At 48.9% G+C, this 60,948-nt stretch overlaps 1 pseudogene; it reads left to right on the top strand.

Annotated features, from left to right (window-relative positions):
• The first annotated feature begins 34,766 nt into the window (after nucleotides 1–34,766).
• Nucleotides 34,767–37,890, top strand: LOC123138673 (disease resistance protein RGA2-like; annotated as a pseudogene).
• The last annotated feature ends 23,058 nt before the right edge of the window (nucleotides 37,891–60,948 follow it).

Genomic DNA, 60,948 nt, shown 5'->3' on the forward strand with positions numbered 1-60,948 from the left:
AAAACACCATTCATTTCACATAGATCTGAATGTATAAGTTCTAGTGGTGCAAGATTTCTCGTCTCCGCAGTCACGTGAGACTTACGAGGTTGCTTAGCTTGCACACACACTTGACACTTAGATCCCTAACAGTGGTGAAACTAGGGATTAAGTTCAACTTTGCTAGTCGCAACATGCAACCAAAGTTAACATGACAAAGACGTGAATGCCACACCTTTGATTCACTATTGTTGCAAATATGGTTAACAACTTTATTGCAAACATCTGATAAGGATAAACGAAACATGCCTCCTGACTCATAGCCTTTACCAACAAAGGTTCCATACTTGGATATTACAAATTTATTCGACTCAAAGACAAGCTTATAGCCATCTCTACACAGAAGAGATCCGCTAACAAGATTTTTATTGACAGAGGGGACATAATGCACGTTCTTCAGCCGCACGATCTTCCCCGAAGTAAACTTCAGATCGACCGTGCCAACACCATGAACAGAAGCACTTGAACCATTGCCCATCAGCACGGTTGAAGTCCCTGCGGTCTGATAAGACGAAAACATGGAAATATCACCGCATACATGCACATTAGCACCCGTGTCAATCAACCAATCAGGAGAATGACATACTGAAAGAATAGTGGGAAATATACCATACCCAACATCCTTCATGTCAGTGTCTCCGATGACAACATTAGCGGTCTTGCCTCCTTTCCCAGGATGACGCTTGTCATAGCGATTAGGACAACTAGGAGCCCAATGATCAGGATCTCCACACATATGACAAGCACCTTTCTTCTTGTCACTCTTCTTCTTGAAGTTCGTGTGTTGTACAGCCTTGTTCTTCCCATCAAACTTTGCTTTACCATCAAGCTTGCCCTTGTTCTTGAACTTGTGGGACTGGAACTTTTTCTTCTGTACCAGATTGGCACTAGATCCTCCCTCAATACCTCGAGCACGTGTGTCCTTTGCTCTCGCCTTTTCTTCCACATCAAGAGTACCAATGAGATCCGGGGCGGAAAACTCCTGTCTCTTATGCTTCAGTAAGGTAGCAAAGTTCCTCCATGAAGGAGGAAGCTTAGTGATGATACCCCCGGCAACAAACTTGTCTGGTAGGATACAATTGAAGTGCTCAAGTTCTCTAGCAAATGACTGTATCTCATGAGCTTGCTCAACCACGGAGCGCTCTTTAGTCATCCTGTAGTCATAGAATTGTTTCATGATGTACAGCTCAGTGCGAGCATCCGAGACCCCAAACTTGGCCTCGAGTGCATCCCACATAGCTTTTCCATTATCAATTGACGCATAAGAATCAACTATGTTCTCACCAAGAACACTCAAGAGAGCATCCTTAAACAAAGTATCCATTTTCTGAAAAGCTTCTGCCTGTTGAGCATCAAGTTCTCCTTCAGGTCTACCAAGAGTGGCGTCGTAGCAACTCATGGTTTGAAACCATAAGACTGCTCTCACGCGCCACCTCTTATAGTGGATACCCTCAAACATAGGAGGTCTCATGGAAGCAGCAAAACCATCCGAGGTAAATTGCCTATCATAAGGTTTTTGGATTGTTCGAAATATGAGCAATTTATCGAATGATTTTATTAACAGAAATACTAGATAAAGCATGACTAAAATAGCAAATATAAAGCAAGTCATGCAATCTGACAGAGAGAATGTAAACATCGTCTGCATATATGAACTTGAGGTAAACACATCTAGAACAGACACTAGATGAAGTTGCTTATACGACATAGAACCTAACATACGTAGGGCAGAAACTAGAGCCAAGAACTGTAGCAGGACTTCTAACAGAAAGGATAAGAACACGTACGTCACAGCAGCAGCAGAAGCGCTGGACTTGGGGTCGGTGTCCTCGCCTGCCATGTCGTCGAGGAGGTCGTGGACGTTGGGGAAGAAGTCATCGTCGGGGAAGTAGTCGTCGGCGACCGGATCGTCCATGATGAAGCAGCCAGTAGTCGCGCTGAGCGCTCCCCAAAAACCTTATCACCCTTCTCTCGTACAGGACTCAAAAGGTGCGATCTCGGAGGCCTACTGAGAGGAGCGACCTCCCTTTTATAGGCGCAAGAGAAGGAGGCGAGAGGGCAGCGCCGGGAGCTGAAGGGAATGAGGGAGATGAAACGAACAGACAGCGGCCGAAGGGCGCAACATTCGTATTCAATGTCCACTACAGCAAAACTATTCAGCTCCCGAGTGACCTTTCGTATACCCGTAGTGCGTGGCAAAAATTTAGACATCGGCTCGGCTCATTCCCGCAACCCGCGGCGCGGCGTGGCGAGGCATGGCGCGGTGAGGCGGGCGGCGGAGGAGGAGCGCGCGTGGATGTCCCTCTTGTTCTCATGCTCATACAAGTGGGGAAGGAGCCTCCCTTATAAATAGGTCCAACCCCCTCTAAACTAGCAATGTGGGACTAAACTTTTAGTAGTATCCCTTGCCTTGCATAAATGTGCTAAGTGGGCCTCTAGGATTTATTAGGAATTTCTGAAATAGTTATTGGGCTGCCCAAATAGACTAAATTCCAGCACTTGAGCTAGTCGGTCGGATTTTAAGATTTGAATGTGTGGTCGTAGCAAGTAGCAATGGTGTGACCTTCAAAGGGTTGGCCAACTGACACTACTAGGAAAATGCTTATAGGTAGACATTTAGCAGTAGCGTTGGTTAGATACCCCTCGCTACTGCTATTTAGCAGTAGCGCCAGCCAACACCAGCGCTACAAGCGCACGTTAGCAGTAGCGCTTGATTTCACGGCCCGCGCTACTGCTAATGGGCCATGCTCTCGGCCCCCCGTTGTAGCTTTAGCTATAGCGCTGGGCCCCCTCCCCCGCGCTGCCGCTAAGCCCACCTCTTCCTCCCGCGCCGGCCCGCGCACCACCCCTCTCCCCTCACTCACACTTACACACTCACACCACCAGATCGAATCCCTCAGTCGTCCCCCGATCCGGCCGCCGCCCCCGTGTCCTACTCCGGCCGCCCTCCCCCGCGCCGGCCCTCCTCCCCTGCCAGCCACCCCCCCACACCGGACCTCCTCCCCTGCAAGCCGCCCCCCGCACCGGCCCTCCTCCCCTGTCGGCCGGCCCCCCGCATCGGCCCTCCTCCCCTACCGGTCGCCCCCCCCCCCGTGCCGGTCCTCCTCCACCGAGAGAGGTACTCCTTCCTCCTTCCTCCTCCTCCCTCCCTCCCTAATTATTTTGAATCCTAGTTTAAAAAATATAGGTTCTTAGAATAATGTAGGTGTTTTAGTTAAATTTGTAGGTGTTTTAGTTAAAAATGTAGGTTCTTAGAATAATGTAGGTGTTTTAGTTGAATTTTTAGGTGTTTTAGTTAAATTTTTAGGTGTTTTAGTTAAAAATGTAGGTTCTTAGAATAATGTAGGTGTTCTTAGAATAATGTTGAATTTGTTTTAAGTGTATTTAAAAGAGTTTTAGGTGTTTTAGTTGTTTTAAGTGTATTTAAAAGAGTTTTAGGTGTTTTAGTTGTTTTAGGTGTAGTTAACAGAATTTTAGGTGTTTTAGTTGTTTTAGGTGTAGTTAACAAAATTCTAGGTATTTTTTTAGTTAAAGCAATTGTTGTTATTTTTTTAGTTAAAGCAATTTTTCCTGTTATATGCAAACTTGCAATGGACATGTCATGTTTTGAACATGTCACATTTTGGACATGTCATATTTTTCCGAGTGGCCTATGTTTTGCTAGAAATGTCAATTCGTTTACGTTCTGACAAGTTTCAGGCGCTCGATATGTCCTGTTTTTAGCAAAGGTCATGCCAAATTTTTCTAAGTGTTTATTAATTTTGTTTTCATAATTAAGCATTTTGTTCTCGACGTAGACGATGCCTATCCCGTATCCTCGTCGTCGACTCGGCGGACGACTCCTGGTTGAGCCGAGGGGCCATGTCCGGGATTGGGCTCCGCCGGGCTGGTACTGGGTTGTGCTACCTTGTGGTGAGCGCAGCTTAGTGAGGAGCCAGCCCGTCGTCGACCCAGAGCTTCTTTGGTGGCGGTCACATGGGCCTGCATCGGTGGAGAGGCTTGAGTCCCCCGCGCAGGTGGTGCAACACCGTGTCATGGAGGAGAACGCGCACGTCCAGCGCTACTTGGTTGAGTTGGCGAACGGCCGGTTCTCCAATACCTGGCAGTTTCTTTGGGGATCTCACCGAAGCTATGATCCGGTGATGGTTCCTTCTCTTTGGGTGTCCACCGCGGCACAATGAACCTAGAGGAGCTATTATTCGAGATGTATTAGTGATATTATATGATGATCTTTGCTACAAACTACTATATATGTATTCGATGATGGCTTATTAATTACCTATTAGTTATTTTCTTATTGAATGCAAAAGATGAGCGCGGTTTGTGCTACAAACTACTATATATGTATTCATGATGGGTTATATGATGATCTTTGCTACAAACTACTACAAACTACAAATTTTAGGTGTTTTAGTTGTTATATGATGATCTTTGCTACAAACTACTATATATGTATTCGATGATGGATTATTAATTACCTATTAGGAAACGTCTGACGACAAAAGGGAATTCGCTATGTGTGTTTACTGCGAAGATAAGTGCGGTATGTGCGACAGGCCTCACCTGATAGAAGGTCGGTGCTTCAGCATCAAGCTCCAAGAGACCTTCAATGTTGATACGGTACGCAACGATGACAAGTGTTTTTTGTAATTTTTGCACGACTTCTCTGCTTCTTCAACGTGTAATTTTCGTCTTTTATAATTAGACTAGCTTATCCCATGCCATGCAAGACGCTATGTCTTGGAGAAGATGCGGTTTGAAGATCATGAAAGCATGGAGAAAAAGATAATTCAACTAAGGACCCATCATGGTTATGATTTTGCTGTAAAACTATACAATTCTGTGAACTCATCCATTTTTAGTTGCCCGAATTGGGAAGCCCTTTCCAAGGCGTATGATTTTCATGAGGGTATGCTTCTCACCTTCGATCTTGGTGATCCTGACATCGACCAAAATGATATGACCATGTGGGTCCTTGTTGACACGCTTCCAGTTCTACCGCTGTGTGCGTTTCTTAAACATATTTACTAAGTAATTTATATTGTTTATTTCAAATTATTTGACACCTTATTTCCATTGACAACTTATTTTCATTTTTCAAAAAATGTACGGAAGATGATAGACAGAACCTACTACTACAATGATGAAGCACAATTAACTTATAAGGAGAAAGATGGTCTGATCACATTTTTTACTGATCTTGAGTATTACAATAGCTATTATCAAATTCCTCAAAATTATGGTCCATATGTGCCACTAGTACGACATCCGTGCATCTTTTGCATAAATTTTTCTAAAACTAAACTACATTGCTAACTACAAAGTTATTACTATGTTTTTAAACAGAAAATCCCGACGGATTGTGTGCCTCATCTGATGTTGCCAAGAGGTCGCGTTGATGTTATAAGCTTACGGCCACCACGCCCAGGTCAGCCACAGTATCCACATCACTCCTGTCCATACACTACTAGGGAAAACCCTAGCAGTAGCGCTGATTTTCTGCTCACTAGTAGCGCGGGTAGGCGCGCTACTAATGAGGCGCTACAGCTATTGCTTAGCAGTAACGCGTGCCTGCACGCGCTACTGCTAGGACCAATAGTTGCAGCGTTTGTTCACACCCATGCTACTGCTAATGTAACTACTCGCAGCGTCTTTTCTCTCCATCGCTACTAGTATTCTTTTTTATTTTTTTATTTTTAGTGTATTTATGCGCCATCGTACAAATATTGGTACAATACCAGTTATGAGGTTTACATCATTATGTCCATAACAGTGTGTCAAATGAAGGTGAATTAGGTTCAAGTGGAGGCAATATGTGGTGCATGTCAAAAGTATACTACTAATCCAAACTTGATCCAGTTTAGACTAGTAGTACTTTCGATGTGCACCACATGTTGCCTCCACTTGAATCTAATCCGCCAGCACAAGCTATTTAATCATCATCATAGTCATTACCACCAACAATATTTATTTAATCATCACTAACACTAGCTAATAATAATCATCATAGTCACTACCACCAACACTAGCTATTTTATCATCATAGTAATAGTGTAGCACATCATCATCCTCAAACTCATTTCTAGCTAGCTAATCACTCCTGCTGCTCTCTCTTAGGTAAAATAACATAAAACATGTATAGCTCTCCTCCTTGATCAAGTTGGAGCACGCAGATGAACCTGTCTCCTAATCGTGGGTAGCGCATCTGTTTGCAGTCCCCTATTACTTCTCTGCGCTCCCCCATCACATATTTGGTCCAGTCTTGCACTATTAAGCATCCGTCGCTAATCTTGAATGCACTAAAGTAATCTGTAGGATATCTTGGCCGTAAGCTGATAATACTCATGGTACCTTTAGTCTCGATCCCATAAGTCACAACATTCATCGGGAGTCCCTGTTGAAGAACATCGTATGGTAACATACTTAGCAATGAAGTTTAGCTTTAATAAATAATGTATGGAAAAGATGCACTGCGGACAAATAGTAAAAATCTTACCATCCTTCCTAAATAGATGTGACCGTACTTCATTACGAATACTATTTCAGTACTAACATTTCTAAATGCAGAAAGAAAATTTGTCTTGACAGTATCAAGATCCGCAAGCCATGAAACATAATGACCGAGCTCCTCGCACTTGAGTTCAGCCCCGGAACAGTATACGGTCCTGTCTATCAAGCGCTGGACATGTTTGCTTGCACCGAAATAAGCTGACAATACAAATTAGTTGTCAACTATTTTTGAATAAACAATATCAAAGACATAAATATGGTTGAGAAACTTACACAATGGTATAACTGGAGCCGTCTGCACATCGACCCAGATATCGATATTACCTTCAATATCATCTTCCGGACGAATATCAAAGGTGATAACCATATCAGGATCAAATGCATAAGTCTTGCATAGTGCTCGCCATGTTTTGCATCCAAAATAGATGTAGTCGTCTGAATTGTATAATTTTACGTTGAAAATATAACCATGCTCGGTCTTCAAGTAAAATTTCTTTTCCTCCACAGTATGACTGAAACCTATCTTATCCAATACAAAAACTCTTGCATGGCAGGGGATATGCTAGTAGAATAGTAAAAAAAAGACTTGTCATGCTTAATGTCATGCTTAAATTATAAGTTGAAGCAAATGAAGCAAATGCCATGCTTAATTACGAAAAAAATACTTGTCGTTGTGACTTACTGTATCCACTTCGAAGTTCTCGTCCAGCTTGATGCTGAAGCGCCTATCATCATCTAGGAAGATTCCGTCGCACAGGCCGCGCTCGTCTTTGCAATATTTGCAAATACCGAAATCCTTTTCATCGTCAGACATTTCCTATGTTCATAGTTAAAACATTAAACACAAATCCGGGGCACTCGATATTTCCTACATATTTTGGCACAAGTCATGCCAAAATTCACAGAAAAATCCGGCATGACCTTTGCTAAAATATGACATATCGAGCGCCTGAAATTTTCCGGAACGGAAATGAATCAACACTCCGGCAAAACATAGGCCACTCGGAGGTTTAACCTGCAAATATGACCGGCCACTTGGATATTGAGCAACACAAGATATACATTTCAAAATATCTTATAGGACTCAAATTAGCATGCATTCAATAAGCAAAAGTAAATCATCTCCTGCGTCCGTACATCATCGAATATTATCACTAATACATCATGAATAGTGTCATACATATAACATCACTAATACAACTAAAACCCTAGCACACGACGGGTATCGGCGCGGGCGGTGGATACCCACAGAGAAGGAACCATCACGGGATCATAGCTTCAGTGAGATCACTGGAGAACCTGCCAAGTATTGGAGAACCTGTGCTCCAACGCAAACAAGTAGTGACGGACGTGCGCGTCCTCCTCACTGACACGGTGACACACCACCTCCGCGGAGTCCTCGAGCCTCTGGACCGTCACTGGCCCACGCGACCGCCACCAAAGAAGGTTCGGGTCAATGACAGGCTGGCTCCTCACCAATCTGTGCCCCCCGGTAGGTAGCGCCTCCCAGTACCACCCCGGTGGAGCCCAGTCCCGGACGTGGCCCATCTGGTCAAGCAGGTGTCGTCCTCCGCCGACTCGACGACGAGGCTGCGGGATAGGCATCGTCCACGTCGAGGGGGGAAATTGCTTTATCTAAAAAATAGCAACAAGTTCTTACTAACAAGTTCTATTAATTCAACTAGTTCTTACTAAAAATAAACTTACTATAAATAAAAATATTCTAGTACCTAATTAGTACCTAGTTCTTACTAACTAATTAGTACCTAGGAACTACTGCCCTAATTACCATCTAATTTGATGAACCAATAGGGGTGGAAAGTGGCAGCGGATATTCCAATTATCCAACTATAAAGTGAAATAAGTTGTCAAATTCGTTTTATGATTCATCTTAGAAATTTGATTCGTTTCCACCCTTACATGAACCCTAACTCATTTGAGCCGCATCCGCATTCGATTTGTTTCCACTCTTACATGAACCCTAACTAATTTGATGCAACTAAAATATAAAGAAACCCTAGGCAGAGGTAGGGGAGAGGGAGGAGCATGCGTGCCCACCTCGGGTGCCTGCGACGAGGGAGGGGCAGGGCGGCGTCGAGGTCAGGGTCGGGGCTCGGGCGCGCGGCGGATGGCGGCGTCGTGGTCGGGGTCGGGGGCGGCGTCCGGGGCGGCGTTGAGGTCGAGGGCGGGGGCGGCGTTGAAACTGGGGTCAGGGCGGCGTAGAGGGTGTGCGGAAAGCGCGCGGCGGCCGACGGGCGACGGCGGCGGCGAGAGTAGAGAGTTGGATTTGGGGGAAGTGACTGTGGGGAAGGACGAACCCCGTGGTTAAGTCAGAAGTAGCGGTAGCGCATTCCAGGAAGAGCGCTGCTGCTACGTTAGCTACAACGCGTTCTGGGATACACGCTACTGCTACTCCTTTCTCTTTTTCCCCTTTTTCATTTAGTTTTCTTCACATTTTATTTTTTTCCTTTCACCTTATTCTATTTCTTTAATTTTCAATTACCTTTCTATTTTCTTTCCATTTAATTTTATATCCTTTAGTAGTAGCGAGTTTAGATTAAAACGCGCTGCTACAAATAAAGTAGCGGTAGCGCGGTTCGTTATAGGTCGCTACTATTATGTGTAGCCTATCGGCTAAGCCGTGGGAATTTTAGTAGTAACATGTTTAGAGCAAGACGCGCTACTGCTAGAACCTTATCTGCAGCGCGGTTTGCTCAGGCGCGCTACTGCTACTTAGCACCAGCGTGCTTTTTTGACCCTCGCTACTGCTAAAGTTCTGTGTATAAGGTTTTCCCTAGTAGTGATACCGGATTTCTAAAAGCGACGAAGCCATGATAATAAAAGATTGGAAAAAATGTTTCAACCATCGTAGATAGCTACTTGGAAGCAACATTGTGTGTAGGCCAAGACTTGGAGACATGATGATCTCCATTATTCATTATGGAGAGTTCAGTTTCCTTAATGAAGAGTCAATGCATATCTTATTTTATGATATTTTACCTAAGAGAGGGTAGAATAGGTCCTATGAGAGGAGTAGGTCCTAGGTAGAATGTGTTATTATGTGCTATAATGTGTTAGAGTTGATGAGGAGGATGAGGAGTTGTGATTATGACTAGTGACCAACTTGTTATATATATGATGTCTCATTGACGAACATTGTTTGGTGGTGATGACTAGTGGTAATGAATATGCTATTTGAACAGACTAGTTCATGATGAATTGTTATTGTATAAAAGATATATCTGTTTAAACATGTACAGCGCCAAAATATTTAAAACAAAAAAGACATAAATGTTAGCAGTAGCGCTGGCCTAAAAAGGCGCGCTACTAGTACTTGAACTTACTAGTAGCGTTGCTCTAGAAACGCGCTACTGCTACAAAATAGCTGTAGCGCCGTAGCAGTAGCGCTGGTGCCCGCGCTACTAGTAGCAAAAAAACCAGCGCTACTGGTAAGCTTTTCTCTAGTAGTGTGAGAGTAGGCGTTGAGGCCGTTCTACAAATTTTAGATTCAAGTGAGGTGTAATGTAGGTAAGGAGCTATGCTAGTTTAGCTTGATGTCCCTTTTTTTTCAGAACACACGCTGGGAGGTGTATCAGCTTGAGATTCTTGTGTGAAAGAAAAATGCTTGAGATTGCTCTCCGTGACGTCGCTATCGTTCTTTGTCTTATTGTCTAGGGTATGGCTAGCTTTCATCTCAGATGGGAATTGGCGAAGTCTTATCTTGGTAACAATAACATATCATGTTTTTGCTATTTTTCTCTTCTTCTTACACTTATATATTCCGCCTTTTTATTTTTGTTTCTCAACATTTTATTGTATTTATAAAAATTCAATGGTCCCACTGCACCTCATCATATCGGCCACACATAATTGCAAAGCACACTACATTGGTCTCCTGAGACCTAGTCTCCATTGGAAGAGCCAAAACTCTCCTCACTTGCAATATACGGGCGTCTGATGTGTGAAACATACTGAGAAGAGGATCGGGAGATGGTAGAGACAAGAGGAACTTAAGGATTCAGCTTCAATATGTAAGAGGCAGTCCTAAATTTCTCGTGATCTACATGAGAGTCAGAAAACAAAAACACGCACTAAATCATAACACATGTACTCGTGTATCTGTTGGTTAGCAATCTGGTCTGAATTATATGCTGTACTCCGAGGGCATGTGAAGGTTTTTCTCCGATGGATCTCGCAGTATTTTGTGCGACTCCGACAACCCCGCCGCCTCCTCCGCCGCAGTCGCCCACCCTGCCGGGGCCTTCTTTGGCATTACCACCGTTCCTAATCCCGCCTTCGCCTCTATGTCGCGGCCACCATGCCGCCGCCCCGGTTTTGCCCGACCCTGGCTGGTCGTCGTCGCGTCTGCCGCCCCGCTACCAGATCCGGCCACTCCATCGCCCCCGCCTCTGGTTTCGCCGCCGCACGCCTCCAAATTGGCCGATTTGGCCACTTCTCCTCCACGCCGTCATATGGTTTGAGCACCCCCCCGGCTCGACGCCACAGGATTCGAGCGCACATGCCGCCGCGCCGCTGCCACTTTTTTGCCGCCATACTAGACCTTGTCATGCCGCACGGGCATCGCCTAGCCGTCCCTCCTGGACCAATTCGCCTCTAGATTCACAACCGCACCGCCGACCATCGAGCTCCCGCCGCCGCATTCGACCTCCCAGCTCTCATAGCTCGGTCGCCGGTGTCGTGGTACTAAGACTGACAGTAGAATGGGGGTTAGGTATGGAGAGGCAAGATCTTAGCTATGGAGGAGTTGTATACACAAGAGATTTACGAGTTCGGGCCCTTCTCGGAGGAAGTAACAGCCCTACGTCTCGGAGCCCGGAGGCGGTCGACTGGATTATAAGTGTATGAGTTACAAGGGTGCGAACCCTTTACACTAAGGAGGGGGTGGCTTATATAGAGTTCGCCAGACCCCTCCGGCCCTCAGTTATGCAGGGTTTAAAGTACATTATGACAGGGGGTTACTGGTAACGCCCACATAAAGTGCTATAAAGACCATAAAAGCTACTTAATGACAGACCGTTGCGTGCAGAGTGACTTTAGATCTCCTGGCCGTCGAGTGGTTAGCTCCATGGTCGAGTGGTTATCTTCATCGTCGAGTGTCCCAGAGTCCGTCGAGTGGATCACCTTAGGTCGACTGACAGGTAGTTTCTTGTAGAGATGGCCTTGGGCTAGGGTAGGTTAGACAGGTCCATGACCCTACCCTAGGTACATGACTTCATCATTAGTCCTCGAATGGATCGAGGTTTGAGTGAGGAAGGAGTTGATAATTTTTCCCGACCTGTTTTCCGTGTTCTGAATATGTCGCATTCTGGATCAATGACCTTTTTTAGGGATGGCATCAACTTTTCTTTTAGCCGCCTTGATCCATTCTTTTCCTCTGTCGAGTGAACTTTTGAACTTGGTGGACTTCCGAGCGACGGGAATCTAGGATCGCCCTGACAGGTTGCTCTGCTGTTAGCGGATTTAGTGGGATCCGAATTTTGGGAAGCGCGCGAAGCGGAGAGGGCTGCGGTACTCGGATGGGATAAGGCGAAGATGCCTCGATTTCCGCACCGACTTTTTCGCCACGTATCGCGCGCGCGCGCCTGTTTCGGGATTTGACAGGATCGCCCGGGCCTATCTGTCAGCCACTCGGAAGTGTCCTTATATAAGGTGTCGGACGAGGGTTTCTGAACAGTGCGTCTCCATTCCCCTATCCACTTTCCTCTACCTCGCCCGCTGCGCCCGATTTTTCCTCTGCCCATCCACTCCTCGCACGCCTCGCCGGCGACGATGGTGAAGGAGAAGACGGCGGCCTTGGAGCGAGCGAAGAAGGCTGCGGCGACAGCGAAAGCAATGGGGAGAGCGCCCAGTCTGGGTGGATCTTCATCGCGGTCCCGCCTGCCGCAAGGTTGGGTCCAAGGAGATTGGATCTGCTCGACCATCACCCAGAAGGATCTCAATGATCTGGCCAATGAGGGACTGATCCCCCATGGGTCAGCCAGACTTCCGGGGACCGAGTGGCAACCGCAGCCGCTGGAGGGTGAGCGCGTTCTCTTAGCCACTCATGTAGATCGCGGGTTCTCTCTGCCACCGAATCTTTTCTTCCGAGGGTTTCTGAACTTCTTTGGGGCACAACTCCACCATTTCACTCCCAATTACGTTGCCTACCTCGCCGCTTTCGTGTCTTTGTGCGAAAACTTCCTGGGTTGTCGGCCGCACTAGGGTCTCTTTAAGCACATATTCACTTGTCTCTCTCAGACGGTGAAAAAGGCGAGTCCGGATGATGAGAGGACCAAGGTTATCCAGATGTGTGGGGGGCTTGGGATCCAAATGAGGAGTAAGAGTGCCTTTCCAGCCATGACCCTTCCCGAGTCGGTTAGAGGGTGGCAGTCGACCTGGTTCTACTGCCAAGACGAAGTGACGCCGGGGCAGTCGACTGGTCTCCCTCCGTTCTCCATGGACCGAGTGAACAAGCCATCTTCCCTGAAGGTACTTTCGGAAGAAAAGGCTCAGGTTAAAATGTTGATGGAGCGTGTGGTTCAGCTCATTCGCGACGGTGTCACTGGCATGGATCTTTTGGAGGTGTTTCTTCGACGACGCATTGAGCCGCTCCAGTACCGAGGTCACCCGATGTGGTTGTACTCTGGTACCGAGGACACCACTCGGGTCCACCCAGAGGAGGTAGACGACGCCACACTGGAGAGGTGGATGACTGCCATCACGGGGAACAAAGATAACCCTCGTTGGGCTAGGAGGATCCCACCACTCGACCAGTCTTATCAGCCAGACACGGTATGACCATTTACTCCCGGTGGTGCTCCTGTTTCATTCACTTTGTTTCATTGTCAATCGGTCGATTAACCTCTGTCTTGTCTCGTTGTTTGTCAGGCCACCACCGAGTTGTACTCGATGCCCAATGGGGCGCAGGCACTGACTGAGGAGGAGGAAGGAAGTGGAGGTGAATGTCAAGAGGAGTGGGAATCAGATGGCGATGAGGGTGATGAAGATGGCGATTCCGATGAGGAAGAGGAGGAGGAAGTCGCGCCTCCCCGTTCTGAAAGAGATCCAAGCTTGTCCATGACCCTGCAGTCGAACGTGGCAAGGGGACTGCGCCTGTCGTACAGTCGACCAAGCGTCCTCGGGCGACCTCTCCGGAACCGACTGAGAAAGCGTCGAAGCAATCTCGAGTGGCGCCGTCAAAGCCGACGAAGGCCTTGCCGAAGATGAAGATGGCGATTCCCACTATTTCTGGGTAATGACGTAACTTGCGTCTTCTTGTTTCTCATGAATTTACTCTTGGTCGATTTGTTCGTTGACTGACTGATTTCTGGAACTGCAGTGCTGCGACTTCTGAGACCTCGACCAAACCTGAAGATCAAGAGATGGAGGATGCTGTTACTTCCAACCCTGGTATGACCTTTGTAGTTTCGTTTTCAGTCGACGGGATCTTCATTTTTAACTCCGAATCTTTTCTGTAGCTCCACCTAGTATCGTCATTAATCTTCCTGATGATGATGACGAGGAACCACTGAGGCAGAGGAGGAACAGGAGAGCGTCTGCTGACAAGACAACTCAGGTCGTATCAGCACCTGAAACGTTGGTTGCAGAGGGGGACCACGTCACTCGGCCTACCGTATCCTTTGCGGTGCCGCTGATGAGTGCTCGCCCTTCATCGTCGAGTGCTGATCAGCCTTCGCTTTTCTCTATCCACCACGTCCCAGAAGACCAAGCAAGCGCTGCTAGAGAAGCCATACGCCAGGCGGGGGTTATGATGGAGCAAGTGAAGGCGATCCGAGACGCCAGTCAAGCGGCTTATGACGCCAGTTCAGCCCTTCAGAGCAATGTTCAGGTTGGTCGATCACCGCCTGTTCTGTTAGGATATGATACCTGAAAACTTTTCTTTCTGAAAATCTTAGTGTCTGTCGTACGCCCACTGGGTGTGTCACTTGAATATTTGGATTGGTGGGGACACGCTGAGTGCACCCACTGGGTGTAGTCCCCAAGGCTATGGTGGACCGCTGGCAGTCGACCATAGTCTTAATGCCTTGAACTTTTTCTCGATATGGTCGATTGGAATCGTAAACCGGTGGGGGCACGCTGAGTGCACCCACTGGGTGTAGTCCCCGAGACTGTGGTCGACTGCTGGCAGGCGACTACGGTCTAAAGAACAATCTCTTTTGTTTAAACTATGACTAACTGTTGGTGGTTAGCCTTTCTGTCTTTTTCGGTCGATTGATCGACTCTAGCTGATAGAACCAATGGGGCACGCTGAGTGCACCCACTGGGTGTAATCCCCGAGACTACAGTTGAATGTTTAAATTCGGCTGTAGTCTTAGAAATACTATGCCCTTTCTCTTAGTCACTCGGAAGTGATATATTTTTGATGTTTGTCGATTGATCCTTCGCAGAAATCTTGTGAGCTTGCAGCTCGTTATACTGAATTGGAGAACAAGCATATCCAGCTTGAACTTGATCTGAAGCTTGTCCAAGAGAACTTCACGATGGCGAAGGAGGAGGCAAAAGGTATGTTTGGTGCGAACCTCGACGACTGCCTTTGTTCCTTGATCGTTCCCGAGCTTGATCTCACTGTTATTTTGTAGATAAACTAAGGGACTCTCTGAAGAAGAAGGATCTTGAACTCGCTGAGGCGCAGAAAGCAGCTTCCGAAAAGACCAAACTCGCAGAAGAAAAATTGGCTTTCGTCAGCAAACTTGAAGAGGAGAATACCAATCTGAAAGCTGCTCTCGACACGGCTAACAAGTATGCCAGTCGACTGAAGAGTGACAAGTTGGCCTTGAGTGATAAGGCTAGTGAGCTGGCTGGAAAGAAGAACGACTTGGAGATTTATCTGGGGGGGCTCGCCAAGAAGTTGTTCCTCATGCTCGAAGGTAACCCCTTATATCCGACTGGTAACACTGACTTATAGTAGAAATGTTGACTTATCCTTGGATCATATCCGCAGAATTCTGCCAAAGCTTTGAAGAGGAGACTAGTCGAGTGGAGACTGGCTTGGATCCTATCAACTCTCCTGTGAAGGATGAAGCCGCCATGAACGTGCTCCGACTCGAGTCTCGCGTTGCCGCTGTGGTCGACTATATTGCAAGGCTGAAGGTTGCAACGTCGCGCATCGACACGGTACTCTGGCCAAGAGAAACACTTCAGAACGACCTCGAGTCTCTGATGACTCGACTGAATGAAGTTCCAAGTCGAGTGCAAGAATGGAAGAAGTCTTCTGCCAGGTGCGGTGCTGACGTTGCTCTATCTCTGATCCGTGTTCACTGCAAGGATGCGCGAGAGGACAAACTGGCATCTCTCAAGGTGGCCAATACCAAGAAGCATGACTTCCGATCCTTCATGGAGACCTTCATCGCTGCTGCCACTCGGATCGCTGATGGAATTGACCATGGACGAGTTCGTTGCGCCTTCCAGCCCTCCACAGGAGGGGTAAAAAACTTCTATGCTCGATGCTTTAAATTTGCCTCGGTATGCCGAGTGGTTTTTGTAACCGATAAACTTTAATAGGCTTAGCGCCTGAGCACTTCTGGTTCCATAAGACGTTATCTGAACTTGGATTTGACATTGAATACATTTGCATCTTCCTCCGAATGAACATTGTCTTTCGCTCGGTCTACATGCTATTCTTTGAAATGCCTTTTTGCAGGTAAGGATGAAGCACAGATTGCAATCTACTCGTGCTTCGTCATACTTAGGCGGGCACTGGGCTGCAGCTAAGCCCCCGAGTGGGAGGTCTACTCTCCACTCGGTAGGATTCTCAAAAACTTAGGTGAGCACTGGGCTGCAGCTAAGCCCCCGAGTGGGAGGTCTGCTCTCCATTCGGTAGGATTTTCAAAAACTTAGGCGAGCACTGGGCTGCAGCTAAGCCCCCGAGTGGGAGGTCTGCTCTCCACTCGGTAGGATTTTCAAAAACTTAGGCGAGCACTGGGCTGCAGCTAAGCCCCCGAGTGGGAGGTCTGCTCTCCACTCGGTAGAATTTTCAAAAACTTAGGCGAGCACTGGGCTGCAGCTAAGCCCCCGAGTGGGAGGTCTGCTCTCCACTCGGTAGGATTTTCAAAAACTTAGGCGAGCGCTGGGATGCTGCTAAGCCCCCGAGTGGGAGGTCTGCTCTCCACTCGGTAGGATTTTCAAAAACTTAGGCGAGCACTGGGCTGCAGCTAAGCCCCCGAGTGGGAGGTCTTCTCTCCACTCGGTAGGATTTTCATGGCGTACCTCTGGAGAAAGAGGTAACAGTGAGGTAACAGTCGACCTGCACCTCGCCCTCCTTGCGAGTCGCACGTTGTGTTTGTGGCATAGCTCGGAAGGAGAGGGTAGCAGCCGACCTGCACCTCGCCCTCCTTGCGGAGCGCATGTTGTATTCGTGGCGTAGCTCGGAAGGAAAGGGTAGCAGTCGACCTGCACCTCGCCCTCCTTGCGGGGCGCACGTTGTATTTGTGGCGTAGCTCAGAAGGAGAGGGTAGCAGTCGACCTGCACCTCGTCCTCCTTACGTAGCGCATGTTGTATTTGAACTTAGGCCAGCGCTATACTGCAGCTAAGCCCCCGAGTGGGAGGCTGGCTCACCACTGGGTAGGATTTTATTTAAACTTAGGCGAGTACTTGGACTGCAGCTAAGCCTCCGAGTGGAAGGCTGGCTTACCACTCGGTAGGATTTTATTTAAACTTAGGCGAGTACTTGGACTGCAGCTAAGCCTCCAAGTGGAAGGCTGGCTTACCACTCGGTAGGATTTTGTTTAACTTAGGCGAGTACTTGGACTGCAGCTAAGCCTCCGAGTGGAAGGCTGGCTTACCACTCGGTAGGATTTTGTTTAACTTAGGCGAGTACTTGGACTGCAGCTAAGCCTCCGAGTGGAAGGCTGGCTTACCACTCGGTAGGATTTTGTTTAAACTTAGGCGAAACGGACTCGCAGCTAAGCCCCCGAGTGGGAGGCTGACTCACCACTCGGTAAGGATTTTCTTTACAGACTTAGGCGAAACGGATTCGCAGCTAAGCCACCCACTGGGGGATTGCTTTATGCAGACAAAAGTAACAATAATTACTGGGAAAATTATAAAGCTCTTGTCTTTGATAAATAAACTACAGAAGTAATTTTATTACAACTCATCCGAGTGAATACTTAAGTATAAAAGGGGCGGAGAAGCTCTGTGTTCCAAGCTCGGGGCTCGTCGATCTGGTGCTCGACAATGTAAAGACGGTATGCTCCATTGTGGAGAACCTTGGTGACGATGAAGGGGCCTTCCCAAGAAGGAGCGAGCTTGTGTGGTTTCTGCTGATCCACTCGGAGAACCAAATCTCCTTCCTGGAAGGCTCGACTCCTCACGTTTTTGGCGTGGAAGCGACGCAAGTCCTATTGGTAAATGGTCGATCGGATCAAAGCCATCTCCCTCTCTTCCTCTAGAAGGTCGACTGCATCCTGTCGGGCTTGTTCTGCTTCAGACTCGGTGTAAAGCTCGACTCGGGGAGCGTTGTGAAGCAGGTCACTCGGCAAGACCGCTTCAGCTCCGTAGACCAAGAAGAACGGAGTTCTCCCAGTCGACCGGTTAGGCGTGGTCCTTAACCCCCAAAGCACTGACGGAAGCTCGTCGACCCATGCACCAGCTGCGTGCTTGAGATCACGCATCAATCGGGGTTTCAACCCTTTGAGAATCAAGCCATTTGCTCGTTCTGCCTGTCCATTCGACTGAGGATGAGCGACTGAAGTGTAGTCGACTCGTGTGCCCTGAGATGCGCAAAACACTCTGAATTCCTCGGAATCGAAGTTTGACCCGTTGTCAGTGATGATACTGTGTGGGACTCCATATCTGAATATCAACTCTCTGATGAAGCTGACAGCAGTGCCGGCATCAAGGTTCTTGATGGGTTTAGCTTCAATCCACTTGGTGAACTTGTCGACTGCTACCAGCACATGAGTGTAACCGCTTCTGCCTGTTCTCAAGGGTCCAACCATATCCAATCCCCATACAGCGAAGGGCCAGACGAGTGGTATGGTCTTTAAAGCTGAGGCGGGCTTGTGTGACATATTGGAGTAAAATTGACATCCCTCACACTTGTCGACTATCTCTTTTGCCATTTCATTCGCCCTTGGCCAGTAAAATCCGGCTCGGTATGCTTTGGCTACAATGGTCCGAGAGGACGCATGATGGCCACAGGTCCCCGAGTGGATGTCGTCAAGGATTATTCGACCTTCTTCCGGCGTTATGCATTTCTGACCAACTCCAGTCGCGCTTTCCCTGTACAACTGTCCCCTTATCATGGTAAAGGCTTTAGATCGGCGGACGATCTGTCGAGCCTCTTCTTCATCCTCTGGGAGCTCTTTCCTTAAGATATACGCGATATATGGCACTGTCCAATCGGGAGTGATCACCAACACTTCCATGATCAGGTCGACCACTGCTGGAACTTCAACTACAGTCGGATCTGTGACACTCTTAGGCTGCGGAGCTTCTTCGTTAAAAGGATATTCTTTAACTGATGGAGTGTGGATATGCTCCAAGAACACGTCACTGGGAATAGCTTCTCTCTTGGAACCTATCTTCGCCAAATCATCAGCCGCTTGATTCTTCAGTCGGGGTATATGATGGAGCTCTAACCCTTCAAATTTCTTCTCAAGCTTTCTCACTGCATTGCAGTATCCAGTCATGGCTGGGCTTCTAACGTCCCACTCCTTCATCACCTGATTGACCACTAAATCTGAGTCGCCATAAACCATCAGGCGACGGACGCCGAGTGAAATGGCCATGCGCAACCCATATAAAAGTGCCTCGTATTCTGCTTCATTATTGGAGGAATCAAAGTGGATCTGGAGCACATATCTGAGCTTATCTCCTCGAGGGGAGACCAATACTACCCCAGCACCGGAACCATTTAACATTTTAGAGCCATCAAAGAACATGGTCCAATGCTCCGAGTGAACTTGAGTCGGCTGTTGTTGTTCAATCCACTCGGCAAGGAAATCTGCTATTGCTTGGGACTTAATGGCTTTCTTTGCCTCAAACTTGATATCAAGGGGAAGGAGTTCAATCGCCCATTTCACCACTCGACTAGTTGCATCACTGTTGTGCAGAATCTCTGACAGTGGGGCGTCGCTGATGACTGTAATGGAATGATCAGAGAAATAATGAGCAACCTTCTTCATGGTCATGTAGATCCCATACACAAGCTTCTGATAGTGAGGGTATCTTTGCTTCGATGGGGTCAAAACTTCGGAAAGATAATACACTGGGCGCTGAACTTTGAAGGCTTTCCCTTCTTCTTCCCGCTCGATCGTAAGTACTGTACTGACGACTTGTCCTGTGGCTGCAATGTAAAGCAACAGAGGCTCTTTGCCGATTGGAGCAGCAAGCACCGGCTGGGTGGAGAGCAGAGCTTTTAGCTCGGCGAACGCTGCATCAGCTTCTGGAGTCCACTCGAACTTGTCTGACTTCTTCATCAGTCGGTAAAGAGGCAATGCCTTTTCACCGAGGCGAGAGATGAATCGACTTAACGCGGCCAAGCATCCAGTAAGCTTCTAGACATCGTGCACATGCACGGGGTGTTTCATTCGGAGTATGGTGCCAACTTTTTCTGGGTTAGCGTCGATTCCTCGTTCTAAAATGAGAAAACCGAGTAACTTTCCACCAGGAACTCGGAATGTGCATTTTGATGGATTAAGCTTAATATCATACCTCCTGAGATTGGCAAATGTTTCAGCAAGATCAGTCAACAGATCGGAACCTTTTCGTGACTTGACCACAATATCATCCATGTACGCTTCCACATTCCGACTGATCTGAGTGAGTAAACACTTTTGAATCATCCTCATGAACGTGGCTCCGGCATTCTTGAGGCCGAATGGCATGGTGACATAGCAGAAGCACCCGAATGGAGTGATGAAAGTTGTTTTGATCTCATCGGGACCATACAGACGGATCTGATGGTACTCGGAATAGGCATCTAAAAAAGACAATCTCTCACATCCCGCAGTCGAGTCGACAATTTGGTCGATGCGAGGAAGAGGAAAATGATCTTTCGGTCAGGCCCGATTGATATGTTTGAAATCAATGCACATGCGAAGTGACTTGTCCTTCTTGGGGACCATGACAATATTGGCGAGCCACTCGGAGTGGTAAATCTCTCGGATAAACTCCGCTGCCAGGAGCCGAGCTACCTCTTCGCCAATGGCCTTTCTCTTCTGGATGGCGGACCGTCGAAGATGTTCCTTCACAAGTTTTATCTTTGGGGTCGACTCGTAGGCGTTGCTCAGCCAGCCCCCTGGGAACACCCGGCATGTCAGCAGGCTTCCATGCGAAGATGCCCCAGTTCTCACGGAGGAACTGGATGAGCGCTTCTTCCTATTTGGAGTCGAGTGTTGTGGAGATATGAGTCAGAGCAGCATTGGGGTCGGTCGGGTGGATGTGAACCGGCTTGGTCTCACCAGACGACTGGAACACTGATTCGGTAGCAGGCTTCTTGGCTCGCAACAAATCACTCGGATCTGCGGTTTTCTGATATTCCTGTAGTTCTACTACCGCCATCTGAGCATCAGTGATCTTCGAGCCTTTCTGAAAGCACTCTTCTGCCTTTTCCTATTGCCAGTGATGGTGATCACCCCTTTGGGACCAGGCATCTTCAATTTGAGGTACACGTAACATGGTCGAGCCATGAATCGAGCGTAGGCTGGTCTGCCTAAAATGGCGTGATAAGCACTCTGGAAATCCACAACTTCAAATGTTTACGTTTCTTTGCAGAAATGCTTCAAATCGCCGAAGACCACATCGAGGTCTATTTGGCCGAGTGACTCGGCCTTCTTCCCAGGTATGACTCCATGGAAACTCATGTTGCTGGAACTGAGTCTGGACATCGGAATGCCCATTCCCTTTAGCGTCTCCGCATACAGTATATTCAATCCACCGCCGCCATCCATCAGTACCTTAGTCAGTTGAGTGCCTTCGACGACAGGGTCGACCACCAAAGCTTGCCTCCCAGGGGTGGCTATGTGCGTCGGATGATCGGACTGGTCAAATGTGATGGCAGTCTGAGACCATTTCAGATAACTGGGCATTGCCGGAGCGACCATATTCACCTCACGGTTGATAACTTTCAGTCGACTTTTGCTCTCAACATCAGCAAAAATCATCAGAGTGGAATTGACATGGGGATATTCTTCGTCACTGCCCTCTTTGTCCTCAGCCTTGTCCGACTCCTTCTCCTTATCCTTGGACTGTTTTCCTTGAAACTGCTGGATTAAGAGCCGGCACTGACGAGTGGTATGCTTTGGGTAGATCAAGTTACCCTCTTCAACTTTTTTCGTGTGGATATGGCATGGCAAGTCCATCACGTCGTTTCCTTCCTTGTCTTTCACCTTCTTGGGGTTCCAGGATCCTTTGGGTTTCCCTTTAAACTTGCCCTGAGTCACGGCCAAGGCTTCTCCAGGAGCAGTGGGTTCGGCTTTCCGTTTCTGCTTCCAACTGGAATTTCCTTTTTCCGACTGGCTTGGCTTGTATTTACCACTCCTGAGTCGATCCTCTTCTTCACCATTGGCATATTTGATGGCGATCTCCATCATTCGACTCAGGGTCATGTCTCTGGTCCGACCAAACTTCAAACTCAATTCTCTGTTCTTAACGCCTCCCTTGAAGGCACATACTGCTTGGTGATCAGATACATTTTCCACTGTATGATGCAACGTGATCCACCTCTGGATGTAATCTCTCAAGGTCTCATTCGACTTCTGCACGCAAACTTGTAGCTCGGTCAAACCTGCTGGTCGTTTGCAAGTTCCTTCGAATGTCCTGACAAACACTCGAGCAAGATCTTCCCAAGTGTAAATGCTGTTGGGCGCCAATTGATTCAGCCAAGCTCTGGCCGAGCCCTCCAACATGAGCGGTAGGTGTTTCATGGCCCTCGTCATTGCCACCACCAATCTGAACAGCCACTCGGTAGTCCTCAAGCCAAGTATCAGGCTTGGACTCACCGGTGAACTTACTCACCCCAGTCGCCAATCTGAAGTTGGGAGGGATCACTGCGGCCCTGATGGCTCTGCTAAAACACTCTGGTACTGAAACATGGACCCTGCCACTGGTGGGCGCGTCTGTGTCATGGCCTTCACAGTGAGCTCTGTTCCGGTCGACCAGACCTTGCACGATAATGGATCTCGCATCAAAGCCTGGTTCCCAGGGGTCGACCGGAGCTCTTCGGCCAACACTGTGCTGGCGTCTGTCATCTTGTTGCCGAGGGACGTAAGACCCACCTCTTGCGGGAGGGGTGGGCACTCGATGCCGATCATCATGATCGAATCGGTCATCATATGGATCACGTCGACCCCCACGTCCCCCACGCCGCGGAGGCGATCTGGGACTGTGAGCCGACTGAATGGTATTCGCAGCGACGGATCGACTGTGAATCCTATTGCGCGACTGTGATACGGCTGAATTCTGATCTCCTGCTGCCCGGAGCAAATCCCTGATCTGCATCAAGCCTCTGCCAGCCTCTGATTGAGAGGGCTGAATTGACCCCGCTATCCGGGCCGCAGCTGCTAGATTCTGAATTGGGGTTCGGTATACCTGAGTCGTCGGTGGAAAGAGTTGACGTCGACTGGAGTCTGGAACTCGTTGCCGCGCGCGCTCGTCGAGTGCCCGCTGGAGGTTTTCCAGTCGAGTGCGCTCAGCCAAGTTGGCTAAACGCGCATCCTCCAAGGCACGAGCCTCGGGGGTTTCTCCTACGATGGGAGTATGCAGAGCATCCATATTCCTGCGGCGAAGCTCTTCTCTTTGCAGAGAAGTAAGTGGCTCGGGTTGATATTCCTCGTGGACTTGTGCGGGGTCGCCTCCACCATCCGCTCCATCAGTGCGGGGGAAGCCGGGAGGACTACGAGGCCTGTTGACTATAAAGACCTCCGCCGCTGGGTCACTGTTATCGCATTCGGATGCGGTCTCTACGGAGCCAGTCGACAGATCGAACAGGCCGTAGAGAGATTCGTCGGGCTCGATCGCCGCGACTTGAGTGGTGGCCGATTGGCGAGCCACTGCGTGTTTCAGCCACTGCTGAAGCCTCGACCTACCAGAACGTTTGCGCTGGCGGGAGACAGGGAGTGAGGACGATGCAGGAGTCGACCGGTATGGGGCCGACGGTTGCCGCAGCAGGACGCCGCGGACACATGCGCGAAAGTGTGTTGCCCCGCGGACGGGAAGCGCGTCAATGTCGAGTGGAGCCTCCTGGAGCCAAGCGGAGTCGTCACCGATGAACGTGAGCGCGCCAAGACGGATCTCGCGGCCCTCGACCAGAACTCCGCCGGAAACCATGATGAAGGCGATCGAAACAATTGCAACTTCTCCAATAAGCCGCTAAGACACCTGCCCCATGGTGGGCGCCAACTGTCGTGGTACTAAGATTGACAGTAGAATGGGGGTAGGTATGGAGAGGCAAGATCTTAGCTATGGAGGAGTTGTATACACAAGAGATTTACGAGTTCAGGCCCTTCTCGGAGGAAGTAACAACCCTACGTCTCGGAGCCCGGAGGCGGTCGACTGGACTATAAGTGTACGAGTTACAGGGGTGCGAACCCTTTACACTGAGGAGGGGGTGGCTTATATAGAGTTCACCAGACCCCTCCGGCCCTCAGTTATGCAGGGTTTAAAGTACAATAAGACAGGGGTTACTGGTAACGCCCACATAAATTGCTATAAAGACCATAAAAGCTACTTAATGACACACCGTTGCGTGCAGAGTGACTTTAGATCTCCTGGCCGTCGAGTGGTTAGCTCCATGGTCGAGTGGTTATCTTCATCGTCGAGTGTCCTAGAGTCCGTCGAGTGGATCACCTCTAGGTCGACTGACAGGTAGTTTCTTCTAGAGATGACCTTGGGTAGGATAGCTTAGACAGGTCCATGACCCTACCTAGGTACATGACTTCATCAGCCGGCGCACCCGCTGCTGTTTCTCGGTCCACCGGCGCTCCTTCCGGCTCTCGGCGCTCGACCGCCGACACTCGTGCCGACTAGTTTTACATCTCCATTTGCATCATCTAGTGGAATTGCACTTTGACACCACCAATTTACAGCATATGTTGGAGTTCCCTCTTTTTTGAAGATGTAAAATGCACTACTTGAAGATGTAAATTTTTACCTCTCTAAATTTGCATCATTTATTGGAGATGTTCTTAGATGATTCAACTGCCGATCATTGGCGCCGCCTCCTCGCCGCAGCGCCCTTCTTCTTCCTCACAACTCTCACACATACTAGGGGAACACACACACGTACACACTTCACCAAGGAAGAAAGATCACAATGGCTTTGCCAAAGACACTTCCCTGGTGGCACACCGTGACTACATGTTTCCCTCAGCCCTCACAGCTGCTAACCACGCACGCACGCACGCACACACTAACTACTCAGCCTAGCATGCGCTAACCACTAAGCCCCATGCATGCAACACCGCGTCTCCGCTCTCGCCAGTGCCCGATCCGCACGTCCTAGCCAGCTCGTACGACGCCCTCACACGCGGTTGCTACGGCTTGGACTCCCAACAGATCATCAACTGCTGCAGCAGACTCAGGTACACACACATACACACACGCCACGCTGCAGCGTCCCACACGTCCCGTCCGTCCCGCGCATCACCGACACGCCCGATGAACCCGACGGCACCAGTGTGTCCCGTCCGTCCCGCGCGCACCCGACGCGCCCGACGAGTCCGACCACACACGCCCTAAGCCACGGCCTAGAGGAGTCCGTCGTCGTCGACGTTGGCACTGGTCAAGAGAGACTGCTCCGCCCCCGGTCCTTTCCGCAGCTGCGGGCACTCGCGCCGGAAGTGCTCGGGCTCCCTGCAGTTGTACCAGCGCCGGCGCCTGTTGCCGCCGCTCCCCGACGCCACACTGCGCCCGTCATCGTCGTCCCGTGCTCCACCTTGCTGCCGCTCCCGCGCTCGCCACTGCGCCGCCATGAACAGGAGCTGTCTGTCCGCCCGCTCGCCAATGTCCTGCCGTCGACGCCGAACTCGCTCGTCAACGCGCGCAGCCGCCCGAGCGCTTCGTCGAACGCCATCGTCGTCACGTCGTGGAACTGCTCGATGCCAGCGATGATGGGGAAGAGCCGATCCGGCACCATATCCAGCAGCTTCTTGACGAGCGCCGCGTCGCCCAGCGTCTCCCTGAGGTTGGCGTACCTCGCCGCCATCGCCACGAGCCTCCCGCCGTACACGTCGAGCTCCTCGCCGTCCGCCATCTTCAGGTGGTTGAATTCGCCGCGCAGCGTCGCCAGCCTTGCCGCATGGACCCGATCGGCGCCGACGAACCTCACCTTTAGGGAGTCCCATACCTCCCTGGCGGTGAGCTTCGTCGACACCTGCAGCAGCACATCCTCCGGCAACGCCCCGAGAAGCAATGCGCGCACCATCTTGTCCTTCCGCGCGTTCACCGCCGTGTCGCCCGGCGCCACCGCCTCCCATACGGTGTGGATGTCGAGGATAGCCTGCGCCTTGATGGCCCAGACCGTGTAGTTGCACGCGGTCAACGTCAGCATCGCCATCGTCGCCAATCCACCCGCGCTGCCGCCGTGCGGGACGAGCGCCATGGTCGCCGGTGATCGCCGGAACCGAAGCTTTGTATACCAATTGTTGGCGCCGCCTCCTCGCCGCAGTGCCCTTCTTCTTCTTCCTCACAACTCTCACACATACCGGGGGAACACACACACGTACACACTCCACCAAGGAAGAAAGATCACAATGGCTTTGCCAAAGACACTTCCCTGGTGGCACACCGTGACTACATGTTTCCCTCAGCCCTCATAGCTGCTAACCACGCATGCACGCACGCACGCACTAACTACTTAGCCTAGCATGCGCTAACCACTAAGCCCCATGCATGCTACACCGCGTCTCCGCTCTCGCCAGCGCTCGATCCGCACGTCCTAGCCAGCTCGTATGACGCGCTCACACGCGGTTGCTACGGCTTGGACTCCCAACAGATCACCGACGGCTGTAGCAGACTCAGGTACACACACATACACACACGCCACGCTGCAGCGTCCCACACGTCCCGTCCGTCCCGCGCGTCACCGACACGCCCGACGAACCCGACGAGCCCGATGGCACCAGTGTCCCGCCCATCCCGCGCGCACCCGACGCGCCCGACCACACACGCCCTAAGCCACGGCCTAGAGGAGTTCGTCGTCGTCGACGTTGATACCGGCGAAGAGAGACTGCTCCGCCGCCGGTCCTTTCCGCAGCTGCGAGCACTCGCGCCGGAAGTGCCCGGGCTCCCCGCACTTGTACCAGCGCCTGCGCCTATTGCCGCCGCTCCCCGACGACACGTTGCGCCCGTCGTCGTCGTCCCGTGCTCCACCTTGCTGCCGCTCCCGCGCTCGCCACTGCGCCGCCGTGAACAGGAGCTGTCCGTCCGCCCGCTCGCCGCTGTCCTGCCGTCGACACCGAACTCGCTCGTCGAACACGCGCAGCCGCCCGAGCGCTTCGTCGAACGCCATCGTCGTCATGTCGGGGAACTGCTCGATGCCAGCGATGCCGGGGAAGAGCCGATCCGGCACCGTATCCAGCAGCTTCTTGACGAGCGCCGCGTCGCCCAGCGTCTCCCCGAGGTTGGCGTACCTCGCCGCCATCGCCACGAGCCTCCCGCCGTACACGTCGAGCTCCTCGCCGTCCGCCATTTTCAGGTGGTCGAATTCGCCGCGCAGCGTCGCCAGCCTCGCCGCACGGACCCGATCGGCGCCGACGAACCTCACCTTTAGGGAGTCCCATACCTCCCGGGGGGTGAGCTTCGTCGACACCTGCAGCAGCACATCCTCCGGCAACGCCCCAAGAAGCAATGCCGGCACCATCTTGTCCTTCCGCGCGTTCACCGCCGCGTCGCCCGGCGCCACTGCCTCCTATACGGTGTGGATGTCGAGGATCGCCTGCGCCTTGATGGCCCAGACAGCGTAGTTGTCCGCGGTCAACATCGCCATCGCCATCGTCGCCGATCCGCCCGCGCCGCCGCCGTGTGGGACGAGCGCCATGGTCTCCGGTGATCGCCCGAACCGAAGCTCTGTATACCAATTGTTGGCGCCGCCTCCTCGCCGCAGCGCCCTTCTTCTTCTTCCTCACAACTCTCACACATACCAGGGGAACACACACACAAACGTACACACTTCACCAAGGAAGAAAGATCACAATGGCTTTGCCAAAGACACTTCCCTGGTGGCACATGGTGACTACATGTTTCCCTCAGCCCTCACGGCTGCTAACCACGCACGCACGCACTAACTACCCAGCTTAGCATGCGCTAACCACTAAGCCCCATGCATGCAACACCACGTCTCCGCTCTCGCCAGCGCCCGATCCGCACGTCCTAGCCAGCTCGTACACCGCGCTCACACGCGGTTGCTACGGCCTGGACTCCCAACAGATCACCGACGGCTGTAGCAGACTCAGGTACACACACATACACACACGCCACGCTGCAGCGTCCCACACGTCCCACGCGTCACCGACATGCCCAACGAACCCGACGAGCCCGACGGCACCAGTGTGTCCCGCCCGTCCCGCGCGCACCCGACGCGCCCGACCACACACGCCCTAAGCCACGGCCTAGAGGAGTTCGTCGTCGTCGACGTTGGTACCGGCGAAGAGAGACTGCTCCGCCGCCGGTCCTTTCCGCAGCTGCGAGCACTCGCGCCGGAAGTGCCCGGGCTCCCCGCACTTGTAGCAGCGCCTGCGCCTGTTGCCGCCGCTCCCCGGCGCCATGCTGCGCCCGTCGTCGTCGTCCCGTGCTCCACCTTGCTGCCGCTCCCGCGCTCGCCACTGCTCCACCGTGAACAGGAACTGTTCGTCCGTCCGCTCGCCACTGTCCTGCCGTCGACGCCGAACTCGCTCGTCGAACACGCGCAGCCGCCCGAGCGCTTCGTCGAACGCCATCGTCGTCATGTCGGGGAACTGCTCGATGCCAGCGATGCCGGGGAAGAGCCGATCCGGCACCGTATCCAGCAGCTTCTTGACGAGCGCCGCGTCGCCCAGCGTCTCCCCGAGGTTGGCGTACCTCGCCGCCATCGCCACGAGCCTCCCGCCGTACACGTCGAGCTCCTCGCCGTCCGCCATTTTCAGGTGGTCGAATTCGCCGCGCAGCGTCGCCAGCCTCGCCGCACGGACCCGATCGGCGCCGACGAACCTCACCTTTAGGGAGTCCCATACCTCCCGGGCGGTGAGCTTCGTCGACACCTGCAGCAGCACATCCTCCGGCAACGCCCCAAGAAGCAATGCCGGCACCATCTTGTCCTTCCGCGCGTTCACCGCCGCGTCGCCCGGCGCCACTGCCTCCTATACGGTGTGGATGTCGAGGATCGCCTGCGCCTTGATGGCCCAGACAGCGTAGTTGTCCGCGGTCAACATCGCCATCGCCATCGTCGCCGATCCGCCCGCGCCGCCGCCGTGTGGGACGAGCGCCATGGTCTCCGGTGATCGCCCGAACCGAAGCTCTGTATACCAATTGTTGGCGCCGCCTCCTCGCCGCAGCGCCCTTCTTCTTCTTCCTCACAACTCTCACACATACCAGGGGAACACACACACAAACGTACACACTTCACCAAGGAAGAAAGATCACAATGGCTTTGCCAAAGACACTTCCCTGGTGGCACATGGTGACTACATGTTTCCCTCAGCCCTCACGGCTGCTAACCACGCACGCACGCACTAACTACCCAGCTTAGCATGCGCTAACCACTAAGCCCCATGCATGCAACACCACGTCTCCGCTCTCGCCAGCGCCCGATCCGCACGTCCTAGCCAGCTCGTACACCGCGCTCACACGCGGTTGCTACGGCCTGGACTCCCAACAGATCACCGACGGCTGTAGCAGACTCAGGTACACACACATACACACACGCCACGCTGCAGCGTCCCACACGTCCCACGCGTCACCGACATGCCCAACGAACCCGACGAGCCCGACGGCACCAGTGTGTCCCGCCCGTCCCGCGCGCACCCGACGCGCCCGACCACACACGCCCTAAGCCACGGCCTAGAGGAGTTCGTCGTCGTCGACGTTGGTACCGGCGAAGAGAGACTGCTCCGCCGCCGGTCCTTTCCGCAGCTGCGAGCACTCGCGCCGGAAGTGCCCGGGCTCCCCGCACTTGTAGCAGCGCCTGCGCCTGTTGCCGCCGCTCCCCGGCGCCATGCTGCGCCCGTCGTCGTCGTCCCGTGCTCCACCTTGCTGCCGCTCCCGCGCTCGCCACTGCTCCACCGTGAACAGGAACTGTTCGTCCGTCCGCTCGCCACTGTCCTGCCGTCGACGCCGAACTCGCTCGTCGAACACGCGCAGCCGCCCGAGCGCTTCGTCGAACGCCATCGTCGTCATGTCGGGGAACTGCTCGATGCCAGCGATGCCGGGGAAGAGCCGATCCGGCACCGTATCCAGCAGCTTCTTGACGAGCGCCGCGTCGCCCAGCGTCTCCCCGAGGTTGGCGTACCTCGCCGCCATCGCCACGAGCCTCCCGCCGTACACGTCGAGCTCCTCGCCGTCCGCCATTTTCAGGTGGTCGAATTCGCCGCGCAGCGTCGCCAGCCTCGCCGCACGGACCCGATCGGCGCCGACGAACCTCACCTTTAGGGAGTCCCATACCTCCCGGGCGGTGAGCTTCGTCGACACCTGCAGCAGCACATCCTCCGGCAACGCCCCAAGAAGCAATGCCGGCACCATCTTGTCCTTCCGCGCGTTCACCGCCGCGTCGCCCGGCGCCACTGCCTCCTATACGGTGTGGATGTCGAGGATCGCCTGCGCCTTGATGGCCCAGACAGCGTAGTTGTCCGCGGTCAACATCGCCATCGCCATCGTCGCCGATCCGCCCGCGCCGCCGCCGTGTGGGACGAGCGCCATGGTCTCCGGTGATCGCCCGAACCGAAGCTCTGTATACCAATTGTTGGCGCCGCCTCCTCGCCGCAGCGCCCTTCTTCTTCTTCCTCACAACTCTCACACATACCAGGGGAACACACACACAAACGTACACACTTCACCAAGGAAGAAAGATCACAATGGCTTTGCCAAAGACACTTCCCTGGTGGCACATGGTGACTACATGTTTCCCTCAGCCCTCACGGCTGCTAACCACGCACGCACGCACTAACTACCCAGCTTAGCATGCGCTAACCACTAAGCCCCATGCATGCAACACCACGTCTCCGCTCTCGCCAGCGCCCGATCCGCACGTCCTAGCCAGCTCGTACACCGCGCTCACACGCGGTTGCTACGGCCTGGACTCCCAACAGATCACCGACGGCTGTAGCAGACTCAGGTACACACACATACACACACGCCACGCTGCAGCGTCCCACACGTCCCACGCGTCACCGACATGCCCAACGAACCCGACGAGCCCGACGGCACCAGTGTGTCCCGCCCGTCCCGCGCGCACCCGACGCGCCCGACCACACACGCCCTAAGCCACGGCCTAGAGGAGTTCGTCGTCGTCGACGTTGGTACCGGCGAAGAGAGACTGCTCCGCCGCCGGTCCTTTCCGCAGCTGCGAGCACTCGCGCCGGAAGTGCCCGGGCTCCCCGCACTTGTAGCAGCGCCTGCGCCTGTTGCCGCCGCTCCCCGGCGCCACGCTGCGCCCGTCGTCGTCGTCCCGTGCTCCACCTTGCTGCCGCTCCCGCGCTCGCCACTGCTCCACCGTGAACAGGAACTGTTCGTCCGTCCGCTCGCCACTGTCCTGCCGTCGACGCCGAACTCGCTCGTCGAACGCGCGCAGCCGCCCGAGCACTTCGTTGAATGCCATTGTCGTCACGTCGTGGAACTATTCGATGCCAGCGACGACGGGGAAGAGCCGATCCGACACCGTATCTAGCAGCTTCTTGACGAGCGCCGCGTCGCCCAACGTCTCCCCGAGGTTGGCGTACCTCGCCGCCATCGCCGCGAGCCTCCCGCCGTACACGTCGAGCTCCTCGCCGTCCGCCATCTTCAGGTGGTCAAATTCGCCGCGCAGCGTCGCCAGCCTCGCCGCATGGACCCGATCGGCGCCGACGAACCTCACCTTCAGGGAGTCCCATACCTCCCTGGCGGTGAGCTTCATCGACACCTGCAGCAGCACATCCTCCGGCAACGCCCCGAGAAGCAATGCGCGCACCATCTTGTCCTTCCGCTCGTTCACCGCCGCGTCGCCCGGCGCCACCGCCTCCCATACGGTGTGGATGTCGAGGATCGCCTGCGCCTTGATGGCCCAGACCGTGTAGTTGTCCGCGGTCAACATCACCATCCCCATCGTCGCCGATCCACCCACGCCGCCGCCGTGTGGGACGAGCGCCATGGTCGCCGGTGATCGCCCGAACCGAAGCTCTGTATACCAATTGTTGGCGCCGCCTCCTCGCCGCAACGCCCTTCTTCTTCTTCCTCACAACTCTCACACATACCAGGGGAACACACACACACGTACACACTTCACCAAGGAAGAAAGATCACAATGGCTTTGCCAAAGACACTTCCCTGGTGGCACACCGTGACTACATGTTTCCCTCAGCCCTCAAAGCTGCTAACCACGCACGCACGCACGCACTAACTACTCAGCCTAGCATGCGCTAACCACTAAGCCCCATGCATGCAACACCGCGTCTCCGCTCTCGCCAGCGCCCGATCCGCACGTCCTAGCCAGCTCGTACGACGCGCTCACACGCGGTTGCTACGGCTTGGACTCCCAACAGATCACCAGCGGCTGCAGCAGACTCAGGTACACACACATACACACACGCCACGCTGCAGCGTCCCACACGTCCATCCCGCGCATCACTGATACGCCCGACGAACCCGACGAGCCTGACGGCATCAGTGTGTCCCGCCCGTCCCGCGCGCACCCGGCGCGCCCGACGAGCCCGACCACACACGCCGTGGCTTATTCTAACACCGTATAACTTGCATAAATCAGCTGCTGTTCGTCGAGAGAGGTTCGGTAATCGTTCAACTAAGCGGAACCGCGTCGCGTGCGCCATATTTTACTTTCAAAAAACTCTGATGACTTGGTTTTTCTCGCGCCCGGCTGGTTTTCCTAGACAGCTGTGATGTCTCCTGGTTAATTAGGGAGAGCTAGGAAGGTTCCAGGGGAGGAGGCCACCGTAGTCACATAGGTAACTCCGTCCTATGATATAGTCTTCTACGCCCACGTACGCATCCGGCGATAGCCCCTTCTCCTTCAAATGGAATTATGTCTGTCGGTCAGCTTCAGCTGCTTGGCTCCACTAGGACAGGAACAGAAGAGCTCTGTGAGTGAGCCCGACGGACTGCCATCGTCATCCTGCGCATGTTTCCATCTCCCTAGACCCTAGTTCCGGGGAACAGGATCAGAGACGAGCAAAAGGTACATCATCCATCTCTGCAGCCTGCGCTGGTACATTACTACACCATCACTAGTTGCCTACTAGTGCCTAGTCCGGTTGACCGCCGCCCACGCCGCAGCTCACGGGTTTTGAGCAGAGGAAACTGTGTGACCGCACACAACCTGTTTGGTTCCAGGGGCCACTGCCCCCCCTTCCTTTTTCTTTTCCATTTTCATTTTCAACCTTAATTGAAGAGAGTGGAAATAGAAGTAAACACGCGGCATGATCAAAGAAACACTACCTTTGTTGGTCACGGTCCGTCAGGCTCGTTGTTCTTGGCACCCTGCAGCCACCTGCATGTTGTTTGATAAAATGCTTTTAAAAGGACAGCAACAATGTCGCTCATTCATTTCGTCAGAAATATTGTCAGAATGCCTTTTAGATGTCCGGATGATACCATACCTTTTATAGTCAACATGAGAAAGCTGATTGTGTGATGCTTACTGAAAATTTTATTTGCTAATTAGATTTAACTCATGGGTTTGAATTAGTTGTAATCACTTTTTCAAGAAGGGGAATATATTAATATCGTGAAGATACCAATTACACCCGGCCTTTGTACCAACAAAATGTCCAGAGACATCAAGGATACACACGGCCAAAAAAGAAAATAAAAAGAATAAAGAAAAGAAAAAAGGCCCCGCCATGGTGTTCAATCACTAGCAACAACAACACTCTAACCACTACTGAAGCCAACATCCGGACTACAAAAGAGGTTCTCGTAAAGGAACGTCTCCAAGAAGGAAACAATGCAGAAGCGTTGTCATTGCCCGATCGAAGATCTTGGGTTTTCACCCTAGAGAAAGTCCGAGTTCACCCAATAACAATACCTTCAACAAGGTCATTGCAAGGTACAACCTAGAGGCCAGACCTTGGGTTTTCACCCTGGGAATCGAGACTCGGTACTCGAGTAGCACCACCAAAACTGTAGTCCTCCAGTGTTGCCATCCCCGCTTGCTGATGCCACTGTTGCAAGTCACCAACCACCTAGCACACAGTCTTCATCGCATCTAGTATACATTTCCGTCAGCGCTTCAAGACCTCCAATCGTAGCCACCATGACTTTCTCCACCTCTATCAAGGACTTGAGAATCTTGACTTAGACATGTCCCATGACTCCGATAAGATGACGAAGCTTCACGTCGCGCCCTTTTGAAGCCGTGCTAACTGATAATAAGAGTGTGTGCGACCAGAGCCTTTCCGATCAAGATATCCAGGCACTCTTGATCGGGAAGGCTCCGGTTGCACGCACTCTTATTATATAAACTTCAGATAACTAGTGCGGCTGTTAATAAGAGTGCACTTTATATAAACTTCAGATAACGAAAGAAGGAAAGCAAAGTTGCACTGGACATTGGGCTATTTTACAACTTCGACCATTTAGTTAAATGTAACATTCTACATATTGTTCTTTGTCTTGTACTCCCTCCGTCCAAAAATAAGTGTCCTAACTTTATACTAACTTTAGTGCAAAGTTGTACTAAGGTTAAGACATTTATTTTGGGACGGAGGGAGTAGTTAACATCAAATTCTTTTTAACTAGGTAGCTACATGGGCAACCACCAGGTCATTGCAGAAGGCATGTCAGACAACTAGTGCGGCTGTCTTTGACCTTCTCTCGCCAGAATAATATACCTGGGTCGGACTCATTCTAACACAGAACAGTTTGTACAAACCATCGTCCAACAAGAGAGTGAAGGTACAATTTGTTCATATTGCATCAATCCTGACTTGAGATAATTGCTACTACTTGAAAAACATTCTTATATTATGGGTGGAGGGAGTAGTAGGTTTCAATGTTGTACTCATCAAACTCTTCATAATTAAGCTTAATTTTGTTTGTATTCATCACAGCAGTGCTCAGGTTGTTTATAGCCATGGCCTTGGAAAAATTAAAGGCAGTTGCTGGTGTATTTGCAGACATCAGCGCGTGTCGGGATTTTTTTGGCTGGGTCACACCATGCATCCTAGCGGCCCGACATCGGCTGCTGGGCGAAGGCAATGCAGCTGTGCAACAACAGATTCTGGCAGAAAGGGAGCAATTTCGTCATTTGGAGAATGACATTTGGAAGCTCCAGACAACTATGCCCAAGATGATTGACCTTATTGAGCGTGTTGAGTGGCAGAGCCATAAGAAACCAGCAGCCGAGCTTCTCCCACACATCAAGGATGCAGTTTATGATGCTGAAGATTTTCTTGATGAGTTCAAATATTATGCACTCAGGTTGAAGCTTGAGGAGAGCAAGAATCCAGGCGAAGAACACATGCATGCTGCCTTTCTAGAGTTCTCCAAAAGTGTCACTAATTGTGATCACTTCAACAAAGTGAAGGAAATCCAGGGTAACCTAGATCACATCCATTATCAGTCGAAGGATTTGAGATTGCATAAAGCACCACTGAAGTTTGACAAATCAATCAGGCCAGAAACAAGTGTTTTTTCCGAGGTGCCACAAATATTTGGTCCTGAAGAAGAACTGAAGCACTTGGTGCAAATACTAGGAGTACATACAAGCAAGAGAGGGAGGACTCATAGTGAAGAAAGAACAACTGGGTTGCGTGTGATTCCCATATTTGGTATGGGGGGTGTTGGAAAAACAACTATTGCACAACAATCTGTAATGATGCAAAAGTGAAGGAGCACTTTGACTGCATTATTTGGACATGTGTTTCTGAAGATTTTGACATAAAGAGGTTAACTAAAGAGATTCTGGAGAATATGGAACAAGATACAACATCTGATAATCTGAGTTATCTTATGAGAAAATTGGCCAGTTGCGTGGAATCGAAAAAGTTCTTACTTGTCCTTGATGACATGTGGGGTGATACCACGAGAGAAGGTGGGGCGGAGTGGAAGAAATTTTGCGTACCTTTGACAAATGCTCTTCAAGGAAGTATGGTTTTGGTCACCACTAGATTTTATGAGGTTGCTAATCTAGTCCGTGCTCGCATGAAGAGCTATGAGTTGGAGGGTTTACAAGATGCTGTTTTTTGGGAGTTCTTCAAATTATGTGCATTTGGATCCAATAGGACTTGCAACGACCTAGAGTTGGAGCGCATTGGCAAAGACATACTTCCAAAGTTGAAGGGTTCTCCTTTAGCTGCCAAAACTCTTGGACGCTTGTTGCAAAGGGACCTAAGTACAACACATTGGGAATCTATTTTGACGAGTGAGTTGTGGCAATTAGAACAAGACGTGACTGACATTCTTCCTGCACTTCGACTGAGTTATATGTACCTACCACCATTACTGAAGAGATGCTTCTCAATTTGTGCGTTGTATCCCAAAGATCACAAATTTGATAAAGTGTTTTTAGCAGACATTTGGATAGCACAAGGATATGTGGAACCTCAGGAGACATCCTTGTGTTTTGATGAGCTTGTAAAAGGGTCGTTCTTTCAAAGAGCAGCTGAACAAAATAACAAGAACACTCGGAGACAAAGTGATAAGTATGTAATTCATGACTTGATGCATGATACGGCACAGCTGGTCTCAATGTATGAATGCTTCATCATAAAACACACAAGTGACATTGATAAAATCCCTTCAAATGTACGTCATGTGTCAGTATTCACTAACAAAAATGTTGGCTGTTCAGAATTGAAGAGGTTATGCAACAAAACAAAATTGCGGTCCCTTGTATGCAATGAATCGTACAACAATGCAAAAGATTTTTCTCCCGTGATTGACTGTTGGTTCAAGGAACTCCCAAGAATCCGTGTACTGAGTTTTAGGCTTTCTAGAGTAAGGGAGTTACCCGAGAGTATGGGCAACCTGAAGCATCTGCGATACCTTCGTTTACTCGGAAGTCCTACTTTCAGAACCCTTCCTTCATCGGTTTATTGTCTACACCTTCTCAAAACTATAGAAGCGAAGGATTGCGTGTTTCAAACTTTCTCTGAAGGCTTCAGCGATGCCATCAGCTTGGAAAAAATTAAATCAAAAGGCTTTAGTTATGAAAAGCATCCCTCTAACGGCGCACTATTGATAGAATGGACTGGTGATCAGGCGGTACAAGTGATGAAAAACCAGATTGAAATGTTGCCTCACTGGAATCTCCAAGAATTGAGAATACGGTGTTATGGAGGCGAATCTTGTCCTAGCTGGCTTCGTCCTAACCTCCTGCCATGGTTAAGGCTGCTGGAGTTTGATAAATGCATGAACATTCGAAGTGTATCATTTTTTGGTCCATACATCTGGGACTCCGACCAGTATGACAACCTTCATCGTCTTGAACATTTGAGGATCACAGGATGTCCTAAAATCAATTGGCAATGTTTTGTGGCCTTCCCGACTTCTCTTAGAACGATTGTCCTTTTGACTTTGGGTATTTCACGGATCACTTTGTGAGCTCCTTCCAAAACCTCAATGTCATCACCCGCTTGCAAATACGGAGTGAATGGTTAACATATATTCCCCTGAACGTCTGGAGTAGCAATTTTCCATCCCTTAAGCATCTGCTAATAAATCATTGTGTCTCTCTTACATCAGTTGGGTCCTCTGAAGCAAGCAGCAGCAGCAGCAACGTTGGAACATTCTCATCCCTTGATGAACTAATTATTACCAGATGCACGAAATTGTTGAGCCTTGATGAATTCCTGACACCTGCTTATCTACCTGTTGTCAGGAAAATTACAATTGAGAATGGTAGGGAGTTGACGTCCCTGCCAGTTGATAGGCTGCATGGTTTTACTTGTTTGCAGAAGCTGCTTATTAAAGATTGCCCAAAGTTAAATACACAGATGGTACTAACATTACCATCCTCCGTTAAGAATTTCCATTTGGAGTCATGGCTGGGCATAGAGTGCATCGATATTCGCCAGCAAGGGAGTACTCCAGCTCTGGAGGAATTGAAATTAACACACTGTTCAACCCTCAGATCTGTTGGTGGTTCAATAGCAGTTGCTCAAGTACACTCAGTGTATATTCTTGATTGCCCGAAGCTAACGGAAGTAAGACAGCCTCTTCGACGAGGAAACTGGTACGTACTATGTCACCAGTGAATATTGTTGCTTTATGCATTACAAATTTTTTCCTTTCGAAGCATATACTCGGCCAGCTATATGTTGATATCTTTACATCTTTGCAAAACGAACGTCAATATTTTTAGAATAGAACAAAGCTCAGTAGATCTTAACACTTCTAGAGAAAAGAAGGCTGAAACCCTGACCTCTAAATCTAATGTTGCACGCATCCATCTTCATTAAATTATTATTCCGTTAAGGTCTATCAAAAATATACATCAAAGATCAAACAACCCGAGAGCACATATATATTATATCTAGTCGACCCTAAGCGCACCACATGCACACGCTTCAGAAGCTGCCCCACCACCTCACCACATGCACAAGCTTCGGAAGCCACCCCGCCACCACCAAAGAACTGTCATCTCATCTTTATGGTAGAGATCTGGATTATCCTTGCCAGACCCGCCATCAATGTCGCCATGTAGCCAAACAGCGGCACCGCCCTATGCTTGTCTATCAAGACGTATCCCCCGCCGAGACTCTGCCGCTCCATGCCGTCAAGACCTGTCATCATCGATGTGGTAGATACAACGCCACTCCACCTCCTGACACGTCCAGTGGCTGCTCAGGAACGATGCTCCTAGGAGAGAGAATGGCGCCAAGCGTCACCATTGTTCTATCTGAGAGAACCAGATCTAGGGTACCCCCTGGTGTTGCCCGGATGAGAAGACGAGGTCTGCCATGATGATGCCTTCATCAGGGTAACAACGCATAGATGTTGCCATCGACAGCCATGACTGAAATTGGCTCAGTTTCACCGGCAGTTCCCCTTCCTCGCCGCCGATAGTAGCCGACGTGCCAAATCTCCGCTAGCGACTATGCTACCACGCAACAGGAGCCGCCCCTAGCAACCACCTCCCCGTATTGAGCTGCAGAAGAACCCGCTCAGTAGGCCTGTTGGCCCGACGAATGAGGGTGTCATGATAACAACACCTCCGTTGGGCCATCACCGGCTGCCTTCAAAGTCACTGCTAGCAACCCGATCACCAAAGTCCCGAGGCCGCTGCCTTAGCTCCACCTCGTGCACAACCGATGACCATGGCCGGAGCCGCGCTCCAAATCAAAGATCTCGTAGGGGGAGGAGAAGACGAGGGCCCACTGACCGTTGTCCAACGGGGAGGGCTTTGCCTGCCAGCCTGCTCTAACCGTTGCAGCAGATTGAAGGAGAGTAGGAGTGTGGCCGGGGGCGGCTAGTGTTCGCCCGAACGCCCCTGGGTTGTGCTCCAGTACATCCTAACTTGAAACTAATTGATTTAACCTTCTTTGCTAGACTCCACAATTTTTCTTTTTTTTGTTGGATCTACGCATAGAAAAGGGGACATGCTATGTGTCGGCCAGCTGATCTTTTAAAAGATCTTAAAAGATCCGACGGGCGGCGAACCGTCAGATCCGGTGTTTTCACATGGCTCGGTGTCGTCCTCACTTTTGCAACAGAGGACGTGTTGCAGGTTTTTTTTGCAACACAAGTCTTGTTACAAAAAAATTGCAACAAAGATAGTAATTCATATTTACTTTCACAACACAGGCCTTGTTGCATTATTTAGCAATAAATGTCTTTTTGCATATTTTTTTGCAATAGACGTCTTGTTGCTAAGTTTTTTTTACGCCTTTTTTTTTTGCAACATGTGGGTTGTTGCCGAAGAAACTTTTGCAACATAAATGTTGCAGAATATATTCCAACAAAGATGCAATGGCCAGCAAGATAAGGGAGAGTAGTGCGGCTCGCGGGCCACTCATGAGACACGCATCACACACAGGAGGCGGCGGATGCCCGGTGCTTGATCGGCCGGCTGTTTCCAAGTTTTTCCCCATTGAGAAGTGTTCTACTATTGCCAGATCTATGTTAAACATTATTTAAACATTTTCGGCGGCAATGGCGATCATGACCAGAGTTTTGGAAACTGAGATAAATTGAGGGCAACGTTTCCCTCCAGACTACCAGTTGAAGCTGCGCGCTGGTCGCCTCCATGCAAGTGTCATAGTTCTATGGGCCCTGCTTGACCGCTTCATCATCATCCCCTCGGGGAGCTTCTCCTCCACCCATTCCCTATCCCCACTCCCTTGTATGGGTTGACCCCTCTCCCCGCACCTCCCGTGAGCTCACTTTTTGAACGCCTCGCTGTTGCCTTTTCCCTCACCGCTCGCCCACCCGCTCATCTCTCCCTCCACGCATGGTGAGCCTCCGCTGTCGACTAGCTCCCTTGCGCACAGCCGCACTACATGGACGACACACAGCTGCGGCCGTGATTTGAGGACGTTGGGGTTGGGATTAGTGGCGGCGCCGGGGGGGGGGGGTGGTGTGTGGCTGCGTTCGTGCTGCAACCCTGCCTCACGGAGCTACAACCACTAGGAAGCGGAGCTAGAACCGCCGGACGAGGCCGCGGTGACCGTTGCCGTAGACGCTGAGAGCATGGAGGTACAAGAGCTACAACCAGCGACAAAAGAGCTGGAATCGGTAACAAAAAAGTTGGAACCGTCGAGAGCATGGGCTACGAGCTGCGACGCCGGCCGCTGCCGTTGCGGTAACCGAAGGGAAAAACCTGGAACCGGCGACATAAATAGCTACATCAGGTGACCAAAAAAGCTCAGACCGGCGAGAGCATAGGCTACGAGCTGCGACACCGGCCACTGCCATTGCTGCAACCAAAGGAAAAAAACGTGAACCAGTGACAAAATAAAGCTTCATCGGACAACAAAAAAGCTGGCACTGGCGGGAGCATGGGCTACGAGCGCCATGACGGGGCTGCTGATGCTGCAACTGAAGGAAAAGGAGCTGCGACCGGGGAAAAAAAGTTGGCACCGGCGAGAGCATGGGCTAGGAACGCGGCGCTACCGATGTTGCAACCGACGGGGAAAAACTGGAATCGGCCATACCCCATGCTGGGACCAGCGTGAGCATCAGTTTACAAGATGGGACCGGGACGATTGCTGCTACCAACTACAGCACCGCCCCACCAGCCACGGGCGGGACCTCGCCGGAGTATGACGACCATGGCCACAACAGTGGAGGCGGGCGCTACCGCCGAGCAAGGGAACTGTGCTAGGGATCGTAGGGAATTTTCCCTTTTCTCTCGCGCGCGGAAGCAGGTGTGAGGGAAGAATAAAGATTGAAAAGCCAAATATAACGGCTGCATTTAACTTAATCGGGCGGCTGGGCGGCAGCCGGCCCAAATTTGGGCGGGCCGACCGGCGCCTAATGCTCGCCATAAATTAACCATATCCACAAAGACGGCTCCTAATTTTTGGGACAGGCTGTGTCTTAATTAATCACTAGCTACTCAAGAACCTGTAATAGGTCGGCTGAAGCGACTGCCTTGTCTGCATCAAAACTTTATCAGGTGGAAGCGTGGAAGTGAATGAATATGCATAAAAAATAAAGAACAACTTCTAACCTTTATTAAAAGATATCCTTAGCAATTTATAATTAAGTTCAATCTGATGACTAGTATCTTCAAGATGCTTAATGTGGCTGCTGCATTAGGAGTAAATTGTACAATAGAGAAGCATAGGCAGAGGGTAATGACATTATCATCCTTTCTTAAGAAGAACCTCTGTTCAAAATAGAATCTCTCTGAATCGCCGGTAGTCCTCTTGCACTTGAACGACAGGAAATCGATTATTATTCTGAGGTTGACTGGTGGTTCAATATCTGTTGCTCAAATGGAGACTGTATGTTCAGAACTACAGACAACCGCCACAAGCTCAAGGAGAACATACGCGACCATGCAAGAGAGCTGCATGTGCAGTGCTTCTCATATTCCCTCAAAATATTCTTTAACCTGGTACAAAATGTTGAGGACACTTTGCTACAAGTTCCATTAATCATTTAAGAAAGTTCCACTACCAAATAGCTAGATTCTTGACTTGTTTTAGTTCAGATTTCCACAAGGGATACAACTTATTTCTCAAATCAAGTCTGGGAAATCAATGTTAGATTGAGTTAAAAGATGAATCCTTTTAATTAAGTTTTCTTTCAAGAATCTACTATCCAGAAAGAAATTTGATGGATTTTATGACCATATTCAATATACAGGCGGGAACTGCTGAGGCAATATATATGATTCAAATTAAGGAGGATAAATCTTTTCATCTTTTGCAAGTCATTGAAGGTATAATTGTGTATCATCTCGGCCTATTACAGTCCTTGGAGCATTACATTTCAGAGTTTGAAGTTCTCTGGGTGATATGTCAAATGGTACATCAATGCACTTTACTATTCTCGACAATCATGCTATCGTGTGTGGGCCATGTTGCAAGTAATCAAGAGCAGCCGCCTGCTTTTTTATATTTGACAGACTCGTTTCTCCTTGCAAACCTTCAGATTGCAAGAAGTTACTCAACTTTCATACATGATTGCCCGCATGATTATATTGATGTATCGAGAGAGAATCTCGTAAGGTTCAAGGGTTACAGTTGAGAATCAACCACCAGGAGAGATACTAGGAGCTAAATAGAGAGATAAAGATAAAGAAGCTCAAGGAAAAATATCTATCTATTCGTGATACACAAGTATGCCGAACCGTATGACTTGTTTAACACCCTCCAATAATCAGAACTTCACCAAGTTAAGATTGCGCTTAAATTCTTCAAATTGTCTTGTGGGCTATGCTTTTGTAAAGCCATCTACAATTTGGTCCTTTGAGTGAACAAATAGAATATCCAACCACTTGTTGGTAACTCTTTCCCACAAAATGACAATCAATTTCAATATGTTTGGCCCTTGCGTTAAAGACGGGGTTAGCAGATAAATATGTGGCACCAAAATTGTCACACCAAAGACATGGAGTTTGTGTCTCACATATCGCAAGTTCTTCCAGCATACACTTGACCCAAATGATTTTTGTTGTTGCATTTGCTAATGCCTTGTACTCTACTTCAGAACTTGATCTTGAAACAGTAGCATGTTTCTTTGCACACCATGAGATTAGATTAGGTCAAAACAATACTACAAAACCACATGTTGAAAACCACATGTTGAATGTCTATCATCTAAGTAGCCTACCCAGTCAGAGTCAGAAAAACTACTAACAAGGGTAGATGATGATTCATTAGAATTCAGACCAACACTCAAAGTATTCTTCACATATCTAATTAGTATGTGTTTGGCAGGAATCGAATGTGCACTAGTGGGTGCATGAAGGAACTGGTAGACTTTGTTGACAGCAAAGAAAATATCAGGCCTGGTGGGAATCAAATACAGAAGTGCACCTACCAAGCTTTTGTATTTAGTGTCATCCTCTTGATTCAAGAGTACAGCTTCTGCAAGAGATAGTTTTTCCATACTAGATAGTGGTTTTGGTGATGGTTTACAACCCTGCAGTCCAACTCTACTCCAAAGATCAGTTGCAGATTTCTCTTGGGAAACCACCTTCCTTGTTTTTCTTAACCTCAATACCAAGAAAGAAATAGCTCCAAGATCTTGAGACGTAGGGTATTCACCTCGAAGGAGAGGGGCCCGAACTAGTAAAATATGTGCCACGCCCATGTCGTAGCTGGATCCAGCCTCGATTCCTACCCCTACTCTCTACTGCCAGATTCATCCCCATGACATGTGGCTCTCGTAGAAATAATTATATGGTGTACTAGATAAATGTAATGGTATTTATTTGGTGCTTCGAACTGTTGATATATTTCATTACAAACTTGGGCATAGTTTATAAAGTTTGAATTTTGAATAATACTATATACGCTTTAATTTGTCAAGGAGGGGGTATATTGTGTAAGTATGTTTAATGATATATCGAGTCGTAGTGCCGCTGAACCAAACTATGTAAAGTGCAACCACATTTACTTGTGAGAATGCACTAACGTAGTATATTATCATGCCTTTTATCATCATCATCGCTGTGGAAAGGTTAGGTGGGGTGTGTTGCCTAAGCCGGCCAGGTGACCGTTTCCTTCTCCTTCACTCCCAATGGCTTCCAAAAGTGCCACCGCAATAGAGAGGTCTTGCATGTGGACATTGACTCCTCCACCGCGGCTCCATCATGTTCGACGACCAAGTCGTCGTGGCTGGAGATGTTGCCGCATCTGCCTCCGGGGTGGCCAGAGATGTCCTCCTATTGGTGGCTGGTTGCCCTATGTGGCGAACCTAGCATTGATCGCGACGCTCTAGGACAAGGATACGCTATTCCACGAGGTAGCTTTTGCTGTGTATCAACGAATAATGCTTCTTCAATCTTATGATCTAAAAGTAGCCATGAAGATTGTAGAGGGATGGGTGTATTTGAAGGTATCTCGTCGTAGATGAAGATGACATAGTGGCTTTACCTAGGTTAAGTCCCCCAGATGGGTAATATCCCTATGGATGTATATTTATCATTATTAATTAATGAGAATTACAATGGTGTTGTTCCTATCTACAAAGCTAGTCTATACATATGTGTGTTTGTTTCTCCTTTCATTAACCGAGCGTGTGGGGAACGCCGCCAGTCTTACAGCCTTCCTCTCTCTCTCTCTCACCTCTATATATATACAAACCATTCCTTCCGAATATCATGGTCTCGGACAATCACATAAGATAGGCTTGACCTTCAAAGTAATTAGTTTTCATGAGAATTTTGAGAAAACCAAATCCAAGAATAGCATGCAGAACTGCTAATTATTTGAGTGTGGAAGTCCTACAACACTCATGCAAATCATCCCTGTTACATTGTTTATGGTAATGTGATCAAGGGTCAGCTGTAGCTTACCGTGCAGCCGGGAAAAAAACATCATAGTTTCAGCCAATGTACCCCTTTACACAACGGTGATGAACGATCTGCCTCTATTGGAGGCTTCCAAGATACAAGCACTCGTATGCATTTTTGCTGGAATGATTCCAATGTACCTCATCATCTCCGCAGCATATAATTGCCGCACTCATTATTATGATTCCTTTGGACCATTCATAAATCTTTTCACGTTGTGCTACTACAATTGAACTAGCGCCTTGCAATTGTAAATCTTATCCTTTAAGATTTTGCTTGAATAGTGTTGTATCTATAATGGATCTTGCTCCTAGTTAACTGTATTTTCCTAGTTCGAATGGGTGCTAATTTCTTCAAAATAATTCCAATGGAATTTTTTTTCGATAAAGGGAATATATCAATATCGATAGTAATTACATCCAGACTCTTCACCAACATAATGACCAAAACTAGTCTAGACATTAAGGGTGCACACGGCCAAAAGGAATAAAGAAGAAACAAAAAAAAGACCTTGCCACAGTGATCAATCACTTGCAACAATCGGACCCAAACTACCAATACAACATCCAGAACTACGGATGAGGTTCTTCGAAAATGACGCCTCCAAGAAGACAACAGTGCACCTGCACCGTCGTCGCCCAATCGTAGATTGCAGGTTTGCACCCTGAAGAGGATTCGAACATCCAAAACTATGCCTTCAACAAGGATTCCACTGCCGGGTACAACCAATGAAGGCCAGACCTTAGGTTTTCATCCTGGATATTGAGTCCCGGCACTCAACGAGCACCACCAGAACTGAAGTCCCCATATGCTGCCTTCCACACCAAATCCGTTGCTGCAAAGCAGCAATCACATGGCTCACATGCATATCTAGGGAAGAAAACAGGCACAACATCCTGCAGCTGCCGCATACCAGCCTGTGAAGTAAGTCTTCGCCGCATCTAATGCACCACACCAGCCATCAAAAGCCATCCAATCATAGCCATCCAAAACATTCTCCGCCTCTACCCAACACCATAAAAATCGGAATTGTCGACATGTCCCATGGTGTCAACGGAAAGCGGAGCTTCACAACACGTCCACTTGAAGTATCGCAGGTTCAAAGTTGTAGACGCGCACGACCGGATCCCAACCAAAATTATAGTTCAGGAGATCATACGCCAATCCGTGAAGACTGCTAACAGCGATATCCGGAACTCTTTGACGGCCAGACTGAGGATGAGAGGCAGCAAGGCGATCGACGCGATGGTCGAGAGAAGACCACTAGAGCCAGCACCCAACGCTGTTTATTCGGACTGCAGAATCCCCTACCGGGGCTGCAGAACCGGAGCGCGCGTGCAGCGACTACAGGAGCCACCACGCGGTAGGACGAGCACGACAGCCGCAATGGCCACATCCCTCAGGACCCAGATCGGGCCCTGATGCGGCGTGAGCCGCTGCCATGGCCGTCTGCAGATCCTCCCAGCGCTGCAGGCCACCACCTCCGCTGCTCGCCCGTGCGCCTACGCCACCCAGCGCCGCCGCCTTGCTTGTCGTCTCGCCGCTCGCGTCCCGCTCAACGTCCCCACTCCGTGCAAAGCCGGCACGTCAGGGTCTGCCCACCAATTCCTGCCACCTTAGACAGCTGGTGGCGAGGTCTGGTGTCAGATGCTTCAGATAGATTCAAGGGTACATTGAACAGAAACGACTATGGCTCCAGGGCACCGTGGTCCTTCGTGTACATGCATGAAGACTTGCTGGCTGTCATCTACAAGATCAGGTCGGCTCCGGTATGAGAACGGCGACATCGACGACTCGTTCTGGCGGTGATAGTGGTCGTACGGTGGTCCAGAAAGCTCAATGTAATTTTTATTATGTTTAGGGTACTTGGTAATTTCAGTGAATTTTTATAATAGATTTGGGGTATTTCGCAAAAAAGTTGGTGTTAGCAAAATTACCCGATTGTGTGCCAGTATTGTCCATATGGAAGTATCATGGGCCTACTTGTTGCTCACGCGGATTGTTCGGTAGCCAGAAACTTTTGCACATGCTAATGCTAATACCGAGGTTGCAATCAAGGAGCCAAGTCTAACGGTGATCCATCATGCCTTTCATTCTCCTTTCAGTTTCTCAAGCAGGAACAGCATGAGAAAGAACCCCACTGTGGCATGCAAGTCCACCCATATCCACCTATATATGCACGCACATTTCTCCTCTGAATATCATATTCATTGTCTCAAGCTCTCAGTAAGGTAGGCTTAACCTACAATTTAATTAGCTTTGCTGAGAATTTGGAGGAAACCAAATCGAAGGATAAGATGCAAAACTGCTACTTGTATGCGCTCACCCTACACCCAAAACACCCTTGCCTGGTTTTCTAGGTAAGCTGCAGGCTTGCAGCTGGCGGAAGCACCGGAGAAGCTGACAACATAGAGCGACCATTGGGACTCAGACTCACCCGAGAGCCTTGATCCATGTAACAATGAATGGCAGAAAATGTAAACATGGGCAACTTTGTTATTTTCTTCGTTTCGCTTACCCATTTGTGTAGTAATAAGCTAAACCAAAATGAATTTATAAAAGGTGATCCAGTCTGTCCATCTCCTGTTATAACACCGTTGTTGATCCATTCCTCTGCCGCCTTTCTCCCTACTCTGCCGCCACCAGCGGCCATCATAGGGAACGATGGTCCCAAGCGTTGCCTGAACGACGGCACAACTCCTGATGACTTGGTTTTTTCTTGCGCCAGGTATTCCCCAGGTGGTGTTCCAGGGTGAGGTAGGAAGGTTCCAATGGAGTACACCCAAGGTTTTGGTTACCGAATGAGGCATTTCACGGAGGGGGACTGGTAAACGTGGTTACCACGGTTACCGAGTAATATCGAGAATATTTCGAACGAATTTTAAAGTTGAATTTTGAATTCAAATAAGTGAATGAACGAACATTTGAACCAGAGGCCTCTCAAAACGGGAACTAGGTTGCTACAGACACCCAACAACCAACTCTCATGGCATTAATTAGATCCTACGTACTTTACTATAAATCGAGTGTTTAAATTCAAAAAATTCAAAAAATTTGTATTTTTGCCTCGGTATGGGAATTTACCGAGGGGCACGGAAATACGCGGTAACCATGGGAAATCTTGAAATTTCGACCAGTAACTGAAACCTTGAGTACACTACCGTGGTCAGTCACATAATTAAGTCCGTCCTCTGACATAGGAAAGGAATATACAAACGGAGCCATGCCTGCTGCTCAGCTACTTCGCACCAATGGTACAGGAACCATCCGCGACTCGAGCTCGGACGGCCATCTCATCCTGCACCGGCATCCGCCTCTTGCGATGGCGAGATCCTACTCCAAGGTAGTACATCGTCCATCTCTGCAGCAAGCACTGGTACTACGCAATTACCAGCTGTTTATATTTACTAGTATTGCTTAGCCACAGCTCGCCGGTTTCTAGCAGAGGATAGAGAGTGAACACACACAACCTGTTTGGGTCCAACCAGCTCTATCTTCCCTTCCTTTATCTTTTTCCTTTTCTTTTTCAACCTCGTAATAAAACCCACGACATGATTAAAGAAACAGCTGACATTACTGGTTACGGGCCGTCAGACGTTGTTCTTGGCACCCTGCAGCAACCTGCATGGTGTTCGATAAAATACCTTTAAAGGGACAGCAGCAATGTTGTTCATTCATTTCATGAGAAATATCGTCGAAATGGTTGGGTCTTGTGGCTCTGGTGGTTTGCTTCATATATAAAGCAGGGCGGAAGCCTTTTTGAGTAATATTGTCGAAATGGTTGTTTGGATGTCCGGATGATATCATACATTTTATAGTCTCCATGAGAAAGTTGATTGGGTGCTGGTTATTGAAAAACTTGTTTGCTGGTTAGATTTAACTCATGGCTGTGAATTCGTCATAATGACTTTACATAATTTCCGATAAAGAAAGAGCGCAAAACTGCACTGGACATTGGGCTATTTTACAACTCTTATATCTCGGCCATTCACTTGAATGTAAAATTCAACTCTGTATTGCTCCAATTCTTAGTACTGGCTAACATTGAATTCTTTTAACTAGGTGGTTATATGGGAGCTTAGTAATTCAGACGCCATGAATCTGCCTTGAACTACTAGGTCATTGCAGAATGCATGTCGCAGCTGTCTCGATGACTTTCTCTCGGTAGACTAAAATCCCTGGTTATTGGAATCATTCTAATAGAGAACAGAGTGTCTACAAATCATCGTTCAACAAGAGAGTGAAGGTACAATCTGTTCATATTGCTTATCTCCTCGCTTGAGATAGTATGTTATACTCAAACTCTTCACTGTTAAGCTTAATTTTGTTTGTATTCATCACAGCAGTGCTCAAGCTGTTTATGGCCATGGCCTGACAAACATTGAAGAGGTAATGGCCATGGCCTGGGAAACATTGAGGCTGTTTATGGCCTTCATCATCTGTTAATATTCACCAATGAAGAGGTTATGTGACAAGAAAATTTTGTGGTCCTTGATCAATGTTTTAAATAGCGGGCTATGGAAAATAGCGGCGGACCTCCAAAAACAGTTATAACGGGCTATAGCGGGATATAGCGGGTTATTTCTGAAGTCGACCATTTAGCGGCACTCTGCTGAAAAGGCTATAGCTGAGCTATAGCGGACCTATAGCCGGCTATTTAAACCATTGTCCTTGATATGCAATGAATCATACAGCAGTGCAAAAGTTTTTTCTCACATGAATGACTGTTGGTTCAAGGAACTCCCAAAAGTTCGTGTACTAAGTTTTAGGCTTTCCAGAGTAAGATAGTTACCTGAGAGTATGGGTAACTCGAAGCATCTGCGATACCTTTGTTTACTCGGAAGTCCTACTTCTTTCAGCAGCCTTCCTTCATCAGTTTGTCATCTACACCTTCTCAAAACTATAGACGCTAAGGATTGTGTGTTTCAAAGTTTCCCTGAAGGCTTCAGTGATGCCATCAGCTTGCAAAAAAATGAATCAAAGGGTTTTAGTTATAGCAAGGATCACTCAACTCACTCTGTATACGATGGGCTAGTAATCAGGCTGTACAAATGCCGATGAACCAGATTGAATGATTGCCTCACCAGAATCTCCAAAAATTGAGAATAGTGTGTTATGGAGGTGAATCTTGTCCTAGATGGCTCCGTCCTAACCTCCTGCCAAGGTTACATTGACTAGAATTTGATGAATGTATGAACATTGAGGGTATATCCTTTTTTGAGCCGTACATTTGTGATTCAGATCAGGCAGACAACATTCATCGTCTTGAAGTTCTGAAGATAACACAATGTGATAAAATCAATTGGCAAAGTATTGTTGCCTTCCCCACTTCTCTTACAGAACAATTAAACGTCGTAACTTCGGGTACTCCATGGATCACTTTGCGAGCTGCTTCTACGACCTTATCGTCCTCACTAAATTGGAAATACATAGCAAATGTTTAACATCTATTCCCCTGCAAGTCTGGAGTAGCAGTTTTCCATCCATTGAGAGTCTGCATACTGATTGGTGTGTCTCTCTTATATCAGTTGGGGTCTCTGAAGCAACATCAGCACTGTTGGAGCTTCTCATCCCTTGTTGTTCTACATATTAGCAGCTGCCATAAATTGTTGAGCCTTGATGAATTACTGACACCTGCTTATCTACCAGTTGTGAAGGACATTGGGTTGCATATTGTCATGAATTGACGTCCCTGCCAGTTGATAGGCTATGTGATTTTTCTTGTTTGCAGTATCTGAGAATTACACGTTCTCCTAAGTTAAATACATGAACAGTACTGTGTACATCACAGTACAGTACGTGCATTGTTTAAATGGGAAAATTCCTAGCTGTGGCGGGCAGAGCTCAGTGCTCGCCAATAGTGCATCCATGTTATGGTTCAAACTTGCTCTGGTGCACCCTATTAGTAGTGGCGGGTACTACTTCATGCCCGCCACTGCTAACGAATTATCAATGGCGCGGGCCTGTTAGCAGTGGCAGAAGGTCAGTGGCGGGTGGCGGGTGGCAGGCTTGCCTGGGCCTAGGCCTGCCACGGATGTCCATTTTGCGCCCATCACTGTTAGGCCTTTTCCCAGTAGTTATATTATCATGCCCTCCAGCACAAGGAACGTTGCGTACACACGACACTCAAGGAAGTTCAGAATCAGCCCTTCCGGATAGAACTCAACCGCCTTGGCATCGTAGGCACGCGGCTAACTCCGGGGTGTCCTAGTGGCCAAGCTCGTGGACGACATTGTCCTTCATATAACAGTCACACGGTAATTAGTCCCCTTCTGTCGCACACCATGAAACTTCGGAGACATCTGTGATGTTGCATATATACCTAAAAATTTATAAACTTGTACATATTGATGGATACCTGCAAAGCCTACAATCTACTCCCCCCGTTCCTAAATATAAGTCTTTCAAGAGATTTCAATATGGACTACATACGGAGTTAAATAAGTGGATCGCTCTAAAATATGTCTATATACATCCGTATGTAGTCCATATTAAAATCTCTAAAAAGACCTATATTTAGGTAAAACTATAAAATTGTACAAGTACACTGCACTATACTAAAAATTCTACACTAAAATCTTACACTAAAGATTTACAACTACAACGACATTAAAATTTCTACACTACTTAAAGTCTACAACTCAATAACAATTCTACATTACAACCGCACTAAAGTCTTACACTACAACTACACTACAACTACAATTAAATCTTAAACTAAAAATTCTACAGTACTACTGTACTAAAATCTTACACTACAACAATACTACCTACAACCCACTGGGGTGTTGGCTACGGTAGCGGAGACAGCGACGGCGGCGGTGGAGACAACCAGAGAGGGGGCGTTGCGGGGGGAGATGGTGACGGAGACGATGGGGCTTGCGGGTCCTTGGTGACGGCGGTGGAGGTGGCCACAGAGACGGTGGCTGGGGGTGTTGTCGTTGGTGTCGGCGGTTGCGGCGGCACGGGGTGTCCATGGATGGGGAGTGAGGGTTGGTTTGCTTAGGTTTGGCGCTGGCTGAGTGGTTGCTGGCATGGGTTTACTTTTATAAAATTCTTTTTAGTTTATTTTTTCTACACATTGTTTTATTTTGGTATAGATTCTATTATTTTGTTATTTTATTATTTTGTGTAAATATACATACTAAAATAAAGTTGAAGACCAATAATTAGAACATCAATCTCATTAGTCTAGCCTAGATACATAATATTTGTAGGATGATAAAAAATAATAAATATAACTTCTGCTACTAGTCGATCTAGACTAAGAACATCATCAAAGTAATGACTCTCACAAGAAGAAATGTTGCCACCGATCCAGCTGATAGAACAAGGCAACCATAACACCGTGCATATCAAAGCATCTTGAATTTTTGGATTTGGCCTCACATCACATAATTCTTGAGTTGCATCTTATCTATCTGTTGTCTCAGTGGTCCAATGGAGTACTCGAGCAACTTGCTTACGTACTTCTGCACGAGATCAACATATATTCATGTGTAGCAATACTTTGTCTCTCTTGTCTGCGGATCACAATATAAATACACATAATGATGTGAGCGACACTAGAGTTGAATTGTAAAAATTAGTTCAAATAGATCGAGATCTATTTTTTGTCATATATCTTTCCATGGTTAGCGCTTATGTAGAACTCTCGGTCTGAATTCCATCCCATGTGTGAGATATGACTACCAATAGGGCATCGACAGCCTCAAAGTAGCACATGTTCCCTCGCCCGATTCCCAGCTGTTTTGGTGCCGGTGGTGTAGTTGCCGGATTGAACGGATGTTGTACTGCTACAGCGGATGATTCGCCGGACAAGGCTAGCTGCATTGGCCTGAGCGAGCTCATGGCTAGCCAACACGGCCAGAGGGGAGCTCGGACAGGCGGCGGAGTGCCAAACTTTCAACATGCTCTGGCGACATGGGCCTTGCACGTGGGGCTTGTGCCGACTGGACAAGCTCTGGTGGGTCCATTACCACCCATGTAGCTAGCTAAGAGGGAACAATAAAAACTCATAGGATCTAGCTACTTCTGGAGAAAATTTTTGTGGAGAATGGAAGTGAATGTGTTTGAGAAACAAGGGCCGCCAACACTCCTATATATAGGCAAAACTTAGTGCTGGACTTCCAATACAAGGCATGCCAGCACTAGAGTATTTACATATGACGTTCATAGAAATCCAACGCCACCACTACCTCCAACTGGTCAGTACTGCTAGGCCCACACATTTGTGGCGTTTTAAAAAATATCCACACCAGCACTAACCTTATAAAGCTAGCATACCAAATATGACAACACCACCACTATTTATAAGAAATAGTGCTGACATTGATTGAAAATGCCACGCGACCAATAAATGTTGTGGTTAACCATTTCTCCATTAGCGTGGGGAGACCCACATCAGTGGGTCGTCCGCGCAGAGGAGGTGCTCCAATAGTCATGCTGCGCGCCCGGCCGTCCACACATGGCCGAATATGGTGGAGCCAATGGTGGGCCGTGGCGGTGACATTTGCCCACATCAACGCGTGGCGAGGGCTGCGAGAGACCATGAGTGTTGCAAGCATCTGGATGGTGCCCGTCGGCCTCATCCTTCTCAGCATGGGAGGAATGAAAAAACGGCCAGGGTGACGACGCATGTAGATCAGGCATGTAGATCAGGACCAGACCGACCTTACGGTGACGCCACCAGAATACCACAAGGAAGGGAGGCAAGGAGTGTTGGAGCGTACCATACTGCCGGCCACTGCTAACTTTTGAAAAAAATTGTTGCGGCTTACCAAAATATTGCTGTGTTGGGCTCAAGTTCTGCCCGCCGCTGCTGCTAGAAAAACCTGTGGTGGGCCCTGATGGCGTGCCTGCCACTGCTTGATTCCGAAAAAGGGTTTCCCCCCGCTTTGTATACATTTCATCACACAAGCAAATTTGGAAGAGTTTATGTGTGGTGGGTCAACATTTGTGCCCGTCACTGCTGTCGTAGTTGCAGTGGTGGGAATTTCGTGTACGGTCCACTGATATTTTTCCAAAATAGCGGTAGTGGGTAACTAGCCATGTCTGCCATTAATTGGAAGACACCTCTAAGCCTTCTCCCTGTAGTGAGAAGAGGGGCGGCCAGAGCGCCAACACGCTGATGGCGGGGAGGTGGGAGAGACGGCGGGTTTATGACATTTTTTTGTGATGTATGACAACTGGTCTTCCTTATTATTTTTTCGGAAATAATCACATTATAGAGAGAAGAGATGAATGATTTTTAACCCTTATCGATGGTAAGGTGGATAATTTTTATCAAATTTGAGTATAGTTCTGACGATGGACCAACAACCAAATGGTACAGCTCTTAAATCGATGGCTGAAAATAATCAGTGGGGGAGGTACCTCAAAGTAAAAATATGGCATGCTCAGAGTACTTGTGAAATTTTTGCTGCGTGTAAAAGATGTCATTAAAATCTAGCTAGTGAAATTATCTGAATTATGATTTGGCTCCCACAAGCCCATCTGCCAACGAGAAAAAAACTGCAAACTGGCAATTCAGGCTCTAGACGTAAACGAGGAATTCGCTCCTCTTTCTCCTCTCGAGCAAAATCTTAGGTTGGTCATTTCTAACCTGCTGCAATGTGCTATCAAGCAAAAAAATCGCATTCTGGAAACAGAGGGGGAAGATTAGAGTCGCAATTGATGGTGACGAAAATTCTAGGTTCTTCCACGCTTCTGCTACGCAGCGCTCTCGCTCAAACAAAATTCCACTGCTTATTCATAACTCCTCCGAAGTTTTTCTGCACGAACAAAAAGCTGATATCCTAAAAAACTACTTCCAACAACTAATCGGGAATACTTAAAATGCCACATGGAACTTCAGTTTACAGCAGTTATACCCATCCCCCCTCCCCCAACTTTCTGATCTTGCACAACCCTTCTCACATGAAGAAATCCATCAGGCTTTTCTCACCATGAATGCAAACGCAAGCCCCGGCCCGGATGGCTTTGGACCCATCTTCTTCAGAAAATATTGGAATGATATCAAACAGTCCATACTACCCTTCTTCTCTGCCTTCCATGATCAGACAGCTTCACTTGAACGTTTCAACCGAGCCTTCATGATTCTCCTTCCCAAAACCATGGCGCCAACGTCCCCAGATGCTTTCAGACCAATCTCTCTTCAAAACTGTACTCCCAAAGCAGTTGCCAAAGTGCTCACGAATAGGTTCAAGCCTCTAATCCCACTGCTCATTCATTATGATCAAACGGGTTTCCTTCACGGACGCAACATCGCTGAAAACTTCATCTATGCTGCTGATATCCTAAGTGCTTGATACACACGTAAAGCACCGACCATGGTCTTCAAGCTTGATTTCAGGAAAGCTTTTGACTCCATCTGCTGGTCCTCCCTCTTTCAAATTCTACAAGCCCGAGGATTCCCTCCAACTTTCTGCTCATGGGTCCACGACATTCTCTACACAGGGAAAATGGCCATCCTCCTCAATGGCATTCCGGGGCCCTGGATCCAATGTAGATGTGGCCTACGACAAGGAGACCCCTTCTCGCCATACTTGTTCATCATCGTCGCAGATGTCCTTCAAAGATAGATTGCCAGCGCCTTCCAACAAAATTTTCTTTGCCACCCACTACGACCAAACGAACCACCGGTGACGCTGCAATACGCCGATGATACCCTTATCATCGCTGCTGCTAACGATGCCGCCACCCTAACCCTCAAAAACACACTCCACGATTTTGCCCTTGCAACGGGGCTGCTCATCAACTTCCAAAAAACGGCACTCCTCACCATCGCCACTGATACATCCATGCAAAACAACATCGCCTCTGCTATTGGATGCTCTTTATCCTCCTTTCCACTAATGTACCTAGGCTTGCCTCTCTCCCCCACCAAATTGCCTCTCACAGCCTTCGACCCGATCATCGACAGCTTTCGGAAGTTCCTCTTCGGCTGGGTAGCGCGTCTGCTTTCACACGGTCCTCGCCTGACTCTGCTAACTGCAGTCCTAGACTCACTCACAATCTATTTTATGTTAGTTTTCCGTCTACCTAAGTAAATTCTAGCAAAACTTGACGCCATTCGGAGGGCATTCTTCTGGTCCAATGAGCACACTTGCACGGGTGCAAGCTGTTTAGTCACGTGGAAAAACGTTTGCAAACCGAAAGATACTGGTGGTCTAGGTATTAAAAATATCCATGTTCAGAACCGTTGCTTGCTTATGAAATTCTCTTTCAAGATTTTGCAAAACCCAAACGTCCCTTGGACACAGTGGTATCACTAACAGCACCCTCTTGGCATCTCAGCAAAAAACCCAAGGCCATCCTTCCTCTGGAAAATTATCAACACAAACTTGCCCCTCCTCATTGACCACTCATTTGTGATCACTTACAACGGCCTTTCCACCTTCCTTTTGTTAGACAAATGGCCTTTCCACCTTCTTTTGGTTTCCATTCTTTCTGAAGACTCTGACGATCCCCACCACGAGTTTGTCTGGGCCTCCAAAGTACCAATCAAAGTCAAGATCTTCGCCTGGCTTCTCCTACGCGATGGGCTAAACACGAAAGCCAACATGTTTCACAAGCATATTGCCCAATCAGCTGCTTGTCCCAGGTGTCAAGACCCGCATGAGGATGCACTCCATCTCATCTCCAACTGTTCCTACGCAACTCAGGTTTGGTCTTCTCTGGGTCTGCCGTCGCCAAACTCCCTGGATGATCTGCACCAACATCCAACGATTATTGGCCTCGACCCCAACATCTGGCCTTCGGTCGCTCTGACTATTACATGGAAAATTTGGGACTCCAGAAATGCCCTCATCTTCAGAAACGAGGATCACTCCCACAGAACTACAATACGTAACATTGTAGCAGATTTCTCCCTCTGGGTCTTCCGGTTCAAAAAGAACAAAGACAATATCTCTGCTAAGCAATGGCTGAATTTCCTCTCTGCTGCTCTTCATGAAAACCTGTTGTTGTAAACTGAACTACTGCTGTAATTCTTCGTTCCACTTTTGAGTGGTAATATATTCAGGCGGGGAAGCTCTCCCCCCGGTGACCATTCAAAAAAAAACATTCCACACCACATTGTGACAATGTTTGAATTCTGAAATATATATGCTATCGACGACGCGTAGAAACAAGGAAAATAACTACCCAGTATTGATAAAATATGACTCCCAATCGCCACAAGCCTATTTATCTTTCTGTTGAAAAATCCAGCAAAGCTGGCTTTCATATATTGAGCAGGGTAGTGGTGAAAAACAGTGTTGTGATAACAGTAGTGGGGCGATAGCACGATATTTTTTTTAGAAAAGAATAACCTAGAACCTGTCAATTTGGCATTTCTTTGCAAGCTGCACATGCACGATGCGTGCATATATGGTCACAGAAATGCCATTTCTTGGCTTGGCATTAAAGATGTGAAGGAGCTTAGCATGCATGCATGATCCATCTCCCCATATATATACATAAGCTAAGGCTTCCCGGCGATTGACTCAGAAATGGCTACCTTTTAGATAGAAAAGAGAAGTACTTGAGATTTTCGTTTAATTGGTTCATTGGGATATTAGAGGAAACCAAAAGCATCGTGATCTCATGTATGATGACGCCCAGCATTTGCCAGATAATTCTTGCCGGGAGAGTATGTTTTTCTGGACCCCGCCTTTGTCCAAGGAAATTGTTAGGATTAATTAACTAGTGTTAATTAGTGGGTTAATCCCAACTTAATAGGAACCATCGGGCAGTTGCTTTTTGGCAACAATCACCACGGTTGTTCGCAACGCTATGTACAGACTGTTGGAATAAGCCCTAGAGGCAATAATAAAATGGTTATTATTATATTTCTTTGTTTAGGATAATTATCTGTTATTCATGCTATAATTGTGTTATCCGGAAATTGTAATACACGTGTGAATACATAGACCATCTCATGTCCCTAGTAAGCCTCTAGTTGACTAGCTCGTTGATCAACAGATAGTCATGGTTTCCTGACTATGGGCATTGGATGTCATTGATAACGGGATCACATCATTAGGAGAATGATGTGATGGACAAGACCCAATCGTAAGCGTAGCACAAAGATCGTGTAGTACGTTTTGCTAGAGCTTTTCCAAATGTCAAGTATCATTTCCTTAGATCATGAGATTGTGCAACTCCCGGATACCGTAGGAGTGCTTTGGGTGTGCCAAACGTCATAACGTAACTGGGTGATTATAAAGGTGCACTACGGGTATCTCCGAAATTGTCTGTTGGGTTGGCACAAATCGAGACTAGGATTTGTCACTCCGTATGACGGAGAGGTATCTCTGGGCCCACTCAGTAATGCATCATCATAATGAGCTCAATGTGACCAAGTGTCTGGTCACGGGATCATGCATTACGGTACGAGTAAAGTGACTTGCCGGTAACGAGATTAAACGAGGTATTGGGATATCGATGATCGAATCTCGGGCATTTAACGTACCGATTGACAAAGGGAATTGTATACGGGATTGCTTGAGTCCTCGACATCATGGTTCATCCGATGAGATCATCGAGGAGCATCTAGGAGCCAACATGGGTATCCAGATCCCGCTATTGGTTATTGACCGGAGAGGCATCTCGATCATGTCTGCAAGTCTGCCGAACCCGTAGGGTCTACACACTTAAGGTTCAGTGACGCTAGGGTTATAGAGATATAAGTATGCAGTAACCCAAAAGTTGTTCGGAGTCCCGGATGAGATCCCGGACGTCACGAGGAGTTCCGAAATGGTCCGGAGGTAAAGATTATATATAGGAAGTCAGGTTTCGGCCATCCGGAAAGTTTCGGGGGTCACCGGTATTGTACCGGGACCACCGGAAGGGTCTAGGGGGTCCACCGGGTGGGGCCACCTATCACGGAGGGCCCCATGGGCTGAAGTGGGAGGGGAACCAGCCCCTGGTGGGCTGGTGCGCCCCCCTTGGGCTCCCCTGCGCCTAGGGTTGGAAACCCTAGGGGTGGGGGCGCCTCCACTTGCCTTGGGGGGAAAGCCACCCCCTTGGCCGCCGCCCCCCCTTGGAGATCCCATCTCATAGGGCCGGCGCCCCCCTAGGGGGCCTATATAAAGAGGGGGGAGGGAGGGCAGCCGCACCCATGCTCTTGGTGCCTCCCTCTCGCCTTGCTACACCTCTCCCTCTCGCAGAAGCTTGGCGAAGCCCTGCAGAGATCACTGCTGCATCCACCACCACGCAGTCGTGCTGCTGGATCTTCATCAACCTCACGTACCCCCTTGCTGGATCAAGGAGGAGACGTGTTCCTCAACCGTACGTGTGTTGAACGCAGAGGTGCCGTCCGTTCGGCGCTAGGATCTCCGGTGATTTGGATCACGACGAGTACGACTCCCTCAAACCCATTCTCTTGAACGCTTCCGGTCGCGATCTAGAAGGGTATGTAGATGCACTCCTCTCTCTCGTTGCTAGATGAACTCATAGATTGATCTTGGTGAAAGCGTAGAAAAGTTTTATTTTCTGCAACTTTCCCCAACAGTGGCATCATGAGCTAGGTCTATGCGTAGTTCTCTTTGCACGAGTAGAACACAAATTTGTTGTGGCGTAGATGTTGTCAACTTTCTTGCCACTACTAGTCTTATTTTGCTTCAGCGGTATTGTGGGATGAAGCAGCCCGGACCGACCTTACACGTACGCTTACGTGAGACAGGTTCCACCGACTGACATGCACTAGTTGCATAAGGTGGCTAGCGGGTGTCTGTCTCTCCCACTTTAGTTGGAGCGGATTCGATGAAAAGGGTCCTTATGAAGGGTAAATAGAAGTTGGCAAATCACGATGTGGCTTTTACGTAGGTAAGAAAACATTCTTGCTAGAAACCTATTGCAGCCACGTAAAACATGCAACAACAATTGCAGCATATGATTTGTGATGTGATATGGCCAAAAGTTGTGATGAATGATGAATGATATATATGTGATGTATGAGATCATGTTCTTGTAATAGGAATCACGACTTGCATGTCGATGAGTATGACAACTGGCAGGAGCCATAGGAGTTGTCTTAATTATTGTATGACCTGCGTGTCAATGATTTAACGCCATGTAATTACTTTACTTTATTGCTAAACTGTTAGCCATAGTAGTAGAAGTAATAGTTGGCGAGCAGCTTCATGGAGACACGATGATGGAGATCATGATGTTGGAGATCATGGTGTCTTGCCGGTGACAAAGATGATCATGGAGCCCCGAAGATGGAGATCAAAGGAGCAATATGATATTGGCCATATCATGTCACTATTTGATTGCATGTGATGTTTATCATATTTTTGCATCTTATTTACTCAGAACGACGGTAGTAAATAAGATGATCCCTCATAATAATTTCAAGAAAGTGTTACCCCTAACTGTGCGCCGTTGCGAAAGTTTGTTGTTTCGAAGCACCACATGATGATCGGGTGTGATAGATTCTAATGTTCACATACAACGGGTGTAAGACAGATTTACACATGCATAAACACTTAGGTTAACTTGACGAGCCTAGCATGTACAGACATGGCCTCAGAGCACAAGAGACCGAAAGGTCGACCATGAGTCGTATGAAAGATACGATCAACATGGAGATGTTCACCGATGATGACTAGTTCGTCTCACGTGATGATCGTACACGGCCTAGTCGACTCGGATCATGTATCTCTTACATGACTAGAGGGATGTCTAATCTGAGTGGGAGTTTATTAAATAATTTGATTAGATGAACTTAATTATCATGAACTTAGTCTAAAATCTTTACAATATGTCCTGTAGATCAAATGGCCCACGTTACCCTCAACTTCAACGCGTTCCTAGAGAAAACCAAGCTGAAAGATGATGGCAGCAACTATACGGACTGGGTCCGGAACATGAGGATCATCCTCATAGCTGCCAAGAAAGATTATGTCCTAGAAGCACCGCTAGGTGAAGCACCCATCCCAGAGAACCAAGACGTTATGAACGCTTGGCAGTCTCGTGCTGATGATTACTCCCTCATTCAGTGCGGCATGCTTTACAGCTTAGAACCGGGGCTCCAAAAGCGTTTTGAGCAACACGGAGCATATGATATGTTCGAAGAGCTGAAAATGGTTTTCCAAGCTCATGCCCGGGTCGAGAGATATGAAGTCTCCGACAAGTTCTTCAGCTTTAGGATGGAGGAAAATAGTTCTGTCAGTGAGCACATACTCAAGATGTCTGGGTTGCAAAACCGCTTGACTCAGCTGGGAGTTAATCTCCCGGATGACGCGGTTATTGACAGAATCCACCAGTAGATTCCACCGAGCTACAAGAGCTTTGTGATGAACTTCAATATGCAGGGGATGGAAAAGACCATTCCTGAGCTATATCCAATGCTAAA

Source organism: Triticum aestivum, chromosome 6B (assembly GCF_018294505.1).
Source record: "Triticum aestivum cultivar Chinese Spring chromosome 6B, IWGSC CS RefSeq v2.1, whole genome shotgun sequence".
Classification (NCBI taxonomy): domain Eukaryota; kingdom Viridiplantae; phylum Streptophyta; class Magnoliopsida; order Poales; family Poaceae; genus Triticum; species Triticum aestivum.